The 72,089-nt window shown below is 32.6% G+C and overlaps 4 protein-coding genes across 56 annotated transcripts in view; 2 read left to right on the plus strand and 2 right to left on the minus strand.

The window, feature by feature from the left end:
* Positions 1–14,706: 14,706 nt before the first annotated feature.
* On the plus strand, positions 14,707–20,409 carry LOC127725663 (uncharacterized). Of its 3 annotated transcripts, none has more exons than XM_052232815.1 (5): positions 14,709–14,940; positions 16,919–17,050; positions 17,668–17,973; positions 18,666–18,728; positions 19,083–20,409. In XM_052232815.1, the coding sequence occupies exons 2-5, from the start codon at positions 17,032–17,034 to the stop codon at positions 19,457–19,459; spliced, it is 765 nt and encodes a 254-aa protein (XP_052088775.1). In that variant the 5' UTR covers positions 14,709–14,940; positions 16,919–17,031; the 3' UTR covers positions 19,460–20,409. The 3 variants fall into 3 exon arrangements, 2 of the variants coding, with proteins under 2 accessions (XP_052088775.1, XP_052088774.1); XM_052232814.1 differs by lacking the exon at positions 16,919–17,050 and adding an exon at positions 17,124–17,178 and having other exon boundaries at positions 14,712–14,940; XR_007993094.1 differs by lacking the exons at positions 16,919–17,050; positions 18,666–18,728 and adding an exon at positions 17,124–17,178 and having other exon boundaries at positions 14,707–14,940.
* Positions 20,410–27,312: 6,903 nt separating this feature from the next.
* Positions 27,313–41,979, minus strand: LOC127725657 (major facilitator superfamily domain-containing protein 9-like). Of its 49 annotated transcripts, none has more exons than XM_052232776.1 (7): positions 40,949–41,384; positions 35,904–36,111; positions 34,566–34,685; positions 34,107–34,166; positions 33,633–33,953; positions 32,730–32,939; positions 27,313–31,275 (listed from the first exon to the last, which is right to left on the minus strand). In XM_052232776.1, the coding sequence occupies exons 5-7, from the start codon at positions 33,652–33,654 to the stop codon at positions 30,533–30,535; spliced, it is 975 nt and encodes a 324-aa protein (XP_052088736.1). In that variant the 5' UTR covers positions 33,655–33,953; positions 34,107–34,166; positions 34,566–34,685; positions 35,904–36,111; positions 40,949–41,384; the 3' UTR covers positions 27,313–30,532. The 49 variants fall into 49 exon arrangements, with proteins under 49 accessions (XP_052088736.1, XP_052088737.1, XP_052088739.1 ...); XM_052232777.1 differs by lacking the exon at positions 35,904–36,111 and adding an exon at positions 36,363–36,384; XM_052232779.1 differs by lacking the exon at positions 35,904–36,111 and adding an exon at positions 36,969–37,083.
* LOC127725665 (major facilitator superfamily domain-containing protein 9-like) lies at positions 36,806–49,948 on the minus strand. Its single transcript, XM_052232818.1, has 4 exons — positions 49,871–49,948; positions 47,651–47,738; positions 46,421–46,464; positions 36,806–36,930 (listed from the first exon to the last, which is right to left on the minus strand). Exons 1-4 carry the CDS (start codon positions 49,910–49,912, stop codon positions 36,871–36,873), a joined length of 234 nt encoding a protein of 77 aa, XP_052088778.1. The 5' UTR covers positions 49,913–49,948; the 3' UTR covers positions 36,806–36,870.
* A 16,715-nt stretch (positions 49,949–66,663) lies between these two features.
* Positions 66,664–72,089, plus strand: part of LOC127725652 (location of vulva defective 1-like) — a 27,487-nt gene continuing 22,061 nt past the window's right edge. Inside the window, exon 1 of one of the 3 annotated variants that reach the window (XM_052232754.1) lies at positions 66,664–67,017. In XM_052232754.1, the coding sequence (XP_052088714.1) occupies positions 66,978–67,017 (40 nt within the window). In that variant the 5' untranslated portion in view covers positions 66,664–66,977. The remainder of the gene's footprint in view (positions 67,018–72,089) is intronic. The other 2 variants (XM_052232752.1, XM_052232753.1) reach the window with 2 other exon arrangements.

Here is a 72,089-nt window from a genome sequence, read left to right on the forward strand (position 1 = left end):
TAATTTGGTCATTCTAGTAGTTATACCACTTTATTTTTTTCAAGTTCTACCTGGGGCAAGGCTTAATCTTCAAATTCCCATACAAAAATGATCTATGTAAAGTGTGAAAAATAAATATTAAATTGAAAATCAATATGCAACTTATTATGTTCTTAGTTAATCAAGAAATCTTAAATTCCGCTTCAGTCAATCTCCAACAATCTGTTAAAGATAAATAGTATGTGAAAAAAGTAATGCTGTGAATTGCAATGTAATGCATGAAATTACACAACTTTTTGCTAAAGTAATGCATTAAATGACAATTACATGTAATGCAAAAATTACTGCATTACACATTACATGCAATTACTTGGAAAAATGTAATGCATTACCAAGCATTACAATTACAAATTTGCATAACCCCATGCCTGATTTAACATCGGCACCTTTTTTCTTTCAAAAACTATGAAAAATAAACAAGGATTTTATAAGATTTTCAAAAATGGTTTTTAAACTATGTATAATAAAATTGTGAAAAAAAAAGTAGTGGTTAGCGAGCAAAATTTGTATTGGCACTACATGGATAAAACTAGTGAATTCCAAATATCTGACAAAAAGTCAAAAACAAGAGTAGCGAACATCCTATAACACAGTGATATATAACAAATGTAAATATTGCACTTGAATTTCTGAAAAAAAGGGATGATAACAGGAGAAGAAAGATCAATATAACTCTTTCTTACAGATTAATTTTAGTCTAATTTTCATGTTTTAGAATTTTTGTGCTTTTTTTACAATACCTTGTGGATGAACAATCATTATAAAAACAGCAATTAATGTCACAACACCACCTATAAAAGCAGGTCCAGGTTTGTTTATATCTAATACTAGTCAAGGAATAAATGGTCCTAAAATTCTGGCTATGGACATCACACTTTGACTAAAACCCAACAATGTCCCAATTGCTTTCCTCTCTCCTCGCTATATAGTCAAACTTGTTTCTGCAACCCTTGAAACAGTCGTTATAAAACTAAGAGGTGTCAGAAACAACACATACAACCAAAATATCTGATGGATGATTGACAACATGAATAAAGTAACAACCTGAAATGTTGCCATATGCATAAATAATTTGGCATCAGTATTATATAATTTGGCAATATACCCTACGAGTAAGCCAAAAAAACGCTGATACACATCCAGAATAAGACATCAGGTATCCGATTGTTTTTGGAGTAATCTGAAAAGCTTCTCTTATTACTAGCGAAAAGTTACTTCTAAATAATATAATTGAAAATCCCATACAGAATTTGATAAAAAATAGATCCCACAGCTTATTTCAGTTAACTGATTGAAATGTCTTCAGGAATATTTTTGAACAAAAGTTGTTTTCCCCTGATGAAACTTTCTTCCTTGATGTTTCTGATTCAGGCTTCAATTTGTCGTCTTCAGAACTGGTCTTCTTGTGATCTTCTACACAAATATATATCAACACTGAAAATATGAAATATCAATTAATATGAATAATAAATCAATAGTTATCATTCTATCAAACTATTTTGCTTTTAGATGACATTTTTCATATAATTAGTGCGATTGTTGGATATGAACTGTATGTGTGTGCATGTATGTTGAGTATAGAGATGAATATCTTAGTTGAAATGGTTTCTAACTAAGATAAACGCCAAACCATCATCAATGAACATTTCTGTAAACCAATTAATTTTCTCCAGTAATTTATTTTGCAAGACTATCACAATTAGAAAAATAGCAGGTTTATAAATCGTTGTTAATATGCAAAACTTGGATCTACCCTTATACTTAGGAAAATAAGAAATTCACAAAAATGAATCACTGCGAAGTTGACTAAATTAAAGTGTTCCGGAAAATAAGTAACTGACTATTGTTTGTTCAATGTGCAGTCACACTAGTAGTCACACTAGTAGCAAGTATTTTATGTATATTCATGACAAGAAAGGGTACATAAATATCCTTTAGCACAATCTGAAAATATAATCAAGAAATTGATTAAGGCTGAATAATGATTACTGCCAAGGGAAATTAAGTAGTTATAATTGGTATTGTTGAAGGCCGTACGGTTGTTTATAATTGCTTACATCCACTTCATTTGAACTTGGGTGGATAGTTGTCTCGTTGGCAATCATACCACATCTCCTTATTTTTATATTGGGTAAAACCAGATACTAGTATTCACAGACCTCTTCACAGAGTTGTTGCATGTTTGACCACTCTCTAAACGAGTCCCTTTGATATTCTATCACCATTCAGAAGATTTTTACATATGGCACAATAAGACCTTATATAGATATAGGAAGATGTGGTATGAGTGCCAATGATACAACTCTCCATCCAAGTTACAATTTATAAAAGTAAACCATTATAGGTCAAGATACGGCCTTCAACACGGAGTATTGGCTCACACCGAAGAGCAAGCTATAAAGGGCCCCAAAAAATTACTAGAGTAAAACCATTCAAACGGAAAAACCAACGGTCTAATCTATATAAAAACGAGAAACGAGGAACACGTATGAACTAATGAACTACATAAACAGACGACAACTACTGTAATCAGATTCCTGACTTAGGACAGGTGCAAACATTTGCAACGGGATTAAACGTTTTAATGGTACCAAACCTTCTCCCTTTTCTGAAACAATAGTATAACATCACAACATAGAAAAACACACTATAAAATATCAATTGGAAGGCTTAACTCAATCAAAAAACATAAATTAACACACAATGAACGAATAAATTTGACCTGTGACACCTGAATGCAAATACACAGTTTATAAAAAATTACAAGGGATAAATAATTAAAGTAAAACGTAAATAAACAGGTTTAAACAAAGTTAAAGTATGATATCACTGTGAAATATCAAACAATTTTTTGAAAATCATCACTTTTGAAGAAACCTTCGTCATATTATACACAGGTAAATGAAAATAATTTTGTTGTTTAGTATACTTCTTCTTCTGTGTGTATGAAATCTTCCGTTTAGGAATACCAAGAAATTTCTTTAATATCAATAAAACTAATCTTACACTTGGTACATATGGGGTAAATATCAACAATAAAACTATACAATTAGTGCTAGATAAACAGGTCCAAGAACATCATCCAAGGAAAAATGAAATAATTTTGATGTTCATAGTACGAAGAAGTGAAAATTTATAGTAATACCAAATAATCAAAGCTGGTATATAGACAAGATCCATGTTAACATTAAATAACAAAAAAGCATTACAAATAGTATCAACAGGTCAAATTAAAAAGAAAGTACGATTTGAGAGTACTCGCAGTTACTGATAGCTAGTTAAAAGCCAAAACAATTAATAATAAAAAATCATGCATCAGAGACTAAAATCAACTAGAGTAAAACCAGGGATTTAGTATTTTAACGTCATGAACAGTCAAAGAAGACATGACTTGTGCAAGGCCAAAAATAAATGTATCGACAGGTAGTAGGATAGTTAGGAGTGACTTCTTTATTGATACAAATGAACGTGTGTGTGTCTCTATACATCCCGTTTGAAAAGAAAATACAAATTTAGTTATGTTTTAATTTGCTAATGACAGAATCGATATTTGTGCCACTGTAAACTCTATTCAGAGATCTAATAACAACATTAGTACGATAACCCTTACTAATAAGTTTGTTTAAAGGTTCGATGGGTTTACACGGATCACATAATGATTTCCGCGCTTTAAGTACAATATTACCATAAAATTTAGGATATGAAATACCTTTTTAATAAGTTTTCTACAGGTACAGCCAAATTTACTAATCAAATCTTTGTATCTATGAAAGAATTTAGTAAAAGTTTTAAGTAATTTATGATAACGAAATCCCTGACTTAATAATCACTCCAGTGATGCATTGATTACGTTCGTTAAAATATATGACATCACTACACACACGGGCATACCGAACGAGTTGTGATATATAAACACCGTATGATGGAGCCAAAGGCGCATCGCCGTCTAAAAATTAACAATAGGGAATGAAAAATCGTGTCTTTTGTCGTAAATTTTAGTATGGAGTTTCTACATATCATACAATGTACTTCCCAACAAAAAGAAGTCCAAGAAGTGATATTGCTATATTTAGCAAATCTTCCCATATTTTCATAGTAGAAATAGTCCTTTAAAAATGACTATAATTACCTTTGACAGCAGCATAGCTAAACTGTCTTTTATGTTCTAACAAAATGTTAAAATATGTTTCTCAATAAAAGAAATCTACTCGATTTGTCAATACTTACCACTATTTGCTATAAAAACAAAACTACTTATAAATCCAACTTTCTGGAATCCATTTGAAGTTTCTGCTACATGTCCACCAAACAATGGTCCAACAATAAACCCAAAACTAGAAGCAGCATTAAATGTTCCAATACTGCAGACTGCTCTTCTTTAGATGTTAAATCTGCTACCAGTGATTTGGTTAAACTTTGACTGTGCTTAAATAATCCTGTTAAAACAAAATGCTGTTTATGAGATGTATAACCTTGAAAGAGTCAAACTGGACTTTAATCTGCACAGAGAAATATTTTTATCTGTTTTACTGTAACTTGGTTGACATTGTTTCACTATTTCTATGACAGCTGGTATAAAAAAAAAACATAATACATATGGAGCATTAAATCAATTTCTGTATTTTGTAACTTTGTACTCTCTTAATTGACAAAGAAATAGGGCTGTTCAAGCTGTTCAGATAAAAAAAAACGGAATACTATACTTAGTTATTTCCCATTGAATCTTTAATGGAACTAATTTAAGCTTGAATTATATTTCAAATGGTTTATAAACAAAATATCAGTTTTGTAACAGAAAAAAATTAAGGTGGATCATCGTATATATTCCCTCAAATAGAATTTTCTTATACTTTTAACCATGCTTTTTTAAATATATAAAAAAAAGTAAGGGTCAACTTGCTATTTTTCAAGCTACAAGTCCTGCAAAAATAGCCCAATTTTGCATAAAATATTAATTATTTGTGAATAAAAACAAATTTAGAATTTTCGAATAAAATATTAGAAGATAGGTTTTATAATATGCTTTGAGAAAAGAAAAAGAAAAAAATTGTGTCACTGAACTTGTTTTCTTGCTATAAATAAAAAAGGAAAATTTCATTAGCATTGAGTTAACTGCCCTTAAATGGGCAAGTTGAATAGTTGATTCGAACAAAACAAATATTTCGTATTTGTCAATATTGTTATTTCACAATTTAAGATGGCAGTATACAGTAAATCTACCTTTAAAAGGAATCTGTAAAAGTCTTCATAGCAATTCACAAATTATATCAATTTGTATAAACAGTAGATTTCTCATTTAATAGGATACAAATTATATCACTTGGCTTATATTTCTGTGTCTCTCTGAGAGTAGTTTTGAAAATATTTCTTCAAAGACCCTATCACAACAAACAACTTTAAAAAAAAAAGGTATTTTTAGATTACCATAGTTGGCAATAGAATCTATTTATCTGTTATAAAAAGAAAAGATAGAATTGACAACTAATAGTGTTTGACGACAGGGGCTTTATTATAATAATGCAATCAAATACAGTTATACCAAATATAGTATTAATAAACTACAATGAACATAGTGTCAATATGAAGCATTTGAACTCGATCTGGGTAATAATAAAATCAATAAGAAAAAAAAAATCAAAAACATAATAAAAATGCGACTGGAACATGCTCTCTTGCTTAAAAACACATGTTAACTAAAACCCGGATGAAGTAACAATGGGGGAAAATCTAGTACAAGGTGTTATCAATTAGGAACAATGAGAGTTACCTCCAATTGTACGCAATTGACAACCAATATTGTTTGGCAAAAGGTGCTTTATTATAATAATGCATGAAATATAGTTATACCAAACATGGTATCAATAAACTAAAATAAACAAAGTGTCAATATGAAGCACCTGAACCCAAACAAAGTCGCCAAACCGGGGGAAAACAAAAACAAAATAATACAAATTAATACACACGCACACATACCCTAAAACCGACAACTGATAAAAAACATTCATGGCTGAAGTAACTCGATACATATCAACACAAGCTTGTTTAAGAAAGTCTGAAAACAGTCAGATCGCCAGTCTCCATGATGTTTCAATAAAATCTCAAGAATTCCAGCCTTTCTGGCTAACGTAGCTCCACCGTGCCTCAACGAATGAAAAGAATAAACTGTAGGGTATAAACCAACAAGAACCATCAACGCTCTGAAACGGTCCAACAAAACGGATCTAGATAAAGCCAATTTGACAGGTAAAATAAAAACGGGAGCATCCTTATCACCAGGTATTAAAATCACAAGATGTTTGTAAGCTCAAACAGGACATAAAAGTTTTAAAAATCAAGAATTTACGTTTACATTCTGACATCATAAAAAAATAAGAATAAATATCAAAATCAGAAAAAACTTTGGAACAAAACAGAGAACATATCTAAATATTCTCCGACAAAATAAATTGAAAGGTCAGCATATAAGGCCAAAACACAATGCTAGAGGAAGGAGAGAGCCCATCAAAATATTTAATGAACTTTAAGACAAGGATTATGTAAAGGAAACAATTGTTAAATAAGTTGACAAATTAGAAATATAATAGAAAATCAAAAACGAATTTTAAACGAGATCAAAACTAACTATAAATATTTATATACCAAAAAAGATACAATAAGATCTATATTAATTTGAATAATGCTATCCCCCCATAGTGATTTACCAAAAATATCAAAATCTATGCGAGAGTCCACAGAAGTGGAAATAACATTTATAGAATTGACTGATGCAATTAAAAGAACGAAAAAATGAGAAAAGCCTTGGATCTGATGTTAACAAGTGAATTATAAAAAAATAGTTTTGAATAGATATAGGTAACTTAGGAGAATACCTATATTTTGGCATTGCACAAGGTCATGTTTTTTCTGACTGTTAATGAAGTCTTTACACTAAATCCATTGGATGTTGGATGTGTACTGATCGCAATTTTAGTCTTAGATACACGAATTCTTTATTAGTTGTCTTTGAACTAGCTGTACTCTCAGATCAGTACTTTGTGTCTTGTTTTGTTGTGGGGAATGTATAAATACCCTGTCTCGTCCGGTCTCTGTGTTTGTTAGTTGTATTTCTGTTTTGTATCCATCTGATGCGTTAAGCCCTTTTCAACTGATTTGTATAGTTTGTTTCTCATGTTGTTCTACTACACCACTATCTAAGGGTCTTCTTAGTTTTATATAATCAAGGTGAAATGTCTATCACACTAAACAAGGTATTATTAATTTATTATTTGATTCCCTGAAGGTGATAAAACAAAGTAATACATGAAATATTGGCGTCAGATCTTTTTAAAATTCATAGTGGTTTATCTCCTTACATTGTTTTGTTATCTATTGAATTTTGAGAAGAATTAAAACGAAAAAACGAAGATATTAAAGGTATGAGTATTAAAGATTCAGAATTGTTGATATCACAATATGCTGATGACATGACTCTCATTGTAGATTGATCATCGAAATCTTTAGATTTATCTCTTAGTGTTCTAAACGCTGAATGAACTGCTCCAACAAAGTTATGAGGAGGACAGATTAAAAATGACACTCCGTATATTTTACGGACACCATCACCAATTGGTTGATCCATACGATGTGTCTTTGTCCAAACTAACTAAGGACATTTTTACCACGTGTTAGATTGTGGTTTGTCATTACGTCGTCTGATCTTTTAATTACCGAACGTGACTTATTCCCGATTGTGACTGTTTGCTGAGTGTGAAACCGTATTGCTATAAGACGTGTCACGGTACCTTTCTATCCCAAATTCATATATTTAATTTTGGTGTTATATTTGTTGTTCTCGTCGGATTTTGTCAAATGTCTTAACGTATTTTCTGTTATATTCTTGTGTTATGGTAAAGATAATTAATCACCCCCTTCGTTTATTAGATTTTAGTTTGGTTCAACGAAATTTATACGATATATTTGGTTTACAGTTTGATTCAGAAGAAACACCGACATAGCTAGATAATACAATTAATTATCTAATTAATATCACAATTTGATATTAATAAGTATTGTAATTTTCATTGTTATTAATGAATGTAATGGCAGTATTACAAATCTAATCTTGAATCAATCCTAATCCTATCTTATTTTTGGGAAATATTTTTACAAATTCAAATGTGACGTCACTTTGTGTGTTTTTTTAGAATTTCAAATGTGACGTCACTTTGTGCGTTGAGGCTTTAGCTAACTCGGCTGTGTATTTTTATATGTTGGATTAAGTTGTTTTATGTAATGTATCCGTTTTTATTCTGTAGTTAGTCCCCACTTCGGTTTTATCATGTATATCTATTATATAGTCATTTTATAAAATTTACTGTTTGCAAAATTATAAATTATTCTAAATAATAAGGATGTTCTTGTCCCAGGCAGAAAACCCTGGCCGTGTTAGGCGCAACTTTTTGGAAGTTTTGGTCCTCGGTGCTCTTCAGCTTTGTACTTGTTTTGGCTTTCAAACTTTTTTCATCTGAGCGTCACTGGTTGGTCTTGTGTGGACGAGACGCACGTCTGGCGTATTGAATTTTAAGCCTAGTACCTTCTGCTAGCTATTATTCGTGTGTTTCTTTGTCCTATATGTTCTCCCATTTATTTGTATTGTGGTCCTGTCATGTGATGTTTTCGTTTTGGTGTTGTGTTTGACGTTGCCATAAAAGCGGGAGGTTTGGCATGCTACAAAACCAGGTTCAACCCACCATTTTTTTCTTAAAATGTCCTGTACCAAGTCAGGAAAATGGCCATTGTTATATTATAGTTCGTTTTTGTGTGTGTTACATTTTAATGTTGTGTTTTTGTTGTGTCGTTGTTCTCCTCTTATGTTTGATGCGTTTCCCTCAGTTTTAGTTTGTAACCCGGATTTGTTTTTATCTCTATCGATTTATGAGTTTCGAACAGCGGTATACTACTGTTGCCTTTATATAATGATCTGGTCTCGAAATGAATTTAGATAACAAAAAATATAATTTGGATTGGGAAAAAGAAATATATCTAAGTGGGGATTGGAGTGGGGTTCCAGCAAATTAAAGCCTGTAGGGGATAAATATTTTGTTGATTTATAGAAAATGAAAATATAAATTATGGATCGAAACTCAAAGAGATTGTTGAACAAATTTTTATATCCAATTAGAAAAAAATACTATAAGCAAAGGTCTTATAATTTGAAAGCGTATTCACTAAATAGCTTACCAAATCCGAACAATGACAACTGTGATACAAATGGGAGGTTTTGTTAGCTATAAAACCAGGTTTAATCCACTATTTTCATCGAAAAATGCCTGTACCAAGTCAGGAATATGACAGTTGTTTTTCACTCTTTCCGTTGATTGATAACGTTTGATTTTGTAATTTTTATGGACTTCCCCTTTTTGAATTTACTTTGAATTCTGTATTTTTGTTATACTATTTCACACCCGCTTTTGTTGAGGTTCGTATTACTCAATCTTTAGTGTTGTATATTGTATTTGTTAACTAATATTTGTCTTATTGTTTGTTTTTTTTTTTACCATAATGCTGTCTCTTTATAATTAGACTTATGGTCTTTTGAGTTTGGATGGAGTATCTTCTCCTTCTTTTCATGAGTTATTTTTCAAATTTTCAGTAAAACAAAATTTACTAATGTATATTTATGTATATTTTACCTGACGTTACTAACTTGTAAAACGTGTGTTGACCCATTAATTATTTTTGAACAAGAAGATATATTTTAAACTAACAAACAGAAAATATAATTTTAATAATTTAATATTTTGTCTTAGGAAATTAATCACAGAGGTTATATCTATGGATAGCTAACTATTACATAAACAATTCAAATTAACTTGAATCTTTGTACTTTGACCTCAAAAGCGAGAAATAACATAAACGTGACTAAGACAAGTTTGTAAAATAAAATTTGAGAATACTTTTATCAGCATTTGTTTTTAATAGCATTTGAATAAGGGCATCTGATATAATAGACAAAGAGGTTATAAGTTCGTAAAAGGAACGGTTTATGATATCCGTACCATTCTGGGGAATTACAATAATATACAGAAAATAAGTTTGTCCTTCATTATCCCAAGACTTAACTCATGGGCTCTATTGTTTTGCCTTACAAATCGAATAGGCCTTGACTGAAGAATGATATATCAAACATGAAGAACAAAACTTCAAATTGCATCTGTGTGTAAAAGGCACTTAGTAGGCTTCAAATAATGTTTTCAACACAAAAAGCTGCACAATTAAAAATTAGTTTAAAGTTAATTAACCTGTAATTTGGTTTTATAAGTATGATGCTTACATTTTTGTTTTGCCCTGGTTGGACAAATACCAAAACTGGCCAATTGTACGGTGATGTAGATCAGGTGAGAGGGAAAAGTTGGTTACTATTTTTTGTAATCAACTCCTCCTACAGTTTTTAACAAGATCTCTTTAACCCACAGATCTGCTAATATGGAATTGTTTGAAGAACTTATGTCCATTTTTAAAGACTTGCGAAATTAATCATGTATAAGAAAAATTTACAAACGAGGGTAATCAACTGATTAGTAATCATCATAGTTCATTGAAACTTCACAGAATGATTGCACTTATACTGCAGTTGTAATCATGCTATTATAGAATTGTTTAAGGATTTCTTTCCTATGTTTAATATTTAGGAATTTTTAGTCATTTCTTCAGCAAAATCTTCAAAGGATAGTTACAGTTTTTGTATATAACACAAAACGAAGTTGTGCACCTTACATTACGCAGTTGTTTAAAGATTTTTTTCTCCCATTTGAATTTTTCTTTTTTTCGAATGTTTAAATTTTCAGTATAGAGTATTCTCCACTGTTAAAGAATCATTCTGCGCAACCCGGTGTTTTGATTATTTGATATATTATTTGTTTTCATATAAAAGTAACGATATGATTCTTGAACAGAACGTAGGAGACATGTTACATTTTTAACATTCCTTCCACAATAGATTAAGAAAACTGTAGGTTACCAATGTTCAAATCTCATAAGTCGATTAAGAACACAAATCAAAGCTACTTACAACAACTGAGGGAATTGTATGAACTGTAAAAGGAGGGTCGACAGTGTAAGCGTCTCCTGCTGTGCATGTATCATACATAATAGTTCATAGTAATTAGACGTTATCCTGAAGGTATTTTTTCGTTGCATTGTTGAAAAGTGCACAACAAAAAGGATTTTGTGTCAAGAATTTAAGAAAAATATATGACTAAATTCAACTGTATATATCAATAAAGAAATTGATAAAAAAGAAAAAAAAAAGATCTCATAGCTTTTTCCATATAAAAATAAGGAGATGTGGTATGATTGCCAATGAGACAACTATCCACCAAAGTTCATAAAAGTGGATGTAAGAAATTATATGCAACCGTACGTCCTTCAACTATGAGAAAAACCCATACCGTATATATTAAAAAAGAAGATGTGGTATGATTGCCAATTAGACAACTATCCACCAGAGACCAAACAAATATAGGTCACCGTACGGCCTTCAACAATAAGCAAAACCCATACCACATAGTCAGCTATAAAAGGCCCCGAAATGACAAATGTAAAACAATTCAAACGAGAAAACTAACGGCCTGATTTATGTACAAAACAATGAACGAAAAACGAATATGCTAATAGCAACACACGACAACCATTGACTTACAGGTTCCTGACTTGAGAAAGGCACATACAGAATGTGGCGGGGTTAAACATGTTTGCTCCCCCTAACTTGGGACAGTTGTGTTACAGTACAACATAAGAACAAACTTTATAAATCAAAAGGTATTAACTCATCAGATCGATATAAAGCAGAAATACAACTAATAAAACACAGAGGGGAATGAATGAGTTTACTGAATGAAATGTCTGCAAGAATATTTTACAGCGCACTGGTTCCTGAAAGTTTGGTAGTACAAAAACAAGTACTTCTGATCGGAACAACAGGGCAAATACGCTATCATATTTCAATTTCATAGTTTCATCTTTTTTATACATCCATGGATTTAAAATGATTATGTTTGATCGTTCCAGATGAAATTAATCCAGAAAAGTGTTATTTTCATTTCAGAGAGGTTTGTATTGTTTCGAGAAAAAATGAAATAATTTGATATAATAACAATAGGTGTCATAGCTTTTTGCCATTTTCCTGAATGAAATGTCATCAAGCATATTTTTCCTGATGAATCTGTTTAAGTTGATTTTTTCCGAATCAGCCTGTACTGTTATGAATCACAGTTTATGACCAAACTCAGTAAAGATCCGTCTCAATTGCTTTTAATTGATAAATTCAACAACACTTACCGTTATCTTGATGATATTTTTTCGCTAAATAATCAAGAATTTTCGAAATATACTGCCGAAATTTATCCAAAGGAACTTACTTTAAATAAATCAAATGTAAACGGTAATAACTGTCCTTTCCTAGATTTAGATAATGCAGTTTTACACGGAAAACTCTACATTAAAATTTACGACAAAGGGACGATTTTTCGTTCCCTATTGTTAATTTTCCTTTTTTGGACGGTAATGTTACTTTTGCACCATCTTACGGTGTTTATATATCACAACTCGTTCGCTATGCCAGTGCCTGTTGGGACGTTTTGGATTTCAATGAACGTAATCTATGTATTACTGCTAAATTATTAAGTCAGGAATTTCGTTTCCACAAATTAAAGTTTGGTTGTACATGTAGAAAACTTATTGCAAACGGGATAGCACATCCTCATTTTTACGGAGATGATGTTTATCTAGCCCGGAAATTTAGAAACGATCCGGGTAAACTTATTCGAAAAGGTTACCAATTAAACACAGTAATTAGATCTTTGAATATTGTTTTTATTGGTATTAATATTGATTTTGTTATCAGTAAATTAAAATCAAACTAAATATTATTTTTATTATACATATGCACATTCATGGCTCTACAATCTGTCGATACCTGTATCTTGGCATTGCACAAGGTCATGATTTTCTCCATGATCCATTGGATGTTGGATGTGTACTGATTGATAATTTAGTCTTAGATTCATGCTTTTTTTATTAGTTGTTATTGGCTTTGACCTAGCTGTCAGTAACTACGAGTACCGTCAGATCTGTACTTAGTGTCTTTTTGTTGTAGGGATGTATAAGTACCTGTCCACGTCCACTCTGTGTTTTTGTTAGATATATTTCTGTTTGTTTCCATCTGATGAGTTAAGGCCTTTTCAACTGATTTCATAGTTTGTTCTTATTTTGTACTGTTACATCACTGTCCCAGGTTAGGGGAGGAGGGTTGGCACCTTCAAACGAGTTTAACCCCACCACATTATGTATGCGCCTGTCCCAAGTCAGGAGCCTGTAATTCAGTGGTTGTCGTTTGTTGCTGTGTAACATATTTGTTTTTCGTTCATTGTTTTATACATAAATTAGGCCGTTAGTTTCCTCGTTTGAATTAGTTTACATTTGTTATTTCGGGGCCTTTTATAGCTGACTATGCGCTATGGGCTTTGCTAATTGTTGAAGGCCGTACAGTGACCTATAGTTGTTAATTTCTGTGTCATTTAGTTTCTTGTGGAGAGTTGTCTGAATGGCAATCATACCACATCTTCTTTTTATATTTAACTTTTCTTTTTGAGAGCTAGTCCTCTTGGATTGAGCGTTACAGATGATATTAATGCAGAAAAGCGCTTCAGGCACACAATTTAATAAAGTATATATATTTGACAGGGGTATCCATAATGTCGAAAGAATTAACAATAATGATGGATGCTTTGTGTATAGAATTGTTTCATGTTTCTCTGTAGTACGGCGGTCAAAATGATGCTATAACAGTTGTGTCCTGATGAAACTGTCGAATTCCGTAATTGACTGTTATATTTAATCGTACTATTCCACTATTATTATTTTCAAATATAAATACGGTTTAAACTTAAAAGGATGCAACTTTAATTTCACGTACAGTGACACTTTCCCCTATAATCGCTGTTATCATTAGTCCTGGGTTTTTTCTTTTACTCAATTTCAGTTTAGATTAATTTATCAGTATATAGTAAAATAGAAGTTTTTTTAACGACGATCGTTAAGTGTTTATAAAAAAAACCTTGATAGATTATACCATTGTCAACGCCAATGAGGTCGTAACTCAACCACAAAAGAACCTTTTTAGTGAACTCTTTTTTTTAAACTTGTGTTTTAGTATATCTCAAAAACTACACGAGGCTGTTTGTTTTCAATGCTTGTGTTTACAGTCTCTTCTAAAAAAAAATCGTTTAAATACCCGAGGATTGTAACAGCCTTTTCTTTACAATTATAGGAATGCTAACGTTAAAATATCGCATAACCTTTGTGTTTGTTATTAGGAAATCATTAAACTGCTATAATAAAATAAGAGATGATGGCCGACTTTGCTTCTGATATATTTCAATACTTTTTGGTAAAATAACTTTCATGTTATGTAGAGGCTATTACAGGTAGATGTGTAGAATAGGCGAGCGAAATTGTCTATGTTCAATGGGAGCCTCCCCTTTTTTAAAATCTATCGAATAAAACATTAAATTATTAAGGAAAACATTCTAACAATTTGAACGTAATTTGTTTCAATTATTTCGGGAAATGTGCATGATTCAAAATAGTAATAAATATCCCTTTTTATATGACGGTATTTTGTTCTATTGCTTGAAGTATCGGTGGACGTTTTTATTTAAAATTGTGAATTTTGTCGTAACCGGAAATAATATAAAGCTTGAAATAACAATGCAACTAATGCATTTAATTCCGGGATAAAGAGGAAATCGTCAATTGAATGTGTCATTAGGAGATGGAACAAACACTATGTGTGTTAATCAATTCAGTTGATTGGTGTATGGAAAACTTAGTAGATTGAATTGGTGGACATGATTTGATTAGGTTAGTAATATCGCGTTTTTAAAAATACGGTTCATTTCAGGTGAACACAGATTAGCTGTTTTGATAATAATGAAAATATCACCGTACCATTTTGTTTAGGTGTCCTTTCGATTAAAACTTGCATAACTTTAAATATAAAGCCACGTGAAAAATCGAAAGAAAACAGACGCCCTTATGTTACTGGTGTTAACTTGTCTTAGACCGTTCAACCCTCTACATTACTTTGACTATCAGTATAAAAATGTATAACAGCAAAACAAAAATACAACAATCTAAAATTATTAACTGAAATAACTTCAACAAGTTTGTTCAACGCAAATTGTTAAAAAAAAACCAAGACTAAAATAGTTTTCTCATTAGCAACATACCACATCTCCTTATTTTCATATAAACTATTTACACAAGCAAGAATCCCATGAGTAGAGAATTATAGTCGCTTAAACTTCTCCAGTCTTTTATTGGGGAAGGTGTCCGTTCTAAACGCAGTCATGTCTGGTCGAAACGTTAAATGCATTATCCAGTCTTTAGACAGTGCAAAACCCATTTAACGTTTTTGTTATCCCTTTCGACCCTCTATGTCTACAGAACCTAGACAATTGTTAACGTCTTAAATGTGGCTTAAATGTTTGATATTTGACTTGAAAAAGCATATGCTAGTAGTCTACATGGAGATAGAACATTTTTGATATATTCGCCAGCCATCAGATCTTAGGTTAATCCGAGTATAAAGCACGTCAGTACTTTGATTCATAAGTAAGTTATTAGAAATAAATGGCGGAAGGAGACATTCACAACTCATCAGTAGATGAAAAACCGCATCGCCATAACAATAAACCAAAAAAGTGGTTCAATAAACAATGCATTTTTTGCGATAAATAAGTATAAATAGTATAAAACATTAAAAAAATTGCATGAAATACAATGTTTTTCTTAAAATCTCTGTTTTGATGAAATAATATTAGTAAAGGTTTTAGTAATCATGCATTCGGTCATTTGAATCAAACACGTAAGTATTAAAAAAAACGGACGTTTGCGCATCGAATAACTGGGCTACATGAACATGCTATTTTGTAAAGCAAAAATTCGTCTCTTTTGACGTCTGTTTTAGTATACAAAACTCATCAAAGATACCAGGCTTATTATGTTGTACGCTGGACGCGCGTTTCGTCTACTACAAGACTTATCAATGACGCTCGAACAAAAAAAGTGAAAATGCCAAATCAAGTACGAAGTTGAAAAAGCATGTTGTTTTCTGTAAAAAGAAATCTATACACCAAGAAAAGGGTAATGTTCATTTTTCGTTTGATGTTTTAATCATTGTATTTGGGTAAGTATCTGCAATGTAACAACATAAGTACGTCTTTATTTTTCAAGGAAAAATCTTTTATATAGGTAACAGTACTTTAAAGTATGATTTATAACGACTTGTATTGAATTTGGCATCAAAACAAAGGTAAGGAGACTATAATATATCCAGATCATTTGATTTAGTAAGTTCGTTATGTCTAACAATTGTAAAGAAGAGTTGAACGGAATTGAAAGGTTTGCCAAAAGTATGTTATTTATCTAAAAGCGAGGGGAGATATATCAAAGGGATATTCAAACTCATAAGTCGAAAATAAAGTGACAACGACATGGCAAAAATAAAGACAAAAAGACAAACAACAGTACACAAAACACAACATAGAAAACTAAAGACTGAGCAACACGAACCCGTTCACATTTTTCATGTCCGGCCCTTTTATAGCCGATTATACGACATGGGTTTTCTCCTTGTTGAAGGCCGTATCGTTGCCTATTATTGCTTTCATCCATGTCATTTGAACTCTGGTGGATAATTGTCACATTGGAAAAACCGGTGGTTATCTCAGGTGCTCCGATAGGGTAAGCAGATACAATTGGTTTTTGCACTCAAGAAATGATTGAGAGCCTCAATAAAACATTGGAAATCATACCATATCTCCTTATTTTTAAATAGTTATGATTGGGAAAACTACAAAATTCCTGGTGCGAATAGAATTAAGGAAAAATTGACCCTATCTCTAATATATGACCAGATTTATTGTTCCTGTATGAAAGAACGGATTCTCAATGATACCAGACAGAGCAGGTACATAGTTTAAGAAATATCATTAAATATGATAACTGATAATCTATTTAACAAATTAGTATTATCTTTTTAGGCCACGAAAATGAGGACTGCTGTTGTGTTTGTTTTAACAAAACTGTTTGCAATGGGTAGGTACAGTAATAAAACCAAAACAGAACAAAAACATACAATAAACATCATACAATAAACATCATACAAATAAACACAAGAATACATGAAATCTAAATCAAATGCGTCGTCCAAAAAGAACAATTATGTTGATAATTCCTGTAACATTCCTAACTTGGTTTGTAAATTTACATAGAATAACAATATTGACCTATGTCCGATTGCGTAAAACTTCCACTTTTATTGCTATATCCTTTTAATTGTCCGTCTGCTCCGATTTCCGATACAACATTTACAAAGGCACAAAATACAAACATATGCAAATTGGTATATAAAGACGAATTTACGTAATCATTAAACACAAATTTGTGCAGTTGGTTTATTTTGGGATTAATTCTTGCACTTATAAGATTTATTAAGAATATTGACCCTTCCAGATCTGAAGTTTCTTATAATATTAAAAAAGATACTCTTTAATAAACCTTTTAAAAATCTGTTTATATTCACAGGTGAACATTTTGAGAAAACAGTTATCCATGCAACCATTGGTGATACAATAACCTTAGAGTGTCCAATTATATCACAGAACCTGTCTGTTCAATGGGTATTTCTTGACACCCAGCTAGTGTTGTTTGATGGCTTTCAAATTAATCATAAAAGGAACAACGAGACAAGCAGTCCGAAATTTGAAATCACTGGAAATCCTGATCTTGGGGAGTATGATTTGAAAATTAATGCCGTTGACATTCAAGACAAAGGCGATTATAAATGTGAGACTGAAATACATGGAAAAATTTTCAACTTAGTTATAAGAGGTACGTTTTATCAAGCCTGTCATAAATTTGTTTAAAAAGTTTTGAATAGTAGTAGATGAACTCTTATATGAGGACAAAATTACGTGAATAAATATATTTTTTTTCGTTTTCAATTTAGTTTTTTTTTTCTCCCAAAAAATACGTATTCCGATTGTCATATTCTTTATAATAAGTTTTTTTAAAGGTTCTAATTGTTGCATGACAGGCTTGCTTATTTTGAAAATCAATTAAAAAACCAAATAGTGGTTGCACGTGAAGACCAAAGTCGACATCACTGGCAAATAGGAAAAGACCCAGCAGTACGAACTGTATTTGAAAATGTATTATATGACCTGATACTTTTTTAAATACTAGTATATCTACATGTATTTTTAATACTTCTTATATATTTTTGCCTTTTAGTCAAAATTTGAAAGTTTGTTTGAGAGATTAAACCTTCAGGCAGAGTTTTATTGGTATACATTGCAATTGGGTCCGAATTTTGAATGAACTGCAATAGGCGTAGAGAAAAAACGCTTAAAATTTGATATATCAACTAAACAGAACAACCTATACTGCATTTGTGTAAGGTAGATTATAACATATTTGGAAAGTGTTCTCCATATATCCTTCACCACTAACTTCACCTTTGGCAAGTCTAGTATATTAGTAATTGTATGGACATTGAGCTTAGACTATCTCTGAACTTTCAGAATATTCACAGATAAATGGTTCAAACGAATATATGACAGAAAGTAATTATCAAAAGTCAGAAAGTATGGCTCAAAGTCAATTATTTAAGATGTATATTACTTTTTAATCAGTGAATAAACCATAACTAAGTATTTGAGGCTTTATATGAACAAAAGCAGATGTGGGGTTTACATCATTAAGACAGCAACAAAAAGACACAAATAGTCATCTATTAATTCTATTTATGACAAATAATCTTGAAAATTTTTAATGTTTGGCAATATTTATATATTGTAATTTAATTATATTGTTTTAAGTTATGCATATCAATGGAAAAGACATTTTGTTGGTCAAACTTCGTATGATTTTTTTTTTTTTTTTTTTTTATATATTGGTATTTTAAGTAATTGCATCCATAAAATACTTTATTTTTACAGGATTTTCAATCTACAAGTGGATTATGATCTTCATGTTTGCAATTGTATGCATTTTCATATTACCATTAGTGGTTGCAGGTGTAACAAAAGTGATACGATCCAACCATGGACTAAACGGAACAGATACAGATATAGAAAGAGCACCAGAATTTTTATATGAAACAATAAATGACACAGGGGTTATTCGTGCACCATCATCAGGCTCACCAAGGTCTAACATTACTATATTGAGACCAAATGAACATACTCTCGGGTCTGAAAGGTCTGTTACATTATGCCGCGATTCAAATAATGTGCAAAGTCGATCTTATGCAACTCAGTTATCTGTCCATATACCAGACATATTTTTTGACAACAAAGCTGATTCTGAAACGTGAAGTACACAAAGCTTAGGTACAAGTCTATGTCTGGTCTATGAAACTCCGTACATTGATCATTATCATCCTTGAGTAAGGAGTTAGGAATTTCAATCACGCATATATTATGATGATTGTTCACTTGACATCATAAACCTCTATTAATTCTTTTTGAGTTGACTTTGAGGACAGTCTTTTGATATAATTGTATTCGATAATGATCGTTTCATTTAATGCTTTGATGAAAAATTAAACAAGAATGTATATAGAGACATTATGCGATGGAATTGCATTTAATTTAATTATTCCACTATATTCCTGTTATAATTTACGTGTAGTTAACAAGAGATGAGGTATTAAAAGATCCAGTATTTCGTCCCTGATATTGCAAAAATAATAGAATGCATCAATGCTTTCAAAATGATCTAAACTTTATTGATAAATGACCAAAAGATTCTTGTCAGCTTAACGTTCAGTGGCAAATATTTCACACATATTGATGGCGATATTAATAAATGAAAAGAATGATTGAATTTGGCACTTTAATGTAGAAATTCTTATTGTGCTGTTGGTTAAAGGCATGCCGAAATTGACATATTTGTACCTAAAATAGCCATTTAACACAAAGTTCTTGGTAAAATAAAATATGATATAACACCATTTCTGTATGAGACATCTCTTGGCAAAATATTTTTTTGGGGGCAAGGTTATAGATCATATCTAAATATTAGTGTCAAGACCTCAAAATGAGACCATTTAGATAGTTTTGCATTAAATGTAAGAAGTTTTAGGCCCTTTTAGAAAATATGTCAGCTACATATGAATACTAATGTTTGAAAGACTCGTGAATGTCTAGTGTTATTTGATAGATGCATCATCCTATTGAACCAAAAAATGACATAATATTTTTCTTCTTTAGTTTTAACTTCAAACTTTTGACTTCTATTTAAATAAAAATATCATTAAGTCGACTCCAGTCTGTTTCATGTTATAGCATAAAAAGATCTGCAAAGTAGTGAAAACCCTTTTGGTCTGACATTCTGATCAGGATTACGGTATTTCGTCAAAGCGTTTTCAAGTTATTGAACGGACACTGTTTGGCAGCCGCCCGTCCGCCTGCCGTATATCACCAAATTAAATTAAATAACCGATAATTTCCTTCGAAAATCCAATTAAAAACCAAATACGAGGTTATACACCTACTCAGTCATTCCACAGACCAAAAATTAGGTAATTAGGTAGCCCTTAATTGTTCTCAATACATATACTATCAATATTCATCTACAAAGGACATGTAACGCTTCAGTCCTATAGAAGATAATATTTCAAAAATGATTTTGCCCTTTCTTGTTTATAAATCTGATATTCCTGTGATAAAGTATATGCATGTAAAAATAAGGAGAATCCGAGGTGTGGTATGATTGCCAATGAGAGAACTATCCCCAAAGTTCAAATGAAGTGGATGTAAGCAATTATATGCAACTGTACGGCCTTTAACAATGAGAAAAACCCATATTGTATAGTCGGCTATAAAAGGCACCGACATGAAAAATGTGAAACAATTCAATTGAGAAAACTAACGGCCTAATTTATAACAAAACAATTTACGAAAAAAAATATGACAAACATGAACCAATAACAACTACTGAACTACAGGTTCCTGACTTGGAAAAGGCGCATATAGAATGTGGACATTGGAGGGGTCAAACTTGTTTACTGGTGCCAAATACTCTCTAACCTGGGACAGTGGTGTAACAGTACAACAAATTATAAAAATCAGTTAAAAAAGGCTAAATTCATCCGATAGATACAAAGCAGAAAACATCTAACTAAAAACACAGACCGGACGTGGCAGCGTATCTATACATCTCACAAAAAAAGACACTAGGCAAAGATCTGAGAGTACTCACAGTTACTGACAGCTAGTACAAAGCCTGGGACTATTATACTAATGTAGTATAATAGTTCCAGTTCAAAGCCAATAACACCTTATAGAAAATCACGGATCTTAGACTGAAATATCAATCAGTACACATCCAACATCTTGGAGTTAATGACGTCTTTACACTAAATCCATTGGATGTTGGATGTATACTGATTGATATTTTGGTCTTCAAGAGATGTATGATTTTTTTTTATTAGTTTTTATTGGCTTTGAACTAGCTGTCAGTAACTGGGAGTACTCTCAGATCTGTACTTAAGTGTCTTTTTATTGTGGGGATGTATAAGTACCCTGCCACGTCCACTCTGTGTTTTTGTTAGATGTTTTTCTGTTTTGTATCCATCTGATGAGTTAAGCCCTTTTCATCTGACTTTTAAGTTTGTTCTTATGTTGTACTGTTACATATATATTGTATATATGGAAGAATTTAGTAAAGGTTTTAATTAATTTGTGGTAACGAAATCCCTGACTTAATAATTTGCCAGTAATACATAGATTAAGCTCATTGAAATCCAAAACGTCACTACAGACACGGGCATAGCGAACGAGTATGCGAACATGGTTTGGCTGTGGAATAAATCAGATTTGTTATCAAAAAGTATTGTTATAGATCTTTTTGGTTGTCTTTTATAGCTTACTATATGGTATGGGTTTGGCTCATTGTTAAAGGTCATACTCTGAACCTATGTCTATGTCATTTGGTTAGTTAATTCATTGGCAATCAAACCACACCTTATCTTCTATATTGTTATCAGTATGTTCCCTTCAATGGTTTTCTAATGAGGAAACACTGAAATAAAGACAAATAACAAGAGAAACAGTTTTTACAGAAAAATATAATGTTGAGAAGTTTATATCACATATATAACATCATCAAATGTAAAAATACATTCAATACAACAACTTTTACTCCTTTTTACTTTAAAACCATTTAAATAACAGATATCTTTATATCTTTAACAACTAAAATACAAAATACATTCACAATTATTAATGGTCCCAGATTTATATTACTTTGTCTTGTATTTTCAAGAATCACAATACCTCAGTATGGTATATCATGATTTCGAAAGCCAGAGCATCAAAAATAACCTTTTAAAAAGTCATATGAAACTTCAAATTTATAAATACAGTTGAATATGTGTTATGTACTTGAATGGCTAAGTTTACTTTAAAACAAATGTATGTGAACTTTCTTGTAAAAGTAAACTCTTTATAATAAATGTACTGCTATTGAATTATTGTCTTCCCGTACACTTATTTGCTGACATATTCTCATATGTAGTGACCTTGACTACAAGACTTCTCATTAGAACTTCAGCCACTGCACAGCACAAGTGCGAGGGGAAAACGTGATGAAAGAATGTAAACAAACATGCACTGGAAGGGAAATAGTAATTACTGATTCTTAAAGAACAAATTTAATACAACAAATCATTTAACAACTGTTAAGGAAAAGTTTAATTAACAAATGAGAATGCATGGAAAACATAAAAAAAGAAATCATGGCTCTATCAATTCACTTTTTTGTCACATGCTCCTCATTTGTCGGTAAATACATTATAGATTTGTAATAAATATAAAAAAAAACGTGCATACAGGACTTAGTTTAGGATATTTGCATGCATTGGTTCAATAATTTCGATAACATTAAAATTACAAGAAACTCGTTTCATATGACTTTGAAGTATTTTGCATATAAATTTTTCATCATGGACAAGTTATAAGTAAATCCTATTTGTATGATAAACCCAATAGAACAAGATTGGAACATAGTAGTACAAAGTATATCAAAAACATTTGTTTTCAAAATCAATTATTTGTTTCATGTTTCATTTTACCTACATATAGTTACCATGTAAACACCTAAATAAACTGCTTCGCTGAGCGCAGCAAGGTACGCCTGCTGAGGTCCAACCCTGAACAGTTGGGGCAAAAATGGACACAATATTCAAACTTGATTCAGGTCTGAATTTGGATTGTAATTAAATATTTGACATATTATAGGTTTCTGAATAAATGTAGTCAAAGAACTTAAAATTGGTTATATGAATTGAATTTATATTCAATTAAAGATTTCTTGCTGTTGTGCAATACTTAGTAAATCTGTTGTCAGACTATAAACAAATAAAGTACAATTAATTCTCAATGTCATATTAGAAATTTATGAAAATAAAAAGGGAGCTTACATCAATAGATATAAACAATTCACCAAAGTTTCATGAGAATTGGTGACAGCATTTTTGAGTTATTGTCCGAAAACTGGAAAATCACCCCTTTTTTTAATGAATAAAACCCCATAACTCAGAAATGTAAAATGTAAAATTTATAAAATTCTAAAGGGAGCTTACATCAATACATACAAACAATTCACCAAAGTTTCATAAGAATTGCTGTAAGCATTTTTGAGTTTTTGTCCGAAAACTGGAAAATCCGCCCTTTTTTTATGAATAAAACCCTATAACTCGGAAACGTAGCATCTAAAATTTATAAAAATCAAAAGGGAGCTCATGTCAATAGATATAAACAATTCACCACAATTTCTTGCAAGTTGGTGAAAGCATTCTTGACTTATTGTCCGAAAACTGGAAAATCCCCCTTTTTTAATAAATAAAACCCCATAACTCGGAAACGTAAAATCTAAATTTTATAAAAAAACCAAAGGGAGCTCACGTCAATAGATATAAACAATTCACCAAAGTTTTATGCAAATTGGTTAAAGCATTTTTGAGTTAATGTCCGACATGTTGACGACGGATAGACGGACGGACGGACAGACAGACGGACGGACGGACGGACAGACGGACAATGGTATACCATAATACGTCCCGTAAACGGGCGTATAAAAACCATAATAAGTCTGATATTCTTACAGGAAGCTACAAAAATTGTAAATTCAACACTTTAAACTTCAATGATTATGATTGTTATTATAGAAAATATTGTTGATGAGTACTTTATAATATAAACAATAATGAGTTCAAGAATATTCCAGGAAAATGTACAACAATTAGAATTATTTCCCTATAACACTTGTTGTTCTTCTGTTCCAAAAGTGTAAAGTTAATTCATAAATTTTGAATACAATGAGTTTTAAAAGTTAAAAGTTTAAACACCTTCTTTTTTGGTCCCCATTAGAATCTATTATTTCTATATAACCCTCACAGAACTGAGGGGACAGATATTACATCAACAATGAGTTAGAATATTGTTTTCTCCAGGATATATGAAACTTTATTAAAAAAATCTACAGATAAATAAAAGTGCATTTAAATGATAAATTCATTCATAGTTATTGTGCTATAATATATTTTCCAATGATGAAAAACATTTCTAAGCCCTCTACATTATCTGTCATGGTTTATACAATTGATCAATTATCTGTTAAAATCTTTTTTTCATTTACTAAGGTGGTTCCTGTGTACTTTTATGGTTTGTCTCTTTTTGGTCATGGTACTAGTACTGATTGTCTGGGTTTTTTTTACTAATGGTGTTTACTTATAATTGCTGATAAATATTTATTAATTGCGAAAATGTGAACTTGCTACTTTTATACTTGCTATCTTAATTTTCTTAAGTAATATGCAACTTGTTAAAAGGTTACATATTTCATTTTTTATAGAAATACAAATGTATGTATAATTTAGGTTAATTAACTGTACTCTTTTAAGTTTTATAATGTTATTGTTTTGGCGAGCAAAACTGTTTTCAATCTTAATAAATAAATAACATTCAATAGACACTGTACTTTTTTCATTAACTAAAGAAGATATGCAATACAAAGTCAGTCACTAAAACAGAATCATTGACAAAAAAAACAGAGTGCAAACACTGTAATGTCTCGCCTGTTTTACTTATGATTGAATTCATGTTGAAAATCTGTAATATAAAGGTTTTACTACAAGTATCACATAAACTTAACATTATCAATGATCCATAAAAATGAAGTCACAGTCAGATAAACCATGCCAGACAAACATTTACATATAACAATCATTCCATACACCAATTATAGTGGTCCTATCGCTAAAAGTACCTGATAAACAGATCAAACCAAAAATTCTTAACAATGACCAACAAACCATAAAAATGATGTCATCACAAGGTAATATGAACTCTGCCAGACAGACATGTGGAGAGTTGTTGTTGTTGTTGTTATTGGTTTTGGTAGGCGGCTTACTTATGTAGTAATTGCGCCTTAAATTCATATAACATAAATATTATGTATATATACTTTCATTCCTGAATTCATTTTTAGTATTACGTTTTGGCGAGATTTATATAAAACTTTGACAATATGGTTGACTGTGTTACAATAAAGTATTTATATGTAGAGAGAGAAAAAAAAAAACATATAACAGAAGGTACATGTAATAGGAAAATGAGAGAGAAAAAAAAGCAAATTATACTTCCTAATGAAATGCACATTATTAATTGATAGGTATCATAAAATTGTTTAGAAATTTCATCTAGTTGTTCACCTTTGTGTCGTCTGTGATATGCTTATATAAAAAAAAGTATATTTAGAAACATAAAACAAGACATGTGCTAGTTAAATGCTACCAATGTAAGGACGTCTCCCACGATTGATGTAGCAAATAAAGAATCCTTAAGTAAGGATTGATTGTAGTTTTTCCTTTTCCATAACGGCAAGTTGCGTTAATTTTTCCAAATAAATTTCCAAAGACATACTGGTATTTAGTGATTCCTCCTTCCCTGACGAGAAAAAAAAAACACTTCTGTCATTGAATGAGAAATCACCCCTACCTACACCCTTAATCGCCTATTTAGATATATATATATATATGTAATATATAAATGGAGTAAAAATAGAAAAATATGAAAAAAATAATACCAGTATATTATTAAAACAATGCAATTGTTTGAATTTGTTGTAAGTACAGAGAATGTCAGCGAAACAGAAGTGCTGGGATGTGCATATATATATACAATAATCTGTGTGTGTTTGTCTAACTGACATATGCATCCTCTAGTACAAATTTTAGTTTTTTTCATTTTGTTGTCATAGAAAAGGATTTAGCACTTGTTTCTATTCTAAAAAATATATGAGCTTAATGATTGTGTTTGTTTGTTTTTCTTATTTTCTAATAATATGACTATAATTGTCAGTTTGTGAAGATCTGAAAAGACAAATTGTATTTTCCTTTGTTCTTGCTTTTCCTTTAATCTTTTAACATTAAGATAAATGTTAGTGGCACTTTCATAAAAAAAAGAAGCCCGTAGCAAAAGTTTCTATTGTTAAATATATGAGCACAGTGTGTTGTGTTTGTTGTTTTTATTTCTTAATTTCTAATTGTCCATTATAGAGAATCTTAAGGTGATGTTGTATTTTCCCTTAATATATAATGTTAACTTTTCTAGTGTACTAATCTTCAATAGATGGAGAGTTGTCTCATTGGCAATCATACCACATCTTTTTTTTTTATATGTACACCTTAAAATCATTCCATATATACACCAAATAAAGTGCCTGCATACAGAGTATATATCTTCCAGTTGATAGGATATTCCAGGGCTTGTATTTTCTATTATGATTTCCTTGATAGAGGGTTGCTGCTCACACAGAAGCTATTTAACAAAGAGTTCCAAGTGGTGATGTTGAAATCATCCCTAGGTAAATTTTACGGACGCCATCACGAGTTGGTTGACTGTTATGGAATATCTGTTTCACAGATGAGGACAGATATGTTCAAATTGTGGGAACTACATTCCCGTCCCCTTTTCCCCGAATGTGACCTACCGAATTAGACTAATCACTGGGTTTGTACTTACATGAGGAACACGACGGGTGCCACATGTGGAGCAGCATCTGCTAATCCTTCCGGAGCACCTGAGATCACCCCCAGTTTTTGGTGGGGTTCATGTTGCTCAGTCTTTACTTTTCTATGTTGTGTTTTGTTAACTGTTGTCAGTCTGTTTGTCTTTTTCTTTTTTAGCCATGGTGTTGTCAGTTTATTTTCGATTTATGAGTTTGAATGTCCCTTTGGTATCTTTCACCACTTTTTTACAGTTATTTCAAACACCAAATATACTTAACCTATTGATTACATTATCTGAGACATAGACCAAACCACAAAAACTAAACATTGTCCTATGAACCATGAAAATGAGGCCAAGGTCAGATGAAACCTGCCAGTCCAACATGTGCACCTTACAATCATTCCATACACCAAATATAGTGACCCTATTGCTTATAGTATCTGAGAAATAAACAAAACTCACAAAAACTAACATTGTCCAATGAGCCATGAAACTGAGGTCAAGGTCAGTAATTTTGAAATGTACAACTTAAAATCATTCCATACACCAAATATAGTTGACTTACTGCTTATAGTATCAGAGATATAGACTTGACCATGTAACTTTAACTTTGATCACTGATCCATGAAATGAGGTTCAGGTCAGGTGAACCCTTACTGACGAACATGTAGACCTTGCAAGGAACCCATATACCAAATATAGTTATCATACTACTTATAATAAGAGAATATTTCACTTTTCAAAAAAACAGCAGTAACAACCATGAAAATGAGGTCAAGGATAATGGACATAAGACAGACAGAAACTTAGTAGTATAAGGTAACTGCATACAAGGTATGAAGCATCCAGGTCTTCTATCTTCTGAAATATATATTATATAAGCATTATACAAATAGTTTACACAGTTGCCACCGCCGCCGGATTGTAATACCAAGGTTTCGCATTCTGCGACTTTCATCGCAGGCTAGACAAAAAACACTAAGACAGCAATTTAACAAAAAAATTAAATTAACAAAAACGTACATTGACAGCAACTTAAAAAAGTAAATGAACAAAAGACATCTTCTGTTTTTTTTCATCCCAATCAGCTTAAAATAACTTTTAGTGTACATAAAAGGACATATAATACAGCAGCAGGGATAGGGATGTTGCCAAGAGTAACATATTATCACTGTCACAATGCTGTTGGAATAAAAATCTATTTCATGTAGCAAAGGGATTGTCTTTAAATAACTCCAAAACAACATTGTTGTTAATGAACTGCCATTATTAAAGTATACATTGATGGAAGAATGCTTATTCAGTCATTGTTAATTATAGTGAAACCTATTTAAAATGATCCTTGACAACATACCTGTTAGAACCAGACTGGTTCCAATGTCCTTTTATTCCAACATGAATAATATCTTAAACCTGCATGAACACCTGTTTTCAAAACGAACAAATTCTTCTTTCTCAAATGGGATTTTTTATATGTATTTGAACTGAGATGACTTTGAAGAAGGTTTAAGTTTATTATTATATGAAACAAAAAACTGTTTAATCTTATGTTATGGTGTAAAATTAATAAAAACTTATATAGGGACATTATGCGGCAGAATTCTATAAATATTTTGGAATTGCTTTTGACAATGTATGCATAGTTGATACAGAAATGAGGCATGATAAAAGTCATTATTTGATCCCTAAAAGTGCAAAAATATTAAATTTTTCACTTCTTTCAAAATCATGTTGATTATTTTGGTATATGAAAAGGTCGATAAAAATCCAGAATAGAAATTGAAATTATGCTGTCACTACATACAAAAGTCAAAATTGACATATTTTTCCTAATAAAGATTTTGGCAAAATCAAAAAATAGTCCACATCTTATAACCACCCAAAAAGATATTCTTAACAACATCAACACCTTTGTGAGAGGCAAGTAGCTCATATCTAAATATCAATAACAAGATCTCAAAATAAGGCCATTTTTAAAAACATTTTTGGTCAATTTTTTTATCTGTGTGTAATTTTGAGTATCCTTTACAGCAGAAACAATTTTGTCAAAATTTGAATATCTTATAAAATATCAATACTTTGAAAACCTGCAAACAATGAAACAAGTAAAATTATCTCTTAATCATGATTGTAAAAGTAAAGAATCTTTTGAAAGGAAAGATTTTATTGAATGCTAAAATGTCACTGAACATGACCCTAATGGGCTGTCCTCATATCTTACATGAGCATTAAACAAATAAAATGGAGCAAATCAAAAAGATATAATTCTAATCAGATTGCAAAATTGAATTCTTTGTGTCAAGATTTTATTTACAATAATTAACCTTAGATCTTCACTGCATTGCACATTACGACTGAGTTAAGGATGTTTTACTCCTCTGTTTTAAAATAATATGCTTTTTATTCTTTCTAGATTTTTCATACATTTAACATTGGCACCTTTTTTTCTTTCAAAAACTATGAAAAAATAATAAGGATTATATAAGATTTTCAAAAATGGTGTTTTAAAGTATATGTAATAAAATTATGAAAAGAAAAGTGGAGGTTATTGGGCAAATTCTTTATTGGCACTACATGGATAAAACTAGAGGATTCTGAATATCTAACAAAAAGTCAAAAACAAGAGTAGCGAACATCCTTAAACACAGTGATATATAACAATATACAATTATGGCCCGTTGAAAAGGTGAATATCCAAAATTGTCAACACGAGAAGGTTATTTCACTGAGGGCGCAGCCCGAAGTGAAATAACTTTTAAGGGTTGACAATTTTGGATATTCATCGCTTCTAAGGGGCCACAATTGTTTTATTATACCGAACTAACAGTGTAAAAGCACTTACCCTTACTTGAGTCAGTAACAAACACAAGTTGACGTTCAAAAATACATGTAATTTGTGTCTTAGAATTCTCGTATGTACAACAAAGGTAGATTCTTTTTGTAAAATATTGATGGCTCTGAAAAGGACCGTTATTAGAGATATCATCGGCACAAGATGCACGTCAAAAGCCTTATTTCCTCTTCTCTCGATCAATGGGCTTCCTGTAACTTGAACGTTGCCATTTTGTTTATTTACGTCTGTGACGTCATTTTCATGAGTACAAATCAACAGACTAAAAAGGTTATTCGCCGGTGAATAATAGGGTTATTCAACGCTGGTGTACATTTTTAGGGTTATTCGTTCTTCCTTGCAATTGAATGAAAATTAACTGAATTATTCCATGTCACGTGATAACGTTTTACCCAATAGAATTGTTTGAAATATATGTAAGGTATAATAATTGTAAATATTGCATTTGAATTTCTAAAAAAAAAAAACGAATGATAACAGGGGAAGAAAAATCAACATATCATATTCTGAGAGATGAATTTTAGTCTAATTTTTCAGGTTTTACAATTTTTGTGCTTTTTTCTACAATACCTTGTGGACGAACAATCATTATGAAAACAGCAATTAATGTCACAACACCACCTATAAAAGCAGGTCCAGATTTGTTTATATCTAATACTAGTCCTGAAATAAATGGTCCTAACATTCTGGCTATGGACATCACACTTTGACTAAAACCCAACAATGTCCCAATTTCTTTCCTCTCTCCTCGCTGTATAGTCAAACTTGTTCCTGCAACCCTTGAAACAGTCGTTATTAAACTGAGAGGTGTCAGAAACAACACATACAACCAAAATGTCTCATGGATGATTGACAACATGAATAAAGTAACAACCTGAAATATTGCCATATGCATAAACAATTTGGCATCATTATTATATAATTTGGCAATATACCCTACCAATAAGCCAAAAAAAGCTGATACACATCCAGAATAAGACATCAGGTATCCGATTGTTTTTGGAGTAACTTGAAAAGCTTCTCTCATTACTAGCGAAAAGTTACTTCTAAATAATAAAATTGAAAATCCCATACAGAATTTGATTAAAAACAGATCCCACAGCTTACTCCAGTTAACTGAATGAAATGTCTCTAGGAATATTTTTGGACTGAAGTTGTTTTCCAAAGATGAAACTTTCTTCCTTGATGTTTCTGATTCAGGTTTCAATTTGTCGTCTTTAGAACTGGTCTTCTTGTGATCTTCTACACAAATATATATCAACACTGAAAATACAGAAATATCAATTAAAGTGGATAAGAAATAAAAATACATGTATCAATAAGCTTGAATTCAATAGTTATCATTCTATCAAACTATTTACTTTTAGATGACATTTTTCATGCCATTAGTGCTTTTGTTGGTCATAAAATGTGTGCGTGTACTATAGAGACAAATATCTTAATTGGAATGATTTTCATATTGAAATTAAGATAAATATTTAGCCATCATCAGAGAAATGTTAACCAATATATTTCGCAAGCAAATAGTTTTCACACCTTTTGTGAATAGAAGAAATAACGGTAATATAAATCGTTGCTAGTATGTAAAACTTGGATCTTCCTTTATATAAATACATTAAGAACATTTGAAAATGACAAAAAATAAATCATCATAAAGTTTGCTAGAAAAGGCTAATTAAAAATTAAAGTATCAACGTATATATGTTGGTTTATAATAACTGACAGCTGTTTGTTCAATTTGCAGTGGCAAATATTTCGTGCATATTCATGACAAGAATGAAAACAAAATGTGCTTCGCTGATTGCAGCTGGATATGACTGCAGAGGTCCAACCCTGAACATTTGGGGCAAAAATGGACACAATATTCAAGCTTGATACAGGTCTGAATTTGGATTGTAATTAAATATTTGACACATTATAGGTTTCTGACACAGAATAAATGTAGTAAAAAAACTTGAAATTGGTTATATGATTTGAATTTAAATGCAATTGAAGATTTCTTGCTGTTGTGCAATACACTGTGCTGTTGCCCAATACTTAGTAAAACCGTTTTTAGACTATATACAAAGAATTAGCAAAATAAATTTTGACCCCCAATTTTTTTTTTATTTCTTTAATCTTCAGGAAAAAAAATTGACCCCCCAAAAATTTTTTACCCCCCCCCCCCCCCCCCCCCCTATTTGAAGAAATTTTCTTTTTGTAAAATGTGGTACAATTTAAGAGACATCCATACACTTAAACACAAGTTATTATCTGAAAACTAGAAAAATGCTTCTTTTTGTCCCCTTTTTGTCCCCTAATTCCTGAACAGTTTGGGCAATTACCCCCAAAATGAATCCCAACCTTCTACTTGTAGTATTGAACCTTGTGGTACAATTCCAGAGCAATCAAAATATTTATACACAAGTTATTGTCCTGAAACTAGAAAAAATTTGACCACTCTCAAAACATGTCCCTTTGATTTTTTGTAAGCAATCAGAGAGTTTATACATAACAATACCTTATACATATCATACAATGTACTCTTCACCAACATAAGTCCAAGAAGTCATATTGCTATATTTAGTGAATCTTACCATATCCTCATAGTGGAGATTGTCCTCTAAAAATGTATATAATTACTTTGGACAGCAGCTAAATTGCATTATATATTTCTAACAAAATTTTAAAATATGTTTCTCAATAAAAGAAATATACTGCAATTTGGCAATACTAACCACTATTTGCTATAAAAACGAAAGCACTGATTAATCCAACTTTCTGGAATCCATTTGAAGTTTCCGCTACATGTCCCCCAATCAATGGTCCAACAATAAACCCAAAACTGGAAGCAGCATTGAATGTCCCCAATACAGCTGACTGCTCTTCTTTAGATGTTAGATCTGCTAACAGCGATTTGGTTAAACTTTGACTATGCTTAAATAATCCTGTTAAAACAAAAATTTTGTCAGAGTATATGCTGCTTATGAGATGTGTATTCTGAAGAGAGTCAAAATTGACTCTTAATTTTTATACTTAAAGAATTTGATCATTTTTTCTGTGACAAGTGTTTCAAACAGAAAAAAAACTAATTAAAACAGAAATTATGAAATCCTTTTTAGCAATTTACAAATAACTGTATCTGATATTTATACTAAGTAAATATATAAATTTGTAATTGACATTGGATTTCTCTTTTAATTGGATACAAATAATATTTAAACTTGACATGCATTTCTTGCATTTCTCTCCCATAGAGTAGCCTGATAAATTTTCCAGCAAGTGCGCTCCATTCTCTATGGCAATGAATTACATTTAAAGAGGTATTTTTAGATCATGATGACAGATGATAAGTGATTGAAATTTGAATATATATGTTATCAAAAGAAAAGAGTGGATGTTTTTGACATGATAACAATGGAAGATCTATTGTAAATATTGAACTACTGTGATCACAAATGAGCTTACAAATTTCTATACTGTATATGCTTGATAAACAATCCTTTTCAAACAAAAAAAAAGAAAAGAAAAAAAATTCAAATAATTCCAAACCCTCAGGTCTAAGCAAATAATTTAAAATTTCTAGAATTTCCTAAAGTTTCCTGTAGATAACATCACTATTTCCTTTTATTTCTAGTTACCATTCAGGATTCTTGCTAACATGACAAAAGTTAAAGTGCTAGCTATTGCCAGTGTTATATAACCAGTAGCTGTCAACAACAAACACCATAATAAACAGAATCTTCTACCAGACACATCACTCCATCTTCCCTAAAACAATAAACACCATATTAAACAGAATCTTCTACCAGACACATCACTCCATCTTCCCCAACCCTTTCCAGACACATAACTCCATCTTCCCTAAAACAATAAACACCATATTAAACAGAATTTTCTACCAGACACATCACTCCATCTTCCCTAAAACAATAAACACCATAATAAACTGAATCTTCTACCTGACACTTCACTCCATCTTCCCCAACTCTTTCTAGACACATCACTCCATCTTCCCTAAAACAATAAACACCATAATAAACTGAATCGCCTACCAGACACATCACTCCATCTTCCCTAAAACAATAAACACCATATTAAACAGAATCTTCTACCAGACACATCACTCCATCTTCCCTAAAACAATAAACACCATAATAAACAGAATCTTCTACCTGACACATCACTCCATCTTCCCTAAAACAATAAACACCATATTAAACAGAATCTTCTACCAGACACATCACTCCATCTTCCCTTAAACAATAAACACCATAATAAACAGAATCTTCTACCAGACCCATCACTCCATCTTCCCCAACCCTTTCCAGACACATCACTCCATCTTCCCTAAAACAATAAACACCATATTAAACTGAATCGCCTACCAGACACATCACTCCATCTTCCCCAACCCTTTCCGGACACATCACTCCATCTTCCCTTAAACAATAAACACCATAATAAATTGAATCGCCTACCAGACACATCACTCCATCTTCCCCAACCCTTTCCGGACACATCACTCCATCTTCCCTTAAACAATAAACACCACAATAAACAGAATCTTCTACCAGACACATCACTCCATCTTCCCTTAAACAATAAACACCACAATAAACAGAATCTTCTACCAGACACATCACTCCATCTTCCCTAAAACAATAAACACCATATTAAACAGAATCTTCTACCTGACACATCACTCCATCTTCCCTAAAACAATAAACACCATATTAAACAGAATCTTCTACCAGACACATCACTCCATCTTCCCTTCAACAATACACACCATGATAAACTAAATCGCCTACCAGACACATCACTCCATCTTCCCCAACCCTTTCTAGACACATCACTCCATCTTCCCTTAAACAACAAACACCATAATAAACAGAATCTTCTACCTGACACATCACTCCATCTTCCCTAAAACAATAAACACCATATTAAACAGAATCTTCTACCAGACACATCACTCCATCTTCCCTTAAACAATAAACACCATAATAAACAGAATCTTCCACCAGACCCATCACTCCATCTTCCCCAACCCTTTCCAGACACATCACTCCATCTTCCCTAAAACAATAAACACCATATTAAACTGAATCGCCTATCAGACACATCACTCCATCTTCCCTAAAACAATAAACACCATATTAAACAGAATCTTCTACCAGACACATCACTCCATCTTCCCTTAAACAATAAACACCATAATAAACAGAATCTTCTACCAGACCCATCACTCCATCTTCCCCAACCCTTTCCAGACACATCACTCCATCTTCCCTTAAACAATAAACACCATATTAAACAGAATCTTCTACCAGACACTTCACTCCATCTTCCCAAACCCTTTCTAGACACATCACTCCATCTTCCCTTCAACAACAAACACCATAATAAACAGAATCTTCTACCTGACACATCACTCCATCTTCCCTAAAACAATAAACACCATATTAAACAGAATCTTCTACTAGACACATCACTCCATCTTCCCTTAAACAATAAACACCATAATAAACAGAATCTTCTACCAGACCCATCACTCCATCTTCCCCAACCCTTTCCAGACACATCACTCCATCTTCCCTAAAACAATAAACACCATACTAAACTGAATCGCCTACCAGACACATCACTCCATCTTCCCTAAAACAATAAACACCATATTAAACAGAATCTTCTACCAGACACATCACTCCATCTTCCCTTAAACAATAAACACCATAATAAACAGAATCTTCTACCAGACCCATCACTCCATCTTCCCCAACCCTTTCCAGACACATCACTCCATCTTCCCTTAAACAATAAACACCATATTAAACAGAATCTTCTTCCAGACACATCACTCCATCTTCCCTAAAACAATAAACACCATAATAAACTGAATCTTCTACCAGACACATCACTCCAACTTCCCCAACCCTTTCCAGACACATCACTCCATCTTCCCTAAAACAATAAACACCATATTAAACTGAATCGCCTACCAGACACATCACTCCATCTTCCCCAACCCTTTCCGGACACATAACTCCATCTTCCCTAAAACAATAAACACCATATTAAACAGAATCTTCTACCAGACACATCACTCCATCTTCCCTAAAACAATAAACACCATATTAAACTGAATCGCCTACCAGACACATCACTCCATCTTCCCTAAAACAATAAACACCATATTAAACAGAATCTTCTACCAGACACATTACTCCATCTTCCCTTAAACAATAAACACCATAATAAACAGAATCTTCATCCAGACCCATCACTCCATGTTCCCCAACCCTTTCCAGACACATAACTCCATCTTCCCTAAAACAATAAACACCATATTAAACAGAATCTTCTACCAGACACATCACTCCATCTTCCCTAAAACAATAAACACCATAATAAACTGAATCGCCTACCAGACACATCACTCCATCTTCCCTAAAACAATAAACACCATATTAAACAGAATCTTCTACCAGACACATCACTCCATCTTCCCTTAAACAATAAACACCACAATAAACAGAATCTTCTACCAGACACATCACTCCATCTTCCCTAAAACAATAAACACCATAATAAACTGAACCGCCTACCAGACACATCACTCCATCTTCCCCAACCCTTTCCAGACACATTACTCCATCTTCCCTTAAACATTAAAAACCATAATAAACTGAATCGCCTACTAGACACATCACTCCATCTTCCCTAAAACAATAAACACAATAATAAACTGAATCGCTTACCAGACACATCCCTCCATCTTCCCCAACCCTTACCAGACACATCACTCCATCTTCCCTTAAACATTAAAAACCATAATAAACTGAATCGCCTTCTAAACACATCACTCCATCTTCCCTAAAACAATAAACACCATAATAAACAGAATCTTCTACCAGACACATCACTCCATCTTCCCTAAAACAATAAACACCATAATAAACAGAATCTTCTACCAGACACATCACTCCATCTTCCCCAACCCTTTCCAGACACATAACTCCATCTTCCCTAAAACAATAAACACCATATTAAACAGAATCTTCTACCAGACACATCACTCCATCTTCCCTAAAACAATAAACACCATAATAAACTGAACCGCCTACCAGACACATCACTACATCTTCCCTAAAACAATAAACACCATAATAAACTGAATCGCCTACCAGACACATCACTCCATCTTCCCCAACCCTTTCAAGACACATCACTCCATCTTCCCTTAAACAATAAACACCATAATAAACTGAATCTTCTACCAGACACATCACTCCATCTTCCCCAACCCTTTCCAGACACATCACTCCATCTTCCCTAAAACAATAAACACCATAATAAACTGAACCGCCTACCAGACACATCACTCCATCTTCCCCAACCCTTTCCAGACACATTACTCCATCTTCCCTTAAACATTAAAAACCATAATAAACTGAATCGCCTACTAGACACATCACTCCATCTTCCCTCAAACAATAAACACAATAATAAACTGAATCGCCTACCAGACACATCCCTCCATCTTCCCCAACCCTTACCAGACACATCACTCCATCTTCCCTTAAACATTAAAAACCATAATAAACTGAATCGCCTTCTAAACACATCACTCCATCTTCCCTAAAACAATAAACACCATAATAAAAAGAATCTTCTACCAGACACATCACTCCATCTTCCCTAAAACAATAAACATCATAATAAACAGAATCTTCTACCAGACACATCACTCCATCTTCCCCAACCCTTTCCAGACACATAACTCCATCTTCCCTAAAACAATAAACACCATATTAAACAGAATCTTCTACCAGACACTTCACTCCATCTTCCCTAAAACAATAAACACCATAATAAACTGAACCGCCTACCAGACACATCACTACATCTTCCCTAAAACAATAAACACCATAATAAACTGAATCGCCTACCAGACACATCACTCCATCTTCCCCAACCCTTTCCAGACACATAACTCCATCTTCCCTAAAACAATAAACACCATATTAAACAGAATCTTCTACCAGACACATAACTCCATCTTCCCTAAAACAATAAACACCATAATAAACAGAATCTTCTACCAGACACATCACTCCATCTTCCCCAACCCTTTCCAGACACATAACTCCATCTTCCCTAAAACAATAAACACCATATTAAACAGAATCTTCTACCAGACACATCACTCCATCTTCCCTAAAACAATAAACACCATAATAAACAGAATCTTCTACCAGACACATCACTCCATCTTCCCCAACCCTTTCCAGACACATAACTCCATCTTCCCTAAAACAATAAACACCATATTAAACAGAATCTTCTACCAGACACATAACTCCATCTTCCCTAAAACAATAAACACCATAATAAACAGAATCTTCTACCAGACACATCACTCCATCTTCCCCAACCCTTTCCAGACACATAACTCCATCTTCCCTAAAACAATAAACACCATATTAAACAGAATCTTCTACCAGACACATCACTCCATCTTCCCTTAAACAATAAACACCATAATAAACTGAATCGCCTACCAGACACATCACTCCATCTTCCCCAACCCTTTGTAGACACATCACTCCATCTTCCCTAAAACAATAAACACCATAATAAACTGAATCGCCTACCAGACACATCACTCCATTTTCCCTTAAACAATAAACACCACAATAAACAGAATCTTCTACCAGACACATCACTCCATCTTCCCTAAAACAATAAACACCATAATAAACAGAATCTTCTACCAGACACATCACTCCATCTTCCCTAAAACAATAAACACCATAATAAACAGAATCTTCTACCAGACACATCACTCCATCTTCCCTAACCCTTTCCAGACACATAACTCCATCTTCCCTAAAACAATAAACACCATATTAAACAGAATCTTCTACCAGACACTTCACTCCATCTTCCCTAAAACAATAAACACCATAATAAACTGAATCTTCTACCAGACACATCACTCCAACTTCCCCAACCCTTTCCAGACACATCACTCCATCTTCCCTAAAACAATAAACACCATATTAAACAGAATCTTCTACCAGACACATCACTCCAACTTCCCCAACCCTTTCCAGACACATCACTCCATCTTCCCTTAAACAATAAACACCACAATAAACAGAATCTTCTACCAGACGCATCACTCCATCTTCCCTTAAACAATAAACACCATAATAAACTGAATCTTCTACAAGACACATCACTCCATCTTCCCTTAAACAATAAACACCACAATAAACAGAATCTTCTACCAGACACATCACTCCATCTTCCCCAACCCTTTCTAGACACAACACTCCATCTTCCCTTAAACAATAAACACCATAGTAAACAGAATCTTCTACCAGACACATCACTCCATCTTCCCTAAAACAATAAACACCATAATAAACTGAATCGCCTACCAGACACATCACTCCATCTTCCCTAAAACAATAAACACCATAATAAACTGAATCGCCTACTAGACACATCACTCCATCTTCCCCAACCCTTTCCTGACACATCACTCCATCTTCCCTAAAACAATAAACACCATAATAAACTGAATCGCCTACTAGACACATCACTCCATCTTCCCTTAAACAATAAATACCATATTAAACAGAATCTTCTACCAGACACATCACTCCATCTTGCCCAACCCTTTCCAGACACATCACTCCATCTTCCCTAAAACAATAAACACCATAATAAACAGAATCTTCTACCAGACCCATCACTCCATCTTCCCCAACCCTTTCCTGACACATCACTCCATCTTCCCTAAAACAATAAACACCATAATAAACTGAATCGCCTACTAGACACATCACTCCATCTTCCCTTAAACAATAAATACCATATTAAACAGAATCTTCTACCAGACACATCACTCCATCTTGCCCAACCCTTTCCAGACACATCACTCCATCTACCCTAAAACAATAAACACCATAATAAACTGAATCGCCTACCAGACACATCACTCCATCTTCCCTAAAACAATAAAAACCATAATATACTGAATCGCCTACCAGACACATCACTCCATCTTCCCCAACCCTTTCCTGACAGATCACTCCATCTTCCCTTAAACATTAAAAAACCATAATAAACAGAATCGCCTACCAGACACATCACTCCATCTTCCCCAACCCTTTCTAGACACATTACTCCATCTTCCCTTAAACATTAAAAACCATAATAAACAGAATCTTCTACCAGACACATTACTCCATCTTCCCCAACCCTTTCCAGACACATCACTCCATCTTCCCCAACCCTTTCTAGACACATCACTTCATCTTCCCCAACCTTTTCCAGACACATCACTCCATCTTCCCTAAAACAATAAACACCATAATATACTGAATCGCCTACCAGACACATCACTCCATCTTCCCCAACCCTTTCTAGACACATCACTCCATCTTCCCTAAAACAATAAACACCATAATAAACTGAATCTTCTACCAGACACATCACTCCATCTTCCCCAACCCTTTCCAGACACATCACTCCATCTTCCCTAAAACAATAAACACCATAATAAACTGAACCGCCTACCAGACACATCACTCCATCTTCCCCAACCCTTTCCAGACACATTACTCCATCTTCCCTTAAACATTAAAAACCATAATAAACTTAATCGCCTACTAGACACATCACTCCATCTTCCCTAAAACAATAAACACAATAATAAACTGAATCGCCTACCAGACACATCCCTCCATCTTCCCCAACCCTTACCAGACACATCACTCCATCTTCCCTTAAACATTAAAAACCATAATAAACTGAATCGCCTTCTAAACACATCACTCCATCTTCCCTAAAACAATAAATACCATATTAAACAGAATCTTCTACCAGACACATCACTCCATCTTCCCTAACCCTTACCAGACACATCACTCCATCTTACCTAAAACAATAAACACCATAATAAACTGAATCTTCTACCAGACACATCACTCCATCTTCCCCAACCCTTTCCAGACACATCACTCCATCTTCCCTAAAACAATAAACACCATAATAAACTGAATCGCCTACTAGACACATCACTCCATCTTCCCCAACCCTTTCCTGACACATCACTCCATCTTCCCTAAAACAATAAACACCATAATAAACAGAATCTTCTACCAGACACATCACTCCATCTTCCCCAACCCTTTCTAGACACATCACTCCATCTTCCCTAAAACAATAAACACCATAATAAACTGAATCGCCTACTAGACACATCACTCCATCTTCCCCAACCCTTTCCTGACACATCACTCCATCTTCCCTAAAACAATAAACACCATAATAAACTGAATCGCCTACTAGACACATCACTCCATCTTCCCTTAAGCAATAAATACCATATTAAACAGAATCTTCTACCAGACACATCACTCCATCTTCCCCAACCCTTTCCAGACACATCACTCCATCTTCCCTAAAACAATAAACACCATAATAAACTGAATCTTCTACCAGACACATCACTCCATCTTCCCTTAAACAATAAACACCATAATATACTGAATCGCCTACCAGACACATCACTCCATCTTTCCCAACCCTTTCCAGACACATCACTCCATCTTCCCTAAAACAATAAACACCATAATAAACTGAATCGTCTACCAGACACATCACTCCATCTTCCCTTAAACAATAAATACCATATTAAACAGAATCTTCTACCAGACACATCACTCCATCTTCCCCAACCCTTTCCAGACACATCACTCCATCTTCCTAAAACAATAAACACCATAATAAACTGAATCGCCTACTAGACACATCACTCCATCTTCCCCAACCCTTTCCTGACACATCACTCCATCTTCCCTTTAAACAATAAACACCATAATAAACTGAATCGCCTACTAGACACATCACTCCATCTTCCCTTAAACAATAAATACCATATTAAACAGAATCTTCATCCGGACACATCACTCCATCTTCCCCAACCCTTTCCAGACACATCACTCCATCTTCCCTAAAACAATAAACACCATAATATACTGAATCGCCTACCAGACACATCACTCCATCTTCCCCAACCCTTTCCAGACACATCACTCCATCTTCCCTTAAACAATAAACACCATAATATACTGAATCGTCTACCAGACACATCACTCCATCTTCCCTAAAACAATAAACACCATAATAAACTGAATCGCCTACCAGACACATCACTCCATCTTCCCCAACCCTTTCCAGACACATCACTCCATCTTCCCTAAAACAACAAGCATTCTGAGAGTATTGCATGGCAATACATAGTCCCCTACCGGGTAAAAATTCATTTTACTGGAACAAAATGCTAACTTGTTCTATAACTTGTCATGGTGTAAACAAAAAGTAAATATCATGTCAATATCTTCAAGCATGACTGAAAACAGTGTGGAAAACTGATTATATGAGTGAAAAAAACATTAGATATGATTAATAGTTCTCTAAAATTAGATATAATGTAATACAGTGTATATCTATTTTCAAATTATAATCAAATATAATTAATAGTTCCAAATATTTTTTCTTTCATTTGTCACAAACTAATATAGATTTGTAACTTATCTATAAAATGTCAACAACTTTTATCTACACAATGTAATGTATTGAAATATATACATTAATAAAAATAGATTATTATCTAATTAAAGGATTTCTCTTCATAATTTTTTTTATATATATAGCATTCAGAAAATTAGTTTATACTAAATAACAAACAAACCTGCCAAAAGACTCTTCAAATAATTCAACAAAGAATGTCTTTTAAAAAATGAGTTATTTCCCTTTGTACAGAAATATGGTTTAACATAGTACTCTAACATTAGATATGGTCTTCTAAATATGGTCTGACTAAATCATCAGTCCGGAACAAAATTCGAACTTGATCTATAACTTGTCATGATAAAACTATATACCAAATATCAAATCAATATCTTCAAGAACGAAGAAAAAAAGTGTGGAAAGCTGATTTGCCGGACTGACGGATGGACAGACGGACAGATGGACAGACGGACAGACAGACGGAGTGCAAACCTAAAGTCCCCTTCGACTACGTCGGTAGGGGACTAATAAACACCATAATAAACTGAATCGCCTACCAGATACATCACTCCATCTTCCCTTAAACAATAAAAACCATAATAAACAGAATCTTCTACCTGACACATCACTCAATCTTCCCCAACCCTTTCCAGACACATCACTCCATCTTCCCTAAAACAATAAACACCATAATTAACAGAATCTTCTACCAGACACATAACACCATCTTCCCAAACCCTTTCCAGACATATCACTCCATCTTCCCTAAAAAAAACATCAAGCACCCTGATAAACAATATTTTTACCAGACACATCACTCCATCTTCCCTAAAAACAATATAATATTAATAATCATTACTTTTTATCATGATTTCAACTGAATCTTCATCATCCACAATCAATATTGCACTTTAAATTAAAGGAGTAGGTTCAATAAGGACAGGCTATGACTCTTATTCCTTGTTAAAATTAGGACTTAATGGCTATTACCACAATGTTTCATAGTAAAAGCAATGAGCAGATATGAAATGAGTCTTTTTGGAAATTATAATTAGGACTTAATGGCTATTACCACAATGTATCATAGTTAAAGCAATGAGCAGATATGAAATGAGTCTTTTTGGAAAATTTACATGTCAGTGTTCTTTTCATGACGTCAAAATCAGCTTTTAAATTTCAATTTTTCCAACAAATTATTGAAAACTTCCATTTGTCTAAAGGACCATAAACATAAAGTGCATTTGTCAACAAAAAAGATCTTTTAGCATTATGTTATCTTCAATCAAATAACTGTTTTGACTTCACTATCTATTTTTGGCCTATTTTCAAGGATTCCTGAAATTTTTACCCATATCTGTCTTTTCAAAAAGAGTAACATCATTCAATTTTATGAATTAAAGTTTATTTAGTTGCCCACTGCACCCACAAATGAATATTAATTTTTAAGGAATGACTGTAATAATTTCTCTGTCTATGAAGAAATAACATCAAAAATGTGGTGCACACTGAATAACCCGCATAGTGGGTTAATTAAAAGTGTGCACCACATTTTTAGGTTATTTCCAATAGACAAAAAAAATTTTACAGTCATTCTTTATAGTTTAATCCTAAAAAGAAGTAAATCATGATAAAAATGTTGATGACGTCACAGTCACATGACAAAAGTATGTCTATCAGGGGCGGATCCAGGATTTTAGTTTAGGGGGGGTGCAAACTTAAATTTTCACTGAGCATAGCGAGTCGAAAGTTTTTTTCAGGTAAAATTATCAAAATATTCTTTATTAAGCTGAGGACGATCCATGCTTTGCAAATTTGAGGGGGCGCACGCCCACCACGCCCCTGCCTGAATCTGCCCCTGTCTATGAGCTGATAGACAAAACACTTTCAGCCAATCAGAAGGTGTGTTACATCCAAAATTAAATTATATATAAGTATTAAATAAATGGGGAATGTGTCCATGGGACACAGATGATGCCCCCGCTTGCATATAACGTTATAAAGGGACATAACTCAAGATTTTTACTTGATCTGAGTCTTGTGGTAGTAAGCATTGTTTATAATTTTCATAACATATATTTGTGGCAAACTTAAGTTTAATAGAGAATGGAAACGAAAGATTCAGCAATTTTTCCATTTGTAAAGGGACATAACTCTAGAACAGTAAAAGTGACGCAACCAAAATTCAACCTTGATCTGTGTTTTGTGGTTATAAGCATTGTGTATAAGTTTCATAACATTTGGTTGAGGCAAACTAAAGTTAGAGAACAGAAATGAATATTTCAGCAATTTTTCCATTTGTAAAGGGCATAACTCTAGAAAGGTAAAAGTGACGCCAACAAAATTCAAACTTGATCTGTGTTTTGTGGTAATAAGCATTGTGTATAAGTTTCATAACATTTGGTTGAGGCAAACTAAAGTTAGAGAACGGAAACCAATTTTGGGAAGTACAGACAGGGGCATAAAAATAGAGATCATATATGAACTAACCTAATTCTGACGTCATAAAAGTTCTAATGCTAAGGTTAATTTTTCTGTTTAAAACCTGATGAACATTATGAAAAGTTGGTTGTGGTTCAGGACAAAAATGCTTTATACCAAATTTATGTTTCAGAATTGTTCAAGGAAAATCATAATTGAATAATATTGAATAAATCTTTAAAACTTTTATTTTACTCACAAGGTGCTTTCACCCATATGTTTTCATATCTTAATAAATAATAATCATAAAAAAAATGTTATCACAGAGATATGTCTCGCCTTTTTGTAATTTTGATAATGCAAATGTTGAAATTAAAATAGCAATACTTTAACATGTAAGTTATGCAAATATTCAAAGTCGATAAACCATGACTGAAGGTACATGGCTAAACAATCTCCATGGAATGAGATGTGCCAATGCTAATACAACTGCATACCAAATACCATTGACTTAATTATTATAATTCGTTCCCTTTAAACAAACCTAAACACAAACATTAACTTGTAAACTATGTAAAAGTTTCAAAGTCAATGAACCATGATCAGGGGTGGGGCTATATAATCTCCATGGAAACGATACTTGCAAATGCCAATAAATTTGCATACCAAATATCATTGACTTAACATTAGCAGTTCATCTTAAACTGATCTAATCACAAACTAATACATGTAAACTAAGCAAAAGTTTCAAAGTAAATAGACCATGACTGAGGGGGTGGGGCCAAATATTCTCCATGGAAATGAGATGTGCTAATGCTTATACAACTGAACACCAATTAACATTGGCCTGCCACTAATGGTTCCCCTTAAACTGACCTAATCACAAACTAATACATGTTAACTTAGCAAAATTTTCAAAGTCTATAGACCATGACTAAGGGGGCGGCGCCAAATAATCTCCATGGAAATGAGATATGCCAATGTTTATACAACTGCATACCAAATATCATTGACCTACCACTAGTGGTTCCCCATAAATTGACCTAATCACAAACTAATACATGTAAACTATGAAGAGTTTCAAAGTCAATAGACCTTGACTGAGGGGGCGGGGCCAAATAATCTCCATGGTAATGAGATGTGCTAATGCTAATACAACTGCATACCAAATATCATTGACCTACCACTAGTGGTTCACCATGAACTAGACCTAATCACAAACTAATACAGTGTTGACGCCGTCGCCGCCCACAGCGGAAACAGTATACCTATGTCTTGCTTTTTGACTCCGTCAAGGCGAGACAAAAACAGTATGTTATAAAAATGATACAGAAGAGTATTCCAACATTCACAAATGAAAACACAAATATTAGTTATCTAAAATTGATCTGTAATGTGAAATTATTCATAAACTTACTACAAGTGGACTGGAAAGTAATTGTATTCCTCCATAAATAGAACCTGAAAAGAAAACAAAATATCAGTTAAATGGCAATAAGGCCCCTATTTGGCCCAAATATTAATGCGAATTAAAAAGTAAACATACATGCTCTTAAATTTGTCTGGAATACAATAAAGGCATTAAGGAAATGCTAAGAAATTTCAAATTAAACAAGTTACCATGGCAACAAACAATGATCAAATTTGTATATTTTGTAATATTTCTTAATTTTCCTTGTATAACATAAAATTTTAGGGGTATTTTGAATTGGAATAGTATGTGCACACCAAAAAAAACAACTTTATATTTGGTGGAATTATGTCAATAGCTATAATAAAGCTTCTCAAAATTTATTTTGTTGTTTCTTGGCTGCAGTGCATGAAGGAAAAAGGCATAAATTCAGCAGTTTTTTTTTGTTTTATGAAAAAAAAGGTGCATTATTTGATGTAATTGTGATGTCATAACATCAACGATCTTGTGTATTTCATTTATATTTCTTGAGCATTTCCAATCATTATTTGCAAATTTGAAATAGTTTCCAAAATCTTCATTTTCTTGGGCCAAAAGTAGGCCTTAATGCCCCTATTCCCTTCGTTCAATCTTTCATGTAGACAAGTATTTTCTTTATTATCAAGCCTAAAAAAAAATGTAATATTTATTTTCATTCTTCTTTAAATAAATAAAATATAATAACATATAATTTTCCATATTTGTATCATTCAGCATAATATAATGTGATATGATATGGTGGCTAAGATATGGATAAAAGTGCCAATCAAATCATTGTGACGTTATTGGCCGGCAATGATATCAATATTAGTCCTGGTTTTAAATGAATTGGAATAATGCAATCCTTTCACAGACCTGGCCTGACTCTGCATGTCTATATTGGTCATTTAGCAAGGGCATCAAAGTCGTATCAATGCTGACTGTTGAATAAAATTAAATATAACAAACTGTCAATTTTTTTCAAGCCCCATATCATTAATAAATGTTTGCCTTTTAAGATGTAAAGGGGTGACCATTTGATATTCTGCAGATTGTGTTGCAGAATATTCATGTTTTGTGCAAAGATATTTATTTTCAGTTCTAACCAGGCCAAGTTATTCATTTTCAAAATTCAAAAGAGTGAACTGTAAATTGATTATCAAAAATTACACAACCACTATATGCAATTTGTATATTGTTCAAGATGTTAAATCTCACCTATAGTACCAACCAATGTAGATGATGCTCCCAGGTCTCTCACATGTGTTGACAGCAATGGAAAAATCATGCTCACTCCAAACAAATCCTAAAAAAATAATAATATGTCACATTACTGTGGATTCATTTTCGTGTTTACCAATTTTCGGAACATCTGTATTTTTGTTGATATTTATTTCGTGGTTTAACATAAGTCTGCATACAAGCTTATAAAAAATATGTGCTTCATTCATGTCATTGAACATTTAAATTAGTGGTTCACCTGTTCCCACTTAATCTCCAACAATTGATATCTCACGAATAATAACGCATCCACAGCGATTCAATTCAAATTGAATGGGACAATTATGGGTTTTGCTCATTGTTGAAAACCATACGGTGACCTATAGTTTTTAACTTCTATGTCATTTGGTTTCTGGTGGAGATTTTTTTCATTGGAAATCATACCACATCTTCTTATTTTTATATTATATATAAAATATCTGATATTCTAATAAATGTTCATTTAGTAACAGATATATGTCTGACATATATTGAGGACCATAATCATATACAGTAAAATTCATTTATTTTAGGACTAAATATTAAAGTAAATCTTTCACTGGCAACCAACAATCAACTAGTTTAATAAACATGATAAATGCAATTTCTGCAAAGGTTAAAAGTAGAATATGCAAAAAAAAAAAGCAAACAAAAGTGACTTTAAATTATTCCGATGTTCATCGTGTCTAAAAATATCAATTTGTATTAGTTTCAAATAAGAAAAGATGTATGCAAATGTAAACATCTACCACTTAAAACTAAAGACTTGGGCAAAACAAACTCTTCACAACTTCATGTCATTAAAATATTACTGGATATAGCTGAAAATTTTTACTTTCTTGCAAACTTAAATAGTAATTTCTAAATCATGAGAAGAAATGAAAGTAAACTCTTGTAATCAAAAGTAGTAGTTTACCTAAACGAGGGTCAATTATTCCCCAAAAAAAACATCAAAACCCGACAAAAACCTTTGTAATGGCCCAAAACCCTAAATGCGTATTGTCAAAACAGCTGAAATTGATAATAAAGACTATAATTTAGGGATATGTACAATGTATGTACAATCAATTCAATAGCATTTTAATTTAAGAAGAGTCAGTACTTCCAATGCTTTCTATTAAGATAGTTATTTACCTTTTGAATTATTACAGCAGCCATACTGTTACACAATGAACTTCCATAAACAGTCTTCACGATAAACTTTTATATCTACAGGCCCAGAGCTCAATTTTTGGAAAATTTTAGTTAGATTCTGTTGGCCTGTAGCGATGATTTTTACAGGCCTGAAAGCAATTTTACAAGCCTGGGCTGCTGGGCCTGTGGTTAAGCGGGAAGACTGCATAAATGAATAAAAAATCCTTGTTTTAAAGTGCAATTGAAATGGATAAAACAAAATTTTCCCTTAATCATTGTTAATCATTAATATTAATTTAGAAATTATTAAGAAACTAAGGTTCAAACTTCTCAGACAAAGTTATCCTTAAATGGTTTTGGCTACCCGGGTATTATATTTGGGTCCCTTTTTGTCATGTAGCTCTTTACGTGTTTCAGTACTTACACATCCCTGGCTTATAATAATTTAGCTTTGAGCGTTACTGATGAAGGTAACTCCAGAAAAGCTCTTCGGCTATTTCAATTTTTTGCTGTGAAGCATTCTGAGGTCTGCCAATCAGAAAATCGCTCCGGACACAGAATCAAAAAAGGGATTATTACATACTGTACATTAACCATTTATTACATACTGTACATTAACCATTTATGGAAGTAAATAGACCATAATATCTAAATTGAGCACAGTTTTCTTACACAGGGTGCTGTCTTCAGCTTTCATTGTAGTCCTGAAAAAAATATCCCCCAACATGTACCAGAAGGTGATTTTTTTTTAATATTAAACTACAGCAAGCACAGGAGACAACATTTCCCTTGTGAATCGAAGACTTGTGATTCAGTTTCGATGTCATTATGAAGATATATGTCCAACAAGTATCTTGATCTTGATATGGTATGGTGACACGTCTGATGGACATTATTACACAGTGCAACTTTCATGTAGCCATTAATCCAAATACTCTTATCCTCTCTAATAATATACATGACCTTAATAAAGTAAGCAATACGTCTGTGACATTTCATCATGCGTGTGTTTGTGTGATTTTCATAGCTTGTGGTGTAATTTACCAGAAATCCTGACAAATACAAAGTAAAGTTTTGTAGAAACATGTCTGTGGACTGACCAGTATCAAAACGAAAGTGAAAGAACAAATGCACCGGATGTTCATAAGGGTTAGACTAATGTCCTGAAAACGGACCTGATCGTTACATAGAATATATTTTGTCTAGTATAATATCTTATCAACGAGTTTTATTCATTTTAAAATAATAGTATTGTTTAAAGTTCATATCAGATCCTTCAGATCGACATGTTCAGTGTAAAACAAGATATTTTTTTTTATTCTAACATATTTGAGGGTCTGGATGAGGTTTAAAGAATAGAGAATAAATGATGGCCCAAAAAAATATGAAAAGAGAAAAATAAGCAATAAACATGAAGTTTAAGGAATAACGGGGTCCAAAAGAATAGAGAATAACTGTTGAAAATAAAAGAATTATGTAATAAAATACTGATTACAGAAATGTACGATGTACAGAATAAAGAAATCATCTAATTACAGAAATATCTAATAGTCAAATCCTTTTGTGACAATTTTACAGAATAAGCATTATTTTTAAAGATATAGAAAAATGCCCTAAAAATTAAAGAATACAGAAATCATGGACGCCATCCAGACCCTCATATTTAGTTAAATTTTACATTTTATATATATTTTTCTATTTTTCAATCCCGATTAGCGAAAAAGAAGTCATGCAAATACTTTTTTCAATTGACTCCGAAAACATTTAACGTTTAATCTATTATTCAATTAATTTCCTTTGGAGTGGAAACGGGGGAGGCAATCGATTTCTTTGGCAACTACCATTCATCTTTGTCTTTTTTTTTTTCTTTTTTTTTTTTTTTTTTTTTGTTAAGTTCACATTTGCGCCATTTTTTTTTTCTTCATTTGCGCCAATATTTGTTTCCCATTTGGCCGGCCAATTTACAGGTAAACACAAGACATGAGACATATAAGTTGTACAGAATTTATATAATTGCGATAGCCTGTTATACATATCCATTATATTACTTTACATCGTCTGAATAAAAGTTACATAACCCTAGCCTGAAATTATTTATTGTTAAAGCCTGAAAAACCCGGCTTTAAAATAATAACAAAAGTCGGTACCCCTCCCGTCTGCCATCTGCCCCCGCTCACTACGGGAGTGGAAGTGGGATTTCGAGCAGAATAAGTTTATTGTAAACGTTTCTAAAACTATATTCATCACACGTGTAATAGGACTTTTTTAATAAAACAGTAACAATCTGAACTTTACATTCGTTGTTGCCTGGATTTTCTTTATGACATCTATAAAAATGTAAATATTCGGATGGTGTGAGTAAAACTGTTTATTGTAGTGCGAGTGAAACGATTCAGGGCCGTTGTTTGTTCTTTTAAAGTCTAAAATGTATCAGATCTTACCTGTTCAAATTAAATTGGTGCACATGAAAAATTAATAATTGGCGCAAATGAAATCTTTGTTTTGGCGCAAATGAAAAAAAAATAGTGTTGTATAGTAAATCTTACTATGCCACTCCTTGATATCATCAGTGATTACAATTCTTTGTATTAACGGTACTAACTTGGTCAAAATAGATTGGTTAAAAAAAACTGTGGCTAGCAAGCGAGTTCGCGAACTTTCAAATTGTCAACTTCCCATTTTTCAGCAGTAAAATACCCTTTATTCCATCTTATGGTGTTTACATATCTCAGTTAATATACGTTACGCTCGTGTATGTTTACACTAAACGGACTTCATTTACAGGGATGTGCACCTACACAAGAGCTGCTCCAACAGAGCTATGAGGAAGAACGACTTAAATTGACACTACATAAATTTTACGGTCACCATCGCGAATTGGTTGACCGATACGATGTGTCGTAACATGTTTTCGTGATCTTTAGATATAAGACTGCTCTGTATTTTAACCGATTGTGTCATATTCCCGAGTAAGACATCTTGACTGTGAATTCGTATTGCGGAGGGGGGGGGGGGGGGGGGGCGATGCATCCATAGCAATGAGACACTTTCCCTGTCGACGCGCCAGGTTGCTCTTGTTGAAGTTCATTCGATTTCCTCAGTTTTTGTTTGTTATTCTTATTTGTCTCTTCCTAAATCGAATTACGAGATTTGAACATCGGTAAACTATTGTCGCCTTAATATACAGAGAATATATCGTCTAAATATTTGTAACTGTTGTTAAATATCTATAAAGAGACGTTTATTTGATTTTGAATAAAATTTTGTCAAAACTCATAACAGTAAAATATTAAAAATCTGCACAGTTAGCGGTATACTTCATCTCCCAAACCAACATTATTAACGGGAAATAAAAGAGATCAAATACTACTTTATACTCAACAGTCTTGTGTTCTGATGCTTCTATCATGTTAAAATCGACAGATTATAATGTACGAATAACAAGAGATGTGTAGTTTACGTCAATAAGACAGCAACACAACAATACAAGCAAACGTATCAACATGTAATATATCACACTTTTGTTAGTATTAATTCACAATAGAAAGGATGGTTAGATATTACAATCAATAAGAAAATGAACTTCATCGTCTGTTACCTGGAGAGATTATACATGTACGTGTAGTAAAGACACATGAATGTAGTTTTTGTTTTGTAACGACTTATTTCAATCGATAATGGTTAAGCTCAACATCTATAAGTGTACAAATGCAACTTCTCTAAAAAAAGGAATTAGACAATAAAAAAATCCCATTTACGCCTCGTACACTCTTCTCCTAAATAAAACCTTCCTGATATACTCAATATGCAAATCCTGATTGATTGACGCTGCATATATACGCAAAATTCACTGACTAAATTTGAAACCAGATTTCTTGTTGATATGTGTAGATCAGGGTGTTAAGCATATGCCACATAGCCATAAATGTACCAGCTTCTGTTTGTTTGTTTTTTCTTTAGAATGGCTTTATTTTACCTAGATGCGAATCGTGTAGTAATAGAGCATCATGGTCTCTACCCTTTTTACCACTTGAATTTACAAATGATAAGTTTGTATTTCACTCTCCCTAGCATATTGAGAGTGTTAATCCTGATATTGCAACATAATTAAAATATTTGGTATTCGAACATTTTCTTGCAAACATATTTTCTTTTTCAAATCTGATAATCAATAAATTTGCAGTATAATTATAAAGAACATGTAATTTATTTTTCGAAGCTAAAAAATCAGCAATTCCTCACTGTAAAATATTTGAAAACAATTTACACATTAAAGCCATTATATTTATGTTACGTCACAAAACGCCAAGTAACTCGAAATGGCTAAGAGGGAATATAACACAGTAATACAGAAAATAATCTCAAATGTAAACTCTTTCATATGTTTAATTCTACATGTTCAGTTTTCGTTATATACTTTGTTTTAGCATTTCTTAAAACACGACCATAACACATAGGCGGACCTAACTTATCCTGAATATCCACAAGGAAAGTATTATTCCTGTCAGAAAAATCCATATCTAACGTTAGCCTCAGAAATGCCTTTAGTCTGTAATTAACAATATCGGTAGTTTCAAGTTGGTCAAAATTAACAAGAACTATATTTCTCTCAAGGTTCTTGTGAAAACTATGCCATATATATTTCCATTCCATTTCTTTCCATTGGTCATCAAGGTAGTCATCACAAAGAATAACTAAATAGTTCTTACTACTATTAATGTTATAGATCATTTCATCTTCTTTCAATGTACCAGGAATTGTGTCCCGTAACGGCAAAAATGATTTATATCCGGCCAGTTGTAATTGTGGTTCTAAAATTTCCATAACCCATTGTCTTACTTTTTCGTTTTCTTCATTAAAAGAGAAAAGTACGTCATACTGCAGCCAAGGTTTGACGCGACGCTGACCACGCGATCTGGCTTTTCTGAATATCAAGAATAGTTCGAATCGGAAGGTGTAAAAGACACTTGAACTAATCACGGCTACCAAAAGTGCAATTGAAAATAATATACAGAGAATTCTTAAAAGGTCATAATTTTCAAAACCACAGATATCGTTCCAGGTCAAATGGATCCAAGAAACCTGACCATTCCTTGTTTTGCAAAAAATCTCTGTCACATTGCTGCATTTTTTCGCGATTCTGTTTCTCGCCCAGTCTTGTATCCAAATATCCTTACAATCGCAATGAAGTGTAACGTGTCCCATTCTCACTTTACTGCAAGGGTCAAATTTTTGAAATTCCCTAGGTAATTTTTTGAAGCTATTGTTATTAACAGTAAAGACAGTGTCAGTTTTCAGCTTTGATACTGCATCATCTGTAAATATTCTGATGGAGTTGTTTGATATATCTATCACACGAGTTCTGTTTAAATAATCTCGTTCTTCAAAAATTTCGATTCTGTTATTAGCCATTAGAATAGTCAGATTTTCTTTATCAGGCATATAGAACGGTAATTTTGTTAATCCTACACTTGTACAGTTAACAACCGTTCTATTCAGCTTTGGTTGAACATAACAATGGCAATATCTTGGACATTTTTCTTCCTCACTTTCCGACATATTGCAAATCAAAAGGTGAAGATTATTGTTTGTCGCAAAACCCGGCACCGACATATTACGGTATTCAGGCGGATTCCAACAAGTGAGGTTAAAGTAATCGCGCCAAAGTCTTGGTATCACGTCTTCAGCTAGCTCCAAAAATGGTTCCATTTGGCAGTCGCAGTTCCATTTCATAGCTTGCATAGAAAACCCACACTCCATCACGTCACCTAATGTTCTTATGTCATCGATACCAAGATCAACAAAGTCGATGAAACTTTCAAAATTGTTATTATTCAAATCAATAAATCCACATTTGTAAGTTGTATCCCCGTTTAATGTGAAATTTGCATCATTGACCATTTTTGTAATATTGTTTTTTGAAAAGTCATACTTACAAATATATTTTTCTGAAACTAAGTTTGATATGTCAATTTCAGTCAGGTTGTTTGAAGACAAATCTGCTCGAAAAATTTCCAGTGTCGTTCCAACTAAAGCAAACGGTTCTAAAGTCGCGATATAGTTGTTATTTAAATTTAAAATTCGAAGATTCGATAACCCAGTGAAAGTTTTATTGTTGATGGAATGTATTGAGTTGTAGCTTAGATCTAACGTATCCAGCGATATCAGACATGAAATATTTCCAATTGTTGAGATTTTATTGTTTCGTAAGGAAACGAAAACGAGGTTAGGGAATTCACATATATTTGTTGGTAACGAAGCAACAAATCCGTTATGATGAAGGAGCTTTGTTTTGTTTTCCCGTTCTCCTAAAAGATGCATAGTACCATCCCTCCTTACATATTCCACATTAAGAAAAGAAATATATCCATAAAGCTGCCACGAAGGCACTGCATTACACACACAGCACTTATCTCTACTGTCATAGATTCCTAGTGATGATTCACTTATGTTGCAATTGGACGGACAGAGCAAATCTGTTCTACCGACATTTTCTGGATACCAGGTTTCATATGTCTCCGAACTTAATTTAATAAAACAAAAGAAAAATGTAGCGACATTTAAAAAACTGCAGTATAAATGCATTATCACAATACAAATGTATACTATACAAACGAGGGGTAAAAAGAAAATGTCAAGCCAAACAATTCTTATCACTTATATGCACATTGTATCGTGACTTTTCGCCTGATTAAATATAAAATTGAACAATCAAACGTTTTATGGAAATGCATTCATAATGAATATATATTTATAGATAATTTTTAAAGTATATATATTAAGGAAGTATCATGTTTAAACGATTTATATAGTGGTCTAAATATTAACAAATCAAACGAAAAATATTTGCAAAGACATGCAGGTTTGATTTCATGACATATTTAGGCCCAAAACTGAGTCCAGACAGACGAACACAATAATTAGCAAACGTATCACAGTAGCGGATCCAGGGGGGAGGTACCGGGGGTTAATCAATGCTTTTGAATGGGGACATATGGTTGGAACCCCAACCCCCCCCCCCCCCCCCCCCCTTATCCTGGGTTGGAACCCCCATTTTAAAAATGGCTGGATCCGCCCCTGTATCATGCACCAAAGGGAAACGAATTAAATAATGTTTGAACCAGATTTGGAAAATAATTATATTTTTCAAACTTTAGAAACTGTTCGTCACTTTAAATAAGTGAATCTACCAGAATTGCCAATTCGGGCTAAAGTCGAACAATTCTTAATAATGTAATGAAAAAGGCTTGTGTCACATCTGGTCCGGGGACACAGTTATCGTCCTTTGATTTTCGTTGTCTCTGGAAATAGAGTCCCTAGTGTGGACAGTGTATAACTAGAAAATTTTTTCATACATCTTCCAAATTTATTTCTTTATATTTTATGCATAAAATAGTAAGGAGGGGGATGAAATTACATTTAAAAAAATTTTGAGGCATGAATTTTTAGGTGAAGTAGTGATTTGGTCCAGTTTAAAAAGGTCAAAAATTAGTATGTCTGAAGCTGTCAAACTGAATTACAGACCCCCTTAACATAAGATGATCCATATTTTGAGTTAGAGCTGATAGACTTTTCTATAATTTTAATATAATTTGTTCCAAAAGTAGTACATTACACTGTAAAAATCTTTTTTGGATAGAGCAGGTGCGATTTTTTATGCCCCCGCCGTAGCGGAGGGGGCATTAAGTTTTACCCTTGCCCGTCTGTACGTACGTACGTATGTCCCAAAATTTCCGTTCTCTAACTTGAGTTTGCCTCAACCAAATGTTATGAAACTTATACACAATGCTTATTACTACAAAACACAGATCAAGTATGAATTTTGGTGGCGTCACTTTAACCGTTCTAGAGTTGTGCCCCTTTATAAATGGAAAAATTGCAAAATTTTCAGTTTCCGTTCTCTAACTTAAGTCTGCCGCAACCAAATGTTATGAAACTTATACACAATGCTTATAACCACTAAATACAGATCAAGTTTGAATTTTGGTAGCGTCACTCTAACCGTTCTAGAGTTATGCTCCTTTATAAATGGAAAAATTACAAAATTTTTAGTTTCCGTTCTCTAACTTAAGTTTGCCTCAACTAAATGTTATGAAACTTATACACAATGCTTATTATCACAAAACACAGATGAAGTTTGAATTTTGGTGGCGTCACTCAAACCGTTCTAGAGTAATGCCCCTTTATAAATGGAAAAATTGCAAAATTTTTAGTTTCCGTTCTCTTACTTAAGTTTGCCTCAACCAAATGTTATAAAACTTATACACAATGCTTATTACCACAAAATACAGATCAAGTTTGAATTTTGGTGGCGTCACTTTAACCATTCTCGAGTTGTGCCCCTTTATAAATGGAAAAATTGCAAAATTTTTAGTTTCCGTTCTGTAACTTAAGTTTGCCCCAACCAAACATTATGAAACCTATACACAATACTTATTACCACAAAACTCAGATCAAGTACAACTTTTGGTAGTGTCACTTTTATCGTTATTATGATGAATTTGATGTAAATGGCAAATTTTTAAAGTTTCTGTTAATTTATTCACATATTTTTTAGACTATGGATAATGAAGAATGCATGTATTTGTTCCCTATGCATATCTTTGGATATTTGTAACGTTGAGTTGTTGTCCCATTGACGTATACCCCATATCTTGCTTTATTTATATTGAATCTGGAATATGTGGATTTTTATAATTATGAAATGCAAATTTTCCCATCGCACGATTTGAATAATATGCTTCGAAATTCATTAACTTTATTTTTACCTTTTGATCACATACAGTCAACAACTGATTTTTAATATGGATAGTAAAATAAGCGATTGTATCTAAGTTGATAAATTCGCCCAAACAAGACAAGACAAGCATAGAAGTGTTAAGTATGTGGTATGAAAATCTGAAAAAAAAATGAATAATCAGTGCAATCAATAAAGAAATATCCAAATCCTGTACCGAGGTGTCTGTGATATTGGTTAAAAATTATTTTGAAACCACAATTATATATTAGTCAACTATACCGTGACATAACCTCGATTTTGAATGCATCTGTGTCTTATTCTATTTTTTCATTTTTTGTATCGAAATATAACATGGCCACGGTATATTAAATTCATTAACAAAATACGTCATTTTGATATATTTTTCTGTATCAAATCTCTTAAAACTCGATAGAACTTTCAATACTTATAGTCTAATAGTTACCACTTTTCATTTTGAAATAATAAAAGTGGGCAAAGCAGAAACTATTATAAAGTCAACCTTTCTATTATGTCGATCCATTTATATACTGTATACAACATCGGTCGAACGGAGGTTTGGAGTTTGCCTTTCAAAATGCAATTGACAACAGAAAACATTAATTTAAAATATTTTTTTTCTTGATAATTAGATTGTTTTTTCATTTTTCAATCTTATCTGCTATGGAAAAATTAACTGATACGAAAATTGGAATTTTTATGAATTTTTTAAAGCATCAACCCATAGTCCAAAATACAATAATCACAATAGAAACATAGGGGAATAAGAAAAAAATTTGAATGCTATTTTAAAAAGGCCATTGACAAAGTAAACACTGACTTAAAGTTATTTTTTTTAAGAATCATATTTGGAAATACTTCTAGAAGTTCACTTGCTATGGAAAAAATTTAGCACATTTAAGGTAAAAAAGATATATTAAAAATTATAACAGGGTATAAGTTTTTCCCGTTTACATTAATGGTAACTATTTATAAGATTTATCGATGACACAGCATGTGTACTGATAAGGCCGTTCAGATAAAATGTCCTTCATTCTTGTGTATGAAGATCTGCAATTTTGTGCTACGCAGTACCCTAAAGACTATTCGGCCTACAACGTCTTGGCCTTTGTAGCCCACTGGTGATTTCCCCCGTCGGCATCATCTAGGGTTGTAACACATAACATTGTATATGGTGGGATGTAGATGGAAGTACCTTGCAGGTCGACTGCAGTAGTATAAGATAAGATAAGATAAGATATTTTATTTCCAATTATGGGCCCCAAAGGGCATAAACATTACAACATCAATAATTTTTCAAAATACAATACAAACAATGAGATAAAAAAAAAAGTTTAACGAGAACTATTTAAGTTCTTAAAGAATACGTAGATAAAGAATCTATAGTATGTTGGTTTTTTTTAATACTAATGCATTTTATTGCAAGTGTGGTTGATATAGATAACAAACAAGCAGCTCAAAAAGAAAAAAAGAAAAATAGATATCCATATTATGTATAGTACACAAAAAGTTGGATCAATTAAACATATAATAATTAGCCAAAAAAGAAAGTAGAAATTAAGCATGTCCATGACTCATCCTGTGTCAGCAGCAAATAGGAAAGTATTATGGTTTCCTAGAGGCAACTGACACCAGGGGGCGATACCTTATGGGCCATAGGCATGTAAAATGTGTGTAAATGTCTCTTTCCTACCTGTATCAAAAGCAAACAAGGAAGCATCATAGGTAACATGAATGCAGTTGATACCAGGGGACGATGCCTCAAGGATATAAGAGAACATTTGAATAAATAATATATTTTAACAATTAATTTTTTTTTTTTTTTTAATCGGCTAGTATGTTTGTGATATTCAGATGAATATAATTTTCTATGTCCAATCAAATGTATATACACACATAGTTTTTCTTTAACTAATCTTCACGAAGGAAGATGTTTGTATATAAAATTACATATTATTTTAAGTAACTCAACATTTTCTACACTAAATAACCAGATAATTTTGCTTTGACTGCTCATATGATTAAAATAAGAATTATATTTTGCAATACTAGCTAATATACAATTTCTATCATCCTCAAATTTGTTACAATCAAATAGAAAATGAGCCTCATCTTCGACAGTATTGGAAGAACATTTATTACATATTCTGTTAATTCGGGGAATACCCTGATATCTACCTAATTCTATTTGTGATCTATGAGAAGATAGTTACACGTAATTTAGTAAAACTTCTTCTAAGTTCAAAATTCTTGATCAATGTTAGATATTTTTCAAAACCAAAATTTGTTTTATATAAAAGGTAGGTTTTCAGTTTACTGTCTGAAAATTTATCTATTTGTTTTTTCCAACAACTAATAAACAATATTGATAGCCTGGTTTGTATATATTTCTTAAATTTGTATAAGGATTCACAAAATGGAGCATTTATGGCATTTGTATAGTCAATACCAAGTATTTTAAAAATAACCTTTATTGAACCATACCATGATGTTATATTCATGTCATGTAGTGTCTTTGATTGTGTACATGCCTCTTTTAATAGAGGAAAATTATTACCTAAATTCTCTAATCTATACCAGTACAATAACATTCCTTTTATAATATTAAAATATATTGGAAATCTTCCAAGTTCAGATAACACTGCAGCATTTGTTGTTTTCTTGTGTACCCCAAGTATAAATTTACAAAATTTTATATGAAGTTTCTCACAGGGTGAACCTGAATATAATTTTTCAAAAGATATATCTTCCTTCTTACATTTAGAGGAAAGAGAATTTAACATCCCCCATATTTCGCTACCATATAATAAAATAGGTTTTACAGTGTGGTCAAAAACATGAATACTTGTTTTTACATCAGGATTAAGTGATAAAAGATCTTTCCTTAATTTGAAATAAGCTTTCAAGGATTTTTTGTATAGTTCATTTTGAGCATAACTGAATGAACCAGATGAGCTTAAATATAAACCTAGGTATTTGTATTTTGAAACACATTCCAGATTTATATTCTGAAATGTGAATATCTGTTTTACATGTCTGCCTGCCTTGTTGAAAATCAGAACCTTTGTCTTATTAGTATTCACATTGAGACACCAATCTTTGCAAAATTTATCAAGCATTCCCAGCTTTTCTCGTAGTCCTTCAGCTGATGTAGATAATAAAACAATATCATCCGCATACATTAAACAATGTAGATCTTTGTCATTGACATTAACTGGGTCTCTAGTATCTGACAAATATCTGGGCAAATCATTTATGAATATCTTGAATAAATCAGGACTGAGTCTGTCACCTTGTTTGACTCCAATATCTAATGGGAAAAAATCACTTACTTGATTTTGAATTTTGACACATGATTTGCTAATTTCATACATACTTTTAATAATGTTATAAAACTCAGACCCAACCCCAATATCTAGTAGTTTAATCTTGATCCCTGTATGTATAACAGTATCAAAAGCCTTCTGAAAATCAACAAAACAGGCAAACAGTCTACCTTCTTTTGAATTACAGTATTTGTTAATAAGACAGTTTAAAATAAACATATGATCTGCAGTTCTGGCTTTCCTTGTGAATCCAATTTGACTATCATGTATAATATTATGTTCCTGAAGAAATTTGTCCAGTCTTAGACTTATTATTCTATCAAAAAGCTTTCCAATTGCACTTGTTATTGTTATTCCTCTATAATTGTTAGGGTCACTTGTATCGTTGCTTTTAAAAATTGGTGTAATATAACCTTCAGCCCAAGATGTTGGGTATATACCTGAAGACAGACAAGTATTAAACATCTGTTGAAAACTTTTTAAAAGGAAAGTCTGTCCATTCTTTATCATATTATTACTAATGTTATCCAATCCTGATGATTAATTGCATTTTAAGTGTGAAATGGCTTTGGATATTGTCCAATTCGTTGAAACATTTTGAGTTTTCTAACTGTTTCAGTTTTTCACATAGCTCTGTATATCTACTTTGAAATTCACCTTTCAGTTGTGACAACTTTTGGAAATGTGATATCAAAGTTGATGGTTGTACTCCACATTTTTTTTGTGTTTCGTTTTTTTCCTGTAGTTCATTAATTAAGTTCCAATACAGTTTTGGATTCTCTTCGTGCAAGGAGTCCAGCTGACTAATCAATGATTGTTTGTACTGTTTGTATTTATATTTCCTTAGTTTGGAGTATTCACGATTCAGTTTATAAAAGTGATTTTTGATAATTGGATCATATGGAAATCTTGAATAAATTTTTCCATAATTAAGCAAGTTAGTTCGAGCTTGTTGTAAACTTGCGTCAAACCACTTTTTGTTTTTTTGTTTGTTTGTGTGTTTTTTTAAAGGTCGTTTAAGTGATAGATTTGCTGCTGATAAAAAGATGTTTGAAAGTTTTGATGATGCTTCATCTACTGATGTCTGAGTAAATTGAATTGTGCTGTTGTTGAATTCTAGTATGTAGTTTTGTAGTGTATCTGAAGAAAGTGTTTATTGAAATTTTATTGCTGAACAGTCAGTCCAGGTATAATTAGGTGTCATATTTTTCAATTGGATTGGAATATCATTTTTTCCAGGAACACAATATTTTGCAGATAATTCCCACTCAAGTTTACAATGACAATCAGATAATGTGGGAATTAATCTGGATACTTTAAAATACAGTACATTTTCAAGAATTTCTTCCGACACAGCAACATAATCAACCACACTTGCACCATTGGGGGTATAGCAAGTAAAATTACCAAATGTATCACCAAGAACTCTGCCATTTAAAATTCTTATTTGTTTACTAATGCAAAAATCCAAAACCTCTTTGCCTCTTTGATCAATTTTTTGGTCTCGACTTTTTCTTGTCATAATGTTTTTGTCAGTAGGGTATGTATCAAAAATTGGAGTAAATTTTGAATCATCGTTTACTATAAAGTCATTTTCAGAGCCTATTCTGGCGTTAAAATCTCCACATAACAAAATTTCACCCATTTTATTGTACTGAAAGATATCTTTTTCTATGCATTCAAAAACATCAGAAGAGAGTTCTTGTGTATATTTAGACGTAACAGGGGGGTTGTTGTACAGTACACAAATAAATAGGTCACTTTTAAATCCAAAAAAGGATTTTTCTAATTTAATCCATTGATAATCTGGATTACTGTTAATCAATATTTTGACATGAGGTTTCTGTAGAATTGCTATACCCCCAAAATGACGGTTATTATTTGATAATTTTCTAAAAATAATAAAAGTATATATAAAGGATGATAATACTCAGCATGCAGTTACATCAGTATGTTTCTTTTCAATATTATGCGCCAAATCAGATACGGCCTGATTATTAATATAAGTTATACTTAATACTTTACTTAAGTATCGTACGTATCTTATTATGCCTTTGTAATATGCGATGTTGTACAATGGAGAAACGAGTTACTTTCACAGTTGAGATTTGTGTTTCTGTTTAACGGGAGATAACCTAATTTAATCTTAATCGTGTTCAAATTTTAAAAATGTAAAAAAAAATGAACATTTCCTGCAATGGCTTGTGTAGCGGCGTAACTCGATCCTCTTTTAATCTATTTCGTAAAATCACCATTATCTATTGATATCATAAATTAATTATGCCAGCTGAGCAGTTATATCTAGAGTTTAGATTTATCAAACAATATCTGATCAAATTGGAATATTTCCTGTTTGATTAGATTATGTGGTAGCGCTGTATACAGAGAAGATAAATTACTTCTGTCAATGGAGACAAACTGACCATCAAAGGAACGTAGCTAATCCAAGACACCCAAATACATTTAAGCACTTAAGAAATAATTAACAAGGGTATGAAAATAAGCTTTGTCACAACAATTGATTGGTAACGGTTGTAACCACTATACCCGGAATAAAAAAAAAATATTTGTAATTTTAAAAAAGCCAGTTAGACAAACAAATTACAGACCAGTGACTGTCCTGCCTATTTTTTCAAATTTTCTTAAAAGTTTTTTGAGCAACAACTAGGTGAAAATGTTTTAATCAATATCTTTGTGCTTTATCATGTTTATGTCGTGGACATGTTTGTCAAATCAGACTACCAACTTGAAGACTGCTTGAAGATTTGCGTTCTGCACTTGAAAAAACCTTTATAATGCTGCGGTTTTAACGGACCTTTCAAAGGCATTTGCATGACTGACTACCACATGCAATTTTGCTTGACATATTGGTGGCATATGACGTTTTGGCTCAATCAGTTTCTATTTAAAATCATATTTATCAGGTATAATTAAACTCTGTTATTAGTACAAAATGAAAACACAAAAAAAGTAAAAACAATGGTCGTTTAGGAGCAATCACTTCTGTAAAGTGTCTACTAACGATTTCGGAAATACATATTTGTAGATCTTGTCTTGCTGATAATTTTTTTGCTATTTAAAGCGTCTCTCTATGATCGTTTAAAGTTTCAAAATAATATGCAAAAACGCAAAAAAAAATTGTAAAAATCGTCATTAAGGAGCAATGACTCCAATAAGGAGTCTACTGTGATTTCACTAATGTTGACTTTTTAGATCTTGTCTTGTTGATCACTTTTGGTATTGAATCATAATTTTCAAAGTGTTAGGCACAAACACAAAAATGGGTAAAAATTGTCATTAAAGGGAAATAATCCAAAAAGAAGTCGTTTGACAATTTTAGTCATGTTGAATAATTTGTAGATCTTGTCTAATAGTATTTTTTTCTTTGGAAGTTTCTTTCTATCACAATTTTCACGATATAAGATATATCTGGCAGTTTTGTTGTAAATAGTAGACAGATCTCAACATTAGGAACATTTCTCCCCGTCAGATTTTCTCTATTAATAGAGATTTTCAAGATAATAGACAAAACTTGCATTTTACCCTTATGTTCTATTTATAGCCATGTTGGCCATGTCGGTTGGCAGGTGGGGGTCATCGGACACAATTTTAAACTAGATATCCCAATAATGATATTGACCACGTTGGGCTGAGTAGTTTCAAAGAGAAGATTTTTGTAAAAGTTAACGAACGACGACAGACTCACACTTGTGCACATATATTTGTTCCGCATAATACTTGTTCCCCCTGGAACAAAACTATGGATGATAAAAGTTCTTGGGGAAAAAAACATTACATAATAATATTTCCTGGAACTAAAACATCATATGGTTTTATGATATTTGTTTCTATAAGAAAAAGAGTGTCATGTGATTTTTTTACACATGATTGCATCTTAGATACTGTAATTAATGAATTGTAGCTAAAAATAATTTGGATATTATAGTATATATTCCTAGAAATTTGATCATGTAATAAATATTCCTAGAACTTTACTTATCTAATAACCATGACAACTATTCTGGGAACATTTATAATATAACCAATAATCCTGGAACTTTTATAACCTAACCAATATTCCTGTATATAAACAATATTTTGTATATACAATGTATACGTTTAAAAATGCTTTTGCCTCATTTGTTGTTACTTATTTGCTACCATGATAGAAATCAGTATATTTGTTATAGGTAACTTTGGTCACATAACAAAAGTTCCAGTTCAAAGTTTCAAACTGGTGGAAAATGTCAAAACATTGTCCATAATATTTATTCCAAAGATCTTTCAGCATATAACAAAATTTCCATTGGGAACTTTCATTATGTAATATTTTATCCTTTGTGAAGGAAATTTTCTTATAGCATTGCATAAAATATTATATAAAGAAAGTTCCCAATGGAACTTTTGTTATATGCTAAAAGTTCTTTGGAACAAATATTATGGGGGAACTTATATTCTGTCACAAGTTTAAAAGTACAAATAAGAGCATTCCGTTTTGTTTATGAGGACTTTTCTAGCTCCTATGAAAATTTACTAGAATAGGTGAAGATGCCTTGTCTGCAAGTTAGAAGAACGAGAATAATGGCAATTGAAGCTTGTAGAATTATTAATAACGTATCACCTATATGTACACAAGACTTGTTAATGGTAACACAATCGAAATATTCTTTCAGATATAAAAATATTTTGTATATTCCATATGTAAAACTATACTTACGGTAAGAAAAAAAATCAAATTTGCTACTGCTACATTGTGAAACAGTCTTCTGAACCATTTTAGGACGAAGAAAATTTTTCTCTCAGTTCACGAGTTTTATAAAGTCCTAGAATGGCTCGGAATAGCTCTGTTCTGTATGTAGATAAGCTTTCAGGTTATTCCACTGTTCTTGAATGGCCCGGAAAGGCTCTGTTCTGTATGTAGATAAGCTTTCAGGTTATTCCACTGTTCTTAGTTTACATAACTGTGCTCTTCTATTGCTTTTTGTGCTGTGCTTATTTTCATGTGTGCTTTCTTTATTTCTTAAAATTAAAATAAAATTGAGAATGGAAATGGGGAATGTGTCAAAGAGACAACAACCCGACCACAGAACAGACAACAGCAGAAGGCCACCAACAGGTCTTCAATGCAGCGAGAAATTCCTAGTTTGCTTGCATGATTGCGTTTTTATGTTGTTGTACATGTTTGTTCTGTTCGGTCAAAAGCTCTCTAGAGCTTATGTTTTGTAGTTCATAACTATACCGAATCTAAATAAGGCCTTGGTCTTGTATTCATTTATAACTCGAACTCTAGCTCAAACTCAAACTCGAACTTGAATCCGAACTCGATGGTTAACCACACTCTGCAGGTATATACAGAATTACGTGAAATTTGGAACCGGCAATCATTAATCAACATTTACAATGTACACCTGATCTAAAATCTGTTCAAGTTGAATTGTACTCATTACAGTTAGAATATATACATGTACTTTGTGTGATCTTTAAACTGAAAGTAACTACATGTAACAAAAGTGCAATGCTAAAACCATGCCCGACTTTTTTTATTGGGGAACAATGCTGATATATAGAAATTGTTTTACCTTTTTTGTAAAGAAGATTAACTACCAAACACCTGTTCAGGTAGATAAATATTGATATGATGGCCATGTTACAGGATTCGATTAATTTAAATGTCCATTTTTCAAAAGGGATTTAACGTTAACAATTTCACCTTAATTGATCCAAGACAGTCTTGGTCGCCTTTGTTTACGAAATATTTGCAAAACTATAGTATTGGGACATTTAAACTGTACCGAGGAATATATTATGTGCCATTCACTTAAGCGGGTTTAAGTAAATGAATGACTTTGCGCATTTATGCATTGAACCATGCAGCGATACTAAAATACAATACATATTTCAATAATTAAAATAACGGTATTTTGTTTGTTTAAAAGTCTGTGTGTGATAGATACACTTTTGACATGTTTCGACTAGGAGTTGTTCGTTAAAACCGGAAAATGAGAAAGGGTGTGACAATCGAAGGTAGAATACTTGTAGTTTTCATGAAATTGATGTGATTGACAGGATGTATGTTGCATTGTTGTTTTTGATTGGAATTTTTAAAGGTAAGAATCGATTTTAGCATTTAATACTTTTGAATAATGAATGTGTCATTGATAAAACCTGTATGTTTTAGGTTTAGATATCAACATGCAAATCTACCATTCGCCATTTAGATCTTCATCATTTCGCAGGATTCAATGGCATGTCAACTAGGTGAAAAATGATTTATTTTGACAATTATCTCAAGTTCAACGTTTAATCAATAAAGTTTATCACGATAACTGAAGGATCTGTATAAACATTTAAAACGTCGGAATTTTAATAAACAACTTCCCATATTGTCCATTGAAAGAATGCTTATTACACGTTCGTTTGGATAACTGTATCTTGTAACTTTTGGTATGTCACTGAACGACTGCTATTTGTATTATCACTGCATTGTGTGATATTTGGTAATCCAACAGTTCTACATTAAATTGATAATTGTTTCATCTAATATCACAGTAATACAAACCTTCTTAAATATGGTTTATTAGTGCGAATTCAATAGGGTGGAGTTTGTGGAAAAAGGGCCCTAAACCCTTCTTTTTTCATAAATTGTAAACATTTTGAACCTTAATTGCTTTTGAATCAACTATTGCCTCTTCATATTTTTGAACAACACAAAGAGGAAGGTCAAATTTCTCCTGTATTTATTTTACCCACACCACGAAAACAGAAAGTTGTAAAAACCTAGGACAGATAAATTATCTATTGGTCCCACTTAATATTTACTGGTATCAATATAAGAGTATTTATATAAAACACATCAAAGATCTGTCAAAATTTTTACATATTTTAAGAAGCGATACATATTGCTGTTGAAGACGATGTTGATAAAAAAAAATGTACATTTTTCATGTTTTTGTAAAAACTTATCAAAGTTAAAAAAAAAAATAGTTTGTATTTGATGAAAGGCAATATACGGAATGACTTCAATGGAATTTTGTTTTGGATAAAAATGACCTTCTTATACATTTTATACTCAAAATTTGCCAAAAACTATACTTCCAGAAATGTGTTTTGTGCTACCTTTAAGCATTTATAATTTGGTCTTATACAATTTATGTGTAGCCATTATAGTGTTTGAACACAGGCACTTGTCTCAGAAAAAAATTTCCTATACACCTTAATATAACACAAGGTACTTAACTCGTATTTTTGAAAAATGGCACCCGGTCGCGAAATTCCGTTATATTTCGATTTCTCCTTGTCAACCCCACTAAAACTTGTTATGCCGTAAATCTAAATTGATTTATCTACACAATGGTGTAAAACACGCATACCTGTGGTGTCGGAATCATTCGTAGCAGTCCTTCCCTAGTATGTCAACCGTAATTTATTCGTCTACCAACACCCGATTGGAAATATAAGACTCGCAGTAAATGTTTAATTATAAAAAGTACTTTAAAAAAACTGTTGGTTTTTGTCTGAATAGAACTTATCATCCAGATAGTAAATTTGTAAAAAAAAATCCGTGAAAAAAATCTAACAAGTGTTATTTAAAGTATGTCTAATGAGTTACGAGTTTCTATTTTTAGACTCAAATTTCAGACTCTCTCTGGACTTTACATATGAAATGAGATAAGATCAGACAATTCCGAGAAACATTTATTTTTAGCAAGAGACTTTCTCATACAATTTGACCAATTGGAAACCGAGATATATAAAGAGTGGAAAGATACCTTTTACTGCGAGTCTTATATTTCCAATCGAGTGTTGGTAGACGAAATAATTACGGTTGACATACTTGGGTAGGCCTGCTACGAATGATTCCGACAACAAAGGTAGGCATGTTATACACCATTGTGTAGATAAATCAATTTATATTTACGGCATAACAAGTTTTAGTGGGGTTGACAACCGAGAAATCGAAATATAACGGAATTTCGCGACCGGGTGCCATTTTTCAAAAATGCGAGTTAAGTACCTTGTGTTATATTAAGGTATATAGGAAATTTTTTTTCTGAGACAAGTGCCTGTGTGTTTATATCTCAAAATACTTAAATGAAACTATAATTTTGAGTAAAGATTGAAATAAATTTGAGAATGGAAATGGGGAAGCCTGTTTGAACATGTCTCTGGATAAGATATAGCATCCGCTCTCACAAGATATATGTGAAGGGTGAGTGCCACGCTCTCTGTACGTTAAAGAATCATTTTAACAGCTCTGGGGGTCCGTAAGTGGCCGGTTGCAAGGCATATTTCTGCCTTTATTCAACATACACTTACTTTCCAGTGGCTGTCTAAATGTGCCGCCCTTCATCCCGGTCGTTCCACCTAGCAGAAGCTATCTTTTGTATCAAAAATTGTTAATTTGTTCTCGTCATGAATATGCATGGAGTAATTGCCTTTGGGCGTTAAGCAAGCAACAACTGATCAATCAACCGCAATGTATTATGTAAAAAGCGTTAGACCTAATTAATTGATTGATTGTTGGTTGCTTAGTGTCCAGTGGCAAATATTTCATGCATGTTCAGGACGAGAACAAAATAAACAATACATACAAAAGGTAGGTCCTGTAACTACTGGAAGTGTTTAACGACCTTGACTGGCTGTTCAGCCCTCGCACGGTCGGTCATGGTCCTGTAATAGAGGCCGCCCGGGGTAAATCTTTTGTCTTGCAACAGGCCACCTAAGAACCCTTTAAAAAGTTGTTGCAATGATTTGCACCGTGCAGAGAGCGTGGCACTCTCTTTACACGAGGCAATAGATTTAACGTCCCCATTCTGACCGGACGTGGCTATATGTACTTGTACATCCCGCGCAGTCAAACGGACGTCCCACATTGACTATAGTTTTACTACAGGTTGGAAGAAGACCTAATTGACCATATTTATATTCCCCAGTCACCGGGGGGGAGGGGGGATTCGACCTAACCTTAATTGAAAGTGATTGTTGTTTTTAACGGAAACACTTTTTCATTCTAGTCAAGGAAGAAACAATTTAATGTAAAATTTTGAAGGTGTAGCTGTTTTACGAATTGCTACGTGCATAATTTAATGGGATTGTCATTTGACATAATCGCTACATTAAATTTGAAAACTGTAACGCCTTATTTCGTATATATTAAATGTAGAATAACGATTTTAGTTCAAAAGGACACGTGCATGTTTCTGGATTAACCTTAACCAGGTACTCTCGAGATTTAAACTTTTATGAATCTAAATACATAACTCATTTCATCAAAACCAATAAATTTGAATATAGGAGAGTCTCAAAGGGGCTTACAGAATAGAGAATAATGGGCCAAAAATACAGAATAACGGGGGAAAAAAGAAATATAGAAAAATAGGCCAAAAAATAAAGAATAGAGAATAGTGTGGTGCTAAAATATATAGAAAATGGCCTCAAAATTAAAAGAATGCAGAAATGAAGACACCACCCTCCCCCCTCATTTAGACCCTTATATAGAGTAGCACACCTTGTCTAAGGTCAACTTTACCTGAATGAGTAACATATAACAGAATACACAATAAAGATCAAACACAAAAGATGTGTTTAAAAGAACATCTTCAAAATGATGCCGCTTTGAATCGGTGTATTTAATATTTTTATTTTTTTAATATAAGAAATAATAAAGTTTTGTTTGAATAGACATGTTATATATAGAACAAAGAAGCTTCATTATTCAAATCTCATTATACTTGCTAGACAAATCTATTACGATATTTTGTTAAACAGTACACAAATAAAACGAGATCTCTTTGAATTAATGAGGATGTGGATGGGGGTTTACAGAATAGAGAATAATGGGCAAAAAATATAAAGAATAGAGAAAAATGGACCGAAAAATAAAGAATAGAGAATAATGAGGTGCTAAAATATACAGAATAGAGAATAATGGGCAAAAAGTATAAAGAATAGAGAAAAATGGCCTAAAAGTTAAAGAATACAGAAATGAAGGACCCCCATCCAGACCCTCATTCTTGGGTAAAACAATATATCTACTCATTAAGAATTTATTTAGAAAAGTGGCAGTTCATGGTAGTACCGTAGGATTCGTGGCATGTGAGTTCACCCCCCCCCCCCCCCCCATCCCCTCCCCCATTCCCCGGGTTTTAGTGGGGTTCGTCTCGCTCAATACTTTGGTTTCTGTGTATTATTTGCGGACTTGTTTGTCTTTCATATTTTTTATCATGCTGTTGTCTGTTTCATTCGACTTATTGTTTTAATTGCCTCCTTTGTATCTTGATATAAAAAGGTACATAACCATTCATAGCATGATGAAATTGTATCAAATTTAATATTCCAATAACAAATTAGGTGGATTTTGTGTTGACAACTTTTTGGTGGCGTACAAACAGACAGTTGGACGGGTGGACGGGACAAAAACAAAAAAGTTTTCACATACATATACTTATGTGAGCTATACTAGACATGAAGGACAGTGACTGGTGGGATACCAAACCCTTAGCGTTCGATAATGATGATGCATGACTCTCTAAATTATGTATTGCTGCCCAAACAAACTGGGGAATTTTTCTCATCTCATTTCATCTCAGTCACGTCTCAGTCCTTACAGCTGAAAGGACGTGCAGGATCAGCTCCTGCATGCATGATTATCTCTTAACTACAAAATGTTACGCTGCTCAGATGGTTCAACGACACTAGTTTATGAGGTTAACGGACAGTAAACCTGCGTCAGCAACACTCTGAAACCCATTGTGGATGGGTGAGTGTCACATGCTGCCCAGACGTCCGAGGGCTATGTGTATCGTAGTTTTATTGCAATTTGCAGTCATCTACTACTGAGTCAATGATTCATCTACCAGCAACACATCGTCGACGTTAGCGGGCTGCCCAGCTGATCAACCTGGCCCTGAAAGCAGCCGTTGTGAAGTATAGACTGCAAAGAAAACATCAAAATAGCAAAAAACCAAACCAAAACAACTCACGTAAACCAAGATGGCCGCCTACCAAAATGGCGCCTTCCACCTGTTCATGACCAACTGCGACAGAAAATATTTAATGCTCAACAAACGCCACCGGGCACGAGCCGACCGTGCGAGGGCTGTATAGCCAGTCAAGGTCGTTAATAACCCCCATCATCATCAACAACTAGGGAAATAAATAACAACAAGACAGATGTATA

The sequence above is a fragment of the Mytilus californianus genome, unplaced genomic scaffold (assembly GCF_021869535.1).
Source record: "Mytilus californianus isolate M0D057914Y unplaced genomic scaffold, xbMytCali1.0.p SCAF_15, whole genome shotgun sequence".
Taxonomy (NCBI): domain Eukaryota; kingdom Metazoa; phylum Mollusca; class Bivalvia; order Mytilida; family Mytilidae; genus Mytilus; species Mytilus californianus.

Excerpts from the sequence above, each read along its gene's own strand:
- LOC127725663 (XM_052232814.1), top strand. The coding sequence starts at position 17,133 with ATGAGGACTGCTGTTGTGTTTGTTTTAACAAAACTGTTTGCAATGG. Across the intron at positions 17,179-17,667 it reads AACAAAACTGTTTGCAATGG|GTGAACATTTTGAGAAAACA; the intron begins GTAGGTACAGTA and ends TTATATTCACAG. Across the intron at positions 18,729-19,082 it reads TAATTATCAAAAGTCAGAAA|GATTTTCAATCTACAAGTGG; the intron begins GTATGGCTCAAA and ends TTATTTTTACAG.
- LOC127725657 (XM_052232786.1), bottom strand. The coding sequence starts at position 33,654 with ATGTTAGCAAGAATCCTGAATG. Across the intron at positions 32,940-33,632 it reads GTTAGCAAGAATCCTGAATG|GATTATTTAAGCATAGTCAA; the intron begins GTAACTAGAAAT and ends TTGTTTTAACAG. Across the intron at positions 31,276-32,729 it reads CGTTTTTATAGCAAATAGTG|TGTTGATATATATTTGTGTA; the intron begins GTTAGTATTGCC and ends CTGTATTTTCAG.
- LOC127725665 (XM_052232818.1), bottom strand. The coding sequence starts at position 49,912 with ATGTTTCTACAAAACTTTACTTTGTATTTGTCAGGATTTCTG. Across the intron at positions 47,739-49,870 it reads TGTATTTGTCAGGATTTCTG|GATTTGTTTGGAGTGAGCAT; the intron begins GTAAATTACACC and ends TTATTTTTTTAG. Across the intron at positions 36,931-46,420 it reads TACTTTCCAGTCCACTTGTA|GGAAGATGGAGTGATGTGTC; the intron begins GTAAGTTTATGA and ends TTATTGTTTTAG.